General features: G+C 41.8%; 2 protein-coding genes and 1 pseudogene across 2 annotated transcripts; 1 reads left to right on the top strand and 2 right to left on the bottom strand.

Annotated features, from left to right (window-relative positions):
- Window positions 1-35,717: 35,717 nt before the first annotated feature.
- Window positions 35,718-35,849, bottom strand: LOC142155735 (U2 spliceosomal RNA; annotated as a pseudogene).
- A 1,614-nt stretch (window positions 35,850-37,463) lies between these two features.
- LOC142152356 (ADP-ribosylation factor-like protein 8B-A) lies at window positions 37,464-55,691 on the top strand. The gene is made up of 7 exons (XM_075208928.1): window positions 37,464-37,758; window positions 38,209-38,289; window positions 46,399-46,472; window positions 46,675-46,768; window positions 52,087-52,154; window positions 53,283-53,353; window positions 54,165-55,691. The coding sequence occupies exons 1-7, from the start codon at window positions 37,636-37,638 to the stop codon at window positions 54,212-54,214; spliced, it is 561 nt and encodes a 186-aa protein (XP_075065029.1). The 5' UTR covers window positions 37,464-37,635; the 3' UTR covers window positions 54,215-55,691.
- A 7,520-nt stretch (window positions 55,692-63,211) lies between these two features.
- Window positions 63,212-64,773, bottom strand: TMEM229A (transmembrane protein 229A). The gene has a single exon (XM_075205289.1). The coding sequence runs from the start codon at window positions 64,603-64,605 to the stop codon at window positions 63,667-63,669; it is 939 nt and encodes a 312-aa protein (XP_075061390.1). The 5' UTR covers window positions 64,606-64,773; the 3' UTR covers window positions 63,212-63,666.
- Between the last annotated feature and the right edge of the window lie 7,316 nt (window positions 64,774-72,089).

Here is a 72,089-nt window from a genome sequence, read left to right as displayed (position 1 = left end):
CACTTGGAAGTTGGAGGAGGTATTGTGGCCCCGGCACCAAATTTACTACCGGGGCCACTCCACTGTGCAGTCCATATTTAGGTGTATCAGATATTAAACAACGGTGACAGTTGATGCCCAATTTTTTAATTATATTGTTGGCGCTGTAAAAAATTGTGTTCCGGGCACCTCACACTACGCAGTCCATACCCTTTTTTGGTGGAATTCTGACCCGTGGAGGGTTTTTTAATTATATTGTGGCCTCGGTACCAAATTGTGTACCGGGGCCACCACACTACGCAGTCAAGAAAGATAGATGCGTATCATAGATAAAGTACATTCAGTGTTGTGGGGCAAATTGACAAATATTCAAAATGCACTGACATTATCAAAAACAAGAGGTTTTCACACGCTGAAACTCCAACATGTATATAATGGAGAGGATGGAGGAGCAGCCGTATGTGCAGTGTAATGCAGACCTGTTGAAGGTTTTTTATATATTTTATTGTGGTGCCCAGTGCCCACTACTCTACGCAGTCCAGATACTATTTTTGGGTGTAATTCAGACCTGTTGATGGTTTTCTATATATTTTTTATTGTGGTGCCCAGTGCCCACTACTCTACGCAGTCCAGATACTATTTTCGGGTGTTACGCAGACCTGTTGAAGGTTTTCTATATATTATATTGTGGTGGCCAGTGGCCAGTCCTCTACGCAGTCCAGATACTATTTTCGGGTGTTACGCAGACCTGTTAAAGGTTTTCTATATATTATATTGTGGTGCCCAGTGCCCACTACTCTACGCAGTCCAGATACTATTTTTGGGTGTAATTCAGACCTGTTGATGGTTTTCTATATATTTTTTATTGTGGTGCCCAGTGCCCACTACTCTACGCAGTCCAGATACTATTTTCGGGTGTTACGCAGACCTGTTGAAGGTTTTCTATATATTATATTGTGGTGGCCAGTGGCCAGTCCTCTACGCAGTCCAGATACTATTTTTGGGTGTAATTCAGACCTGTTGAAGGTTTTCTATATATTTTTTATTGTGGTGCCCAGTGCCCACTACTCTACGCAGTCCAGATACTATTTTTGGGTGTAATTCAGACCTGTTGAAGGTTTTCTATATATTATATTGTGGTGGCCAGTGGCCAGTCCTCTACGCAGTCCAGATACTATTTTTGGGTGTAATTCAGACCTGTTGAAGGTTTTCTATATCTTTTTTATTGTGGTGCCCAGTGCCCACTACTCTACGCAGTCCAGATACTATTTTTGGGTGTTACGCAGACCTGTTGAAGGTTTTCTATATATTATATTGTGGTGGCCAGTGGCCAGTCCTCTACGCAGTCCAGATACTATTTTTGGGTGTAATTCAGACCTGTTGAAGGTTTTCTATATATTTTTTATTGTGGTGCCCAGTGCCCACTACTCTACGCAGTCCAGATACTATTTTTGGGTGTAATTCAGACCTGTTGAAGGTTTTCTATATATTATATTGTGGTGGCCAGTGGCCAGTCCTCTACGCAGTCCAGATACTATTTTTGGGTGTAATTCAGACCTGTTGAAGGTTTTCTATATCTTTTTTATTGTGGTGCCCAGTGCCCACTACTCTACGCAGTCCAGATACTATTTTTGGGTGTAATTCAGACCTGTTGAAGGTTTTCTATATATTATATTGTGGTGGCCAGTGGCCAGTCCTCTACGCAGTCCAGATACTATTTTTGGGTGTAATTCAGACCTGTTGAAGGTTTTCTATATATTATATTGTGGTGGCCAGTGGCCAGTCCTCTACGCAGTCCAGATACTATTTTTGGGTGTAATTCAGACCAGTTGATGGGTTTTTAATTATATTGTGGGGAACACTCCTCTACGCAGTCCAGAAAGATACCTCGTTGCAACGTTTTGTACTAAAAAAAAATATATATTGTGAGGTGTTAGGTGTTCAGAATAGCCTTTAAATTAGTGGAAATTATTGTTATTGAATGTTATTGATGTTAATAATAGCGTAGGAGTGAAAATAAGCCCAAAAACTTGATTTTTACACTTTTTAGTTTCTTTTTCAAAAAAAATCCGAATCCAAAACCTTAAATCCGAACCAAAACCTTTCGGCAGGTGTTTTGCAAAACAAATCTGAACCCAAAACATCGAGAAAATCCGGATCCAAAACACAAAACACGAGACCTCAAAATTCGCCGGTGCACATCCCTAAAAATAATACATAGTGCCCCTGTGTAGAATAAAATAATATATAATGTTTTTAAAGTTGTATAATGGTTTGTCATTAATGACTATATTATTAATGGGTGACAGAAATATATTTTTTTTCTTCTGTGTGATCTTTTGTGACTTTATATTACACATATGTATTGAACGTATCCTGCAGTGTATTGTCTGTTAGAGCAGAGCGCATCTCAACCCATATTCAACAATATATGTATCTTTACATCAGCTCCTTGTTGAATAGGTACGAGCGTATGCCTGATTTACGTGCATTGTTAAGAAAATGCACAATGGGGCTGATTCATTAAGGAAAGGAAAGCAAAAAACAATTCGTAACCTTGCAAAACCATGTTGCATTGGAGGAGGAGGTGAGTCGAAAAAAGGAGTACATTTTTCTCCTAGACAAACCATGTTACAATGTAAGGGGTGCAAATTGGTTTATTATTTTGCACATCAGTTAAATACTGGTTGCTTTTTCATGTAGCAAACAAATACTTGATAGCTTTAATTTTACACTGCAATATAAAATTAAGCTAGGATAGCGGTGGCCAACCTGTGGCTCTAGAGCCACATGTGGGTCCTTGAACTTGGAAATGTGGCTTCTGGTCGGGAGCATAAACGAAGTATAGTTGTCCAGGCACCATGAGGGGCAAATTGGAATACATTCAGCTGCTTGACTGACTGAGAGCAGCCACGTCTAATGACCTCCTCTGAACAATGCAGGGAGGTTACAGTTTCACAGACAATCCAATCAGGAAAAGAGGAGGAAAGAGTGTAGTGCGCTCTTCCTCCTTCATCTGCACAGGCAAGTAAGGGGTATGTGAGATCTGATAGCATGTGAAGAGGCTGATGGGCATGTAAGGAAATGTGATGGCATTTGGGGATATCTGATGTGTGTAATGTGTGTCTAATGTGTGTGTAAGCATGTGGGGAGGCTCGATTGGCATGTATGGTATATGTGGGGAGGTCTGATGGCATGTATGGGGAAATTGGGTAAGTCTGATGGCATGTAGAGAGGTTGATGGGCATGTAAGGGGCATGTTTGGAGGTTTGATGGCATATAAGGGGAATTTGTGTATATCTGATGGCATGTGAGGAGGTTGATGGGCATTTAAGGGGCATGTGGTAAGATCTGGTGGCATGTGGGGAGACTGATGGACATGTATGGAGCATATGTGGTTTGATGGCATTTATGGGGAATGTGGGTAGATCTGATGTCATGTGTGGAGGCTAATGGGCATGTAATGGGCATGTGGGAAGGTCTGATGACATGTAATGTGGTGAAATCTGGTGGCATGTGGGGAGGTCTGATGTGTTAGGATTCCCAATATGAAGACCACTGAGAGAGCGTAAGTGGAACAAAGTTGTTTATTATAACACAGGTTAGGATGCAATAAATGGTAAGGCAATGAGTTTTACAGGGTATGCCAGTTATAGCATGGATAACTCAGGAAGCCAAAGATGCAGAGAATGGTCAATAATGATATAGTTCAAAGAGTCAGTGCTGTGAAGCCAGATAACCAGGTCTAGTTCAGAGGCTGCAGAAGCAGGATAAACCACGGGTGTCAGGATACCTGGGTTGCACAGGAGGCATGAGGCACCGGATGAACCACAGATGACTGGCCTCCAGATAACTCAGATGGCAGGAGGCAATGAAAGAGTCATGAGTATCAGGACTCAAGATTATTCAGAAGGCAGGAGGTACTAGATGTGTCATGGGTGTCAGAAGTCCAGGTTTTTCAGGCGGCATGAGGCACCGGAGGAGTCTCGGGTGTCAGGACTCCAGGTTACTCAGGTAGCACGAGGCACTGGATGCATCAGCAGGCACAGAAAGTGTAATGGGGTGCAGGGCGGAGTACTCAGAGGTCCAGGTAGGCAGACAGCCAGAAGACTTGATTAGACACAGAGGTGTAACAACTGCAGACACAGGAGCTAGATAGCTTGAGATGTCACAGACTGTAGATGCTGGATTGCTAGTGGTGCAATGGAATGCAGACACCAGAGCTGGATAACTAGAAATGCCACTGACTGTAGGTGCTGGATTGCTAGTGGTGCAATGGAATGCAGACACAGTAAAGCAGGAGGGTCAAACAAGCCAGGGGTCAAAGCCAGACTGTCCACCACAATACCAGGGAGAAAGCAGGTGCGAAGTCACAACAATGGTCGGTCAGGGATCCAGGGCCGGTGATAGGGTCCTTGGCACCCTAGGCACACTTTCACAATCTGCGCCCCCCCCCCCCTTCCCACGTCTTTCCTTACCTTTTGTCATTCACCGGACTGTTAGTTCCTCTAGTTCTAGACATGGGTCTCTTTCTCTCTTGCCAGCGCCTGTCTTGCGCCGCGGCCGTCCGCCATCTTGACCAGAGGTTTGCGCATGTGCAGACCTACAGACTGTTAAAACCTTGTTCCTATCCTCATTGGATAATTAATTACTCCTCACTACTTAAGACACCTGTTGCCCTATTACCTTTGCCTGTTCTTGGTCCTCATTCTGTTGAGATACCAAGGAGTTTCCTGTTCCTGCCTATGGTACCTGTTTGCTGTGGATGCTACCTGCACCTGGACAAGTCTCTACTCCACACAAGTGGTAATACATGCCAGCTGTAGACCGTTCCACGCTACCTTGTATTTGACCTGCTCCTGGACAAGTCTTCATTCCATATCAGTGGTAATACCTGCCAGCCGCAGACCGCTCCATGCTACCTCGTATCTTACCTGCTCCTGGACAAGTCTTCACTCCACATCAGTGGTAATACCTGCCAGCCGCAGACCGCTCCATGCTACCTCGTATCTTACCTGCTCCTGGACAAGTCTTCACTCCACATCAGTGGTAATACCTGCCAGCCGCAGACCGCTCCATGCTACCTCGTATCTTACCTGCTCCTGGACAAGTCTTCACTCCACATCAGTGGTAATACCTGCCAGCCGCAGACTGCTCCATGCTACCTCGTATCTTACCTGTGTTACGATCTTGATGCCTTAGTCAGTATTAGCACAGGCTTACCTAGGGCGCGGAGTCTAACGGCCTTCCGGTCTTCACCAAGAACCACCGCAAGGTAGTGTGGGCTTAGCTGCCGAAGAACCGCAGGTCGCGGCCCCCAGATTAGCCTAATGACGTAAGGGAGAAAGTTCTAAGTGATGGCAGGCAGACAAGAAAATAGACAATGCGGTGCAAGTACAGGCACTAACCGTGAATTCCAGGCGTAGTAGGTCTGGAACAGTAACCGGTAGATGCACGGAGGCAATGGGTGCGTGGCAGGATCCAGAGAATAGTCGGTAACACAGCCGGGTCGGTACACAGAAGGTATCAGGTATACGGTGCCAGAGGGAGATCCAGAGAATAGTCGGTAACACAGCCGGGTCGGTACACAGAAGGTATCAGGTATACGGTGCCAGAGGGAGATCCAGAGAATAGTCGATAACACAGCCGGGTCGGTACACAGAAGGTATCAGGTATACGGTGCCAGAGGGAGATCCAGAGAATAGTCGGTCACAGCCAGGTAGGTACACAGGAGTAGGAGGAATAGAGGGGTAAACAGGGAGCAGGATCACAGGAGTCAGGACACAGGAACTGTAGCCAGGAACAGGAAACACATTGCTCTGACACAGGCAGCGTGTCAGAGCAGGGAAGATATAGTAGTTTGAATTCCCCGCCCAGGAGTCACATGATCAGCAGCAGAGAGAAGCAGGAAGTGCGGCAGCGCTAACAGAAGCAGCGCTGAAGATATGGACACCGCTGTCAGCTCCCGCTGACAGCGCAGCGGAACGGGGACAAGGTAAGTTCCTAACAGTACCCCCCCTTCAGGGGTGGCCTCCGGACAACCTATAAGGCTTTAGAGGGAACTTGGTATGGAATTTCTTCAACAAACTCGGAGCATGAAGGTCTCGTGCAGGAATCCAAGAACGCTCTTCAGGACCGTAACCTTTCCAGTCAACCAGGAACTGCAAGGAACCTCTGGAAATCCGAGAATCTAGAATCTCCTTCACCTCAAATTCCTGATCTGGTGCAGAAATAGCAGCAGGAGGTCTTCTTGAAGAGAAGAATTTGTTAACAACAAGTGGTTTGAGAAGGGAAATGTGGAAGACATTGGGAACCCTCAAGGTAGGGGGTAATTTTAATCTAAAGGCCACCGGATTAATGACCTCAATGATCTTGAAGGGACCGATAAATCGGGGAGCGAATTTCCTAGAAGGAACCAACAGGCGAAGATTCTTTGTAGACAACCACACTTTGTCACCAGGAGTGAGTAGTGGAGACGGTCTTCTTCTTTTGTCAAATGCTTTTTTACTGATGGCAGAGGTGTGAAGTAGTTTGCGTTTGATAAGATCCCACCTAGACGAGAAGTCCGATAGAAGGGAATCCACTGCAGGAACCCCAGAAGCGGTTAACTCTTTGAAGGGTGGAACTTTAGGATGAAATCCCTGAAGAGCAAAAAAGGGAGAAATGGAGGTAGAGTCATGTGAATTATTATTGTGGGCGAATTCTGCCCAAGGTAATAAATCAACCCAATCATCATGTTTAGCTGAAATGAAACATCTGAGGAATTTCTCCAATTCTTGATTCGTCCTTTCCGTGAGACCATTACTTTGCGGATGATATGCAGAAGAGAAATTTAACTTAATTCCACAAAGACGAGAAAAGGCCCTCCAAAATCTTGCCACAAACTGAGTTCCTCGATCAGAAACGATAATATCTGGACAGCCGTGTAGGCGGAAAATTTCTTTAATGAAGAGTTGAGCCAGAACAGGAGCAGAAGGGAGACCTTTTAATGCCACAAAATGAGCGGCTCGGGAAAGGCGATCGGTGACCACCCACACTACTGAGAACCCTCTGGAGGAGGGTAAATCTGTGATAAAATCCATGGAGAGATGACTCCAAGGTCGATCCGGAATTGGCAGAGGCTGCAGCAGACCGTATGGAGCTTGACGAGGAACTTTATTCTGAGCGCAAGTGGAACACGCCGTCACAAACTGTCGAACGTCCGAACGGATAGCCGGCCACCAATAACTACGGGAGATAAATTCCAAGGTCTTCTTTATACCGGCATGACCAGAAAAACGGGAGGCATGAGCCCATTTAAGGAGTTTAGTTTGGAGATGTGGAGGAACCAAAGTCTTCCCGTGAGGAATGATCACCCGAGTAGGAGTAGTAGCCAAAATACATTCTGGATCTAGAATAGACCTAACACTCTCTTCTTCGGTATCCATAGAATCAAAGGAACGAGAGAGGGCATCAGCCTTCTTGTTCTTGGACCCTGGTCTGAAGGTAATGATCATATTGAATCGTGAAAAAAATAACGACCATCTGGCCTGACGGGGATTGAGGCAGGATGCAGTTTGTAGATAAAGCAGGTTCTTGTGATCCGTAAAAATAGTAACAGGAAATCTGGCTCCCTCCAAATGATGTCTCCAGGCCTCCAAGGCCAATTTGATAGCAAGTAGTTCTCTGTCTCCAATGCCGTAGTTTTTTTCGGTGGATGAGAATTTACGAGAAAAGAAGCCACAGGGAGAAAACTTTCCAGTAGAATTCTTCTGAGACAAAATAGCTCCTACTCCAGTGGAGGATGCGTCAACTTCGAGAAAAAAAGGGAAGGAAGAATCTGGCTGTTGAAGAATAGGTGCCGATATGAAGGCTTCTTTAAGATACTTGAAGGCCTCTACCGCCTCTGGTGGCCAGGTCTTAGCGTTGGCAGATTTCTTGGTCAGGGAAGTGATGGGTGCAATAACAGACGAAAACCCTTTGATAAAGTGGCGGTAATAATTAGAGAACCCAATAAAACGCTGGATGGCCTTAAGTCCAACCGGTTGGGGCCAATCAGAAATCGCCTTTAATTTCTCAGGGTCCATACGTAATCCGGAGCCAGAAACCACGTGACCAAGAAAAGGAAGATGCGTTTTTTCAAAGACACACTTGTCCACATTACAGTACAGATGATGCGACCGAAGGCGTTGAAGAATCAAGGAGACATGATGGCGATGAGTAATAATATCAGGTGAAAAAATAAGAATATCGTCAAGGTAGATGACAACAAATTGATACAGGAAATCCTGAAAGACTTCGTTAATAAAATTTTGAAAAACCGCAGGAGCGTTACAAAGTCCAAATGGCATGACAAGATACTCAAAATGCCCATCGTGCGTATTGAACGCCGTCTTCCATTCATCCCCTTGTTTAATACGGATAAGGTTGTAGGCCCCTTTCAAATCCAGTTTAGAAAAAATTGAAGCTCCCTTGATCCTATCAAAGAGTTCAGAGATTAATGGTAAGGGGTACCTATTCTTTTTCGTTATGGCGTTGAGGCCACGGTAGTCTATGCAAGGACGCAATCCGCCGTCCTTCTTTTTTACGAAAAAGAAACCTGCTCCTGCTGGTGACGAGGATTTCCGAATAAAACCCCTGTTTAAATTCTCCTTAATATATAGGGACATGGCCTCTGATTCGGGTAGAGATAATGGAAATACCCGTCCTCTAGGTGGTATCTTATCCGGCAACAATTCAATGGAGCAATCCCAAGGTCTATGAGGGGGTAACTTGGAAGCCTCCTTTTCAGAAAAGACATCAGAAAACGAATGATATTGAGGAGGAATACCGGAGGGTGTTGGGAGACAGCCCATAGCGGGTCTATGAATCCTGGGAAGACATCGGGAATGACACTCTGAACCCCATGCAAGAACTTCCGGTTTCTGCCAATCTAAAATGGGGGAGTGAAGTCTGAGCCAAGGTAGGCCTAAGATCAACGGGTTGATAGCCTTTGGAATGACTAAGAAGGAGATTTCCTCAGTGTGCAAGGCTCCAATGCGTAGAGACATGTTAACAGTTCTGTTCTTAATGGATCCTCCAATGATACGACTGCCATCTATAGCTGTAATGGCAATAGGTGGATCTAAGGGTTGCCTAGGCAATGATAACCGCTCTACAATGTCAGCTCGTAAAAAGTTCCCCGCTGCACCGGAGTCAATAAGCGCTGGAAGAGACAATTGTTTATCAGTATATTGCAGAATAACTTGGATAGAAAAACTAGAATCCATAGGAGAGAGAATGTTCATACCTAACTTAGTCTCTCCGTCATCAGTTAGGTCCGATCGTTTCCCGGGCGCTTCCCACATTGACTCAGGACATGACCGGGTTCCCCGCAATAAAGGCATAAACGATTCTTGAACCGCCTCTCTCTTTCCTCCTGGGATAAACGTGCTCTTCCCAACTGCATAGGCTCTTCCTCCGGTGTAATAGGACTTTGGAAGCGAGGAGCCAAACAGAAAGTAGATCGACGGGAACTCTCTCTCTCCTGAGTGCGTTCACGGAAACGTATATCAATCTGGTTACAGAGAGAGATCAAAGCATCCAGGGTAGTGGGTAACTCTCGGGCTGCTAGCTCGTCCTTAATACGATCGGACAAGCCTTGCCAAAATGTGGCCACTAAAGCTTCATTGTTCCAACGAAGTTCGGCCGCCATAGTGCGAAATTGAAGGGCATACTGGCCCAGAGTAAGGGTACCCTGGCGCAGACGGAGGAGTCCAGAAGCTGCACTGGAGACTCGTCCGGGTTCATCAAAGATGCGTCTGAAGGTTTCCAAGAAAGTGGCACAATTATGGAGAATGGGGTCATCATGTTCCCAGAGAGGAGAAGCCCAGGCAAGCGCTTGACCAGACAATAAGGAAATAATATAGGCGACTTTAGTTTTCTGTGTGGGAAAGTTCCCGGGCAAAAGTTCGAATTGAATAGCACACTGGTTCAAGAAGCCTCGGCATTCCTTAGGATCCCCATTGAACTTGGGTGGGTTAGGTATGCGGAGTTGAGAGGTGGTGGGAGCAGATACAGCTGAACCGCTTGGAGCGGGGGCAGGCTGTGGGGCCGGAGCAGGTGGAGGATTAGGAGCTGCCACCTGAGCTGCTTGGAGCGTATCCAACCTGTTAGTGTTACGGACTTACCTTATCCCCGCCGCTCCGTCCAGCCGCACTTCCGCATTCAGGACCATGTGACCGCACCCGGAGGCGGTCACATGACCACAACCTAGAGGCGGGGATTTTGAATCCCCTTCTGTATAAAAACCTCACTCTGACACTCGCTGAGTGTCAGAGCAACACTTACCTGTTCCTGGCTCCTGCTCTTCGTGGATTGCAGTGTCTTCCTGTTCCTGTGTCTCCTGTGTGCTGATCTCTGCCTGTTTGACTTCCCTGGCTCTCTATTCCCTGTGTACCGACCCGGCTTGCTGACCATTCTCCTATTCTTGTGACCCGTGTACCGAACCTGGCTTGTTGACTCCGAGTTGCCTTCTGATTCTGCCTGACTCCATTCCTGTGTACCGAACCGGCTCGTTGACTCCGCTACCACCGCTTCACTCCGCTGTACTACATCTTGAGGCGAACCTGGGGACCGCGACCTGCGACTCCTGGCAGCGAAGCCCACCCCGCCTTGCGGCGGTTCTTGGTGAACACCGGGGAGATCGTTAGACTCCGCACCTCAGGTAAGCCAGCGCTAATCAAGATTAGTAATATAGTATCCAGAATCTGTTACAGTTTGCTCTGACCATGGATACCACAGCTAAAGATCTGTTGGAGCATTTAGTAGGAAGGATGGATAAACAAGAAGCTAACCAAGAGCAACTTTTAAAATTCCTCAATAGTCTATCCACTCGCTTGGATGTTGTCCAGAACACCCTAGTGGCTGGTGGATCACCTGGGCCGGCACTGGCCCCTGTACCTCAGGCCGCAGCAGCAGCTTCTTCCTCGCAGCTACGGTTGCCTAACCCACCTAAGTTCGATGGAGACCCTAAAAATTGCAGAGGTTTTTTAAATCAATGCTCCATACAATTCGAGCTTCTACCTGGGAACTTCCCCTCCGGAAAAACGAAAGTGGCCTATGTGATTTCGTTATTGTCCGGTCAAGCTTTAGCATGGGCTTCCCCCTTGTGGGAGAGGGACGACCCCATTCTACATAACTTCAACCTCTTCTTGTCCACCTTCAAGAAAATATTTGATGAGCCAGGAAGGGTGTCCAATGCCGCTTCCGGCTTACTACGTCTCCGCCAGGGAAACCAGTCTGTGGGGCAGTATGCGGTCCTCTTCAGAACCATGGCCTCTGAACTTCGCTGGAACAATGAGGCTCTAGTAGCTACATTCTGGCAGGGCCTTTCAGACCGAATCAAAGACGAGTTGGTATCCCAGGAACTCCCTACGTCTTTGGACGACATTATCTCCCTCGGTGTCAAAGTTGATTTGCGTTTCAAGGAACGTAATTCTGAGAAGGAACAGTCGCGGCGTAGCATGATTCGCTTGGCCCCCAACTTCCAAACCCCTGTTCTTCCCCCTGAAGAGCCCATGCAACTTGGGAGGACCCGCTTATCAGCTGAAGAGAGGGAGAGGAGATTTCGGAACAAGCTGTGTTTATATTGTGGAGAGAGTGGCCATCTTCTGAGTTCTTGTCCCAAACGCTCGGGAAAGACAGGGCCTAACGAGTTCTGGAGCTGTGTCGTTGGGCCTCTTTTCTCAGTGTCAGTCAGTTCCCAATAGTAATGATTGCCTGTCTATTCCCATTTCCTTTCAGTTAGGACAAAAGACCTTCGGCTCTTCTAGATTCCGGAGCCGCAGGAAATTTCATTTCCGCCACAGTAGTTAAACAATTCGCTATTCCCACACAAGCCTTGGAACAACCCATCTCTCTGATGGCCATTGATGGGGGAAGAATCCCTGAGGGGTCCATCCTGGTACGCACTATTCCTCTTCTACTTCAGATAGGAGCACTTCATCGGGAGAAGATTTCTTTTTTAGTAATACAAAGATCTACCAACCCAGTCATCCTAGGACTTCCTTGGTTTCGTGCCCACTCTCCCACCTTGGACTGGAAATCTGGTCACATATTGTCCTGGGGACAGTCCTGCTTCTCTCGCTGCCTACAGAGAGTGGTTCCCCCGAATAGTCCCAGACGTACCCAAGAATTTCCTGTGACTCTCCTGCCTGAGCCATACCAAACCTTCTCTGATGTTTTCTGTCAACAAGAGGCCACTAGACTTCCCCCTCACAGTATCTGGAACTGTGGCATTGATCTGATACCTGGTAAACCCATTCCCAGGGGCCGTGTTTACCCCCTTTCCCTCCCGGAATCTAAGGCTATGGAGGAGTACATCCAAGAAAATCTAAACAGGGGCTTCATCCGCAAGTCTGCCTCCCCAGCTGGGGCTGGCTTCTTCTTCGTAAAAAAGAAAGATGGGGGCCTCCGCCCTTGCATTGATTACAGAGGCCTGAATGCCATTACCGTTAAAAATCGGTATCCACTGCCACTGATTTCTGAACTATTCGACCGGATCAAGGGTGCCACCATCTTTTCTAAACTTGACCTCAGAGGAGCGTATAACCTTATACGCATTAAGGAGGGGGATGAATGGAAGACGGCGTTTAACACCCGAGACGGCCACTTTGAATATCTGGTCATGCCTTTCGGGCTATGCAATGCCCCAGCCATATTTCAGAGCTTTATGAATGAGCTGTTTCAAGACCTCTTGTACCAATCTGTAGTCATCTACTTGGACGACATTCTCATCTTTTCTCAAGATCTAGCATCTCATCGTACTCATGTATTGGAGGTCCTCTCTCGTATCCAAAGAAATCAGTTATTTTGCAAATTGGAGAAATGCACCTTCGAGCAGAGACAAATTCCCTTCCTGGGATATATTATTTCGGGCACCGGTCTACAGATGGATCCCACAAAATTGAAAGCCATACTTGACTGGCCCCAACCTTCAGGCCTTAAAGCCACTCAACGCTTCCTAGGATTCTCCAACTATTATCGTCAATTTATCAAGGGGTACTCCTCTCTCGTGGCTCCCATCACAGCATTGACCCGCAAATCTGCTGATGCTGGTATTTGGTCCTCTGAGGCTATCCAAGCCTTTATATTATTAAAGTCTCTCTTTTCATCCGCACCCATTCTTCAACAGCCAGATTGTTCTCGTCCCTTTGTCCTGGAGGTAGACGCCTCTTCTGTTGGCACAGGAGCCGTACTATCACAGCGAGGTCCTTCTGGAAAACTTCATCCCTGCGGATTCTTTTCCCGTCGCTTTTTACCTGCTGAGAGGAATTATGGGATTGGCGACAAAGAGCTCCTGGCCATCAAATTGGCTCTCTCCGAATGGAGACATTTACTAGAAGGAGCGCAATTCCCTATCACCATATATACCGACCATAAGAATTTGCTTTACTTACGCACTGCCCGATGTCTAAATCCTCGTCAAGCAAGGTGGTCCTTATTCTTCTCACGCTTTGATTTCAACATCACTTTTCACTCAGGATCTAAGAACACGAAAGCAGACGCCTTATCTCGCTCTTTTGATCCAGCTGACATGGAATCCTCGGAAGATAAGAAATTCATTGTAAATCCATGTCAAGTATTGGCAGCTACACACCTAAAAAAGGGTTGTCCTCCAGGCAAAACATTCATCTTGCCACATCTACGCACCCGGCTCCTTCACTGGGCTCATCACTCACTCTTCTCTGGGCATGCTGGCATTCGCAAGACCTGGGACTTATTGTCCCGAAGCTACTGGTGGCCTTCCTTGCTGGAGGATGTGAAGAGATTTGTTGCTGCTTGTTCCAAATGTGCTCAACACAAGACCTCTAGGAAGAAGCCTTATGGATGCTTGCTCCCATTACCCATTCCTGATTACCCTTGGTCACAGATCTCCATGGATTTTATCACGGACCTTCCCCCTTCCAAATCCTGTACCGTAGTGCTTGTGGTCACGGATCGCTTCTCTAAAACAGCCCACTTTATTGCTCTCAAAGGCCTTCCTTCTTCCTCCTCCTTAGCCGATATTTTTATTAAAGAAATATTTCGCCTCCATGGCTGTCCTCAACATGTTGTCTCCGATAGGGGATCACAATTCATATCAAAATTTTGGCGGTCTTTTTGCAATAAATCCGGGATCAAGCTTGACTTCTCTTCCGCATATCATCCCCAGTCCAATGGGGCTACTGAGAGAACCAACCAAGAATTAGAGAAGTTTCTAAGAATATTTATCTCTAGTAACCAAGACAACTGGGTGGACCTTCTCCCTTGGGCCGAGTTCGCCCATAACAACCATTTTCATGAGGCCATCTCTAACTCCCCCTTTTTTGTTCTGTATGGCTGCCATCCTAGACTACCCACCTTCTCTCAAGTCTCATCTTCTGAAGTTCCAGCAGTGGACTCTCTGGTTCGTAACTTCTCTGATATTTGGGAACAAACCAAGACAAACTTAAAACAAGCAACTACTCGTTCCAAAAAATTCTACGATAAAAGGAGAAGAATGACTCCAAGTTTTGCAGTTGGTGACAGGGTATGGCTATCCACCCAGAACATTCGTTTAAAGGTTCCCAGTAAAAAATTTGCTCCCAAGTTTATTGGCCCATTTGCTATATCTGAGATTATTAATCCCGTAGCCTTTAGATTGAGTCTGCCTCCCTCCTTACGCATACCCAATGTCTTCCATGTCTCCTTGTTAAAACCGATGGAAACCAACAGATTCTCCACCTCATCCAGAACTCCTCCTCCTGCTGTGGATCGGGATCAAGTGGAATACGAGATTAAAACTATCCTAGATTCTCGTAAAGTTCAAGGTGCCATACAGTTCTTGGTGGATTGGAAGGGTTACGGCCCTGAGGAGCGCTCATGGGTAAGAGCCATTGACCTACATGCTCCCCGTCTACTTAAATCCTTCCATAAAAAATTTCCTTTGAAACCCTATTAGGTGTTCGGAGTCCACCTTTATGGCAGGGGGTACTGTTACGGACTTACCTTATCCCCGCCGCTCCGTCCAGCCGCACTTCCGCATTCAGGACCATGTGACCGCACCCGGAGGCGGTCACATGACCACAACCTAGAGGCGGGGATTTTGAATCCCCTTCTGTATAAAAACCTCACTCTGACACTCGCTGAGTGTCAGAGCAACACTTACCTGTTCCTGGCTCCTGCTCTTCGTGGATTGCAGTGTCTTCCTGTTCCTGTGTCTCCTGTGTGCTGATCTCTGCCTGTTTGACTTCCCTGGCTCTCTATTCCCTGTGTACCGACCCGGCTTGCTGACCATTCTCCTATTCTTGTGACCCGTGTACCGAACCTGGCTTGTTGACTCCGAGTTGCCTTCTGATTCTGCCTGACTCCATTCCTGTGTACCGAACCGGCTCGTTGACTCCGCTACCACCGCTTCACTCCGCTGTACTACATCTTGAGGCGAACCTGGGGACCGCGACCTGCGACTCCTGGCAGCGAAGCCCACCCCGCCTTGCGGCGGTTCTTGGTGAACACCGGGGAGATCGTTAGACTCCGCACCTCAGGTAAGCCAGCGCTAATCAAGATTAGTAATATAGTATCCAGAATCTGTTACAGTTAGACAGAGTCTGCAAAATCTGTAATAACTGTTCTTGATTTTTCCCCTGTTCCTCAACCTGAGCCGCTAAGTTATCCAGTAGTACTCTCGCAGTGGGATTCCCTGTCGCTTCCATCAGTTAGATAAGGGGTCAGAGCAAACTGTTACGATCTTGATGCCTTAGTCAGTATTAGCACAGGCTTACCTAGGGCGCGGAGTCTAACGGCCTTCCGGTCTTCACCAAGAACCACCGCAAGGTAGTGTGGGCTTAGCTGCCGAAGAACCGCAGGTCGCGGCCCCCAGATTAGCCTAATGACGTAAGTGAGAAAGTTCTAAGTGATGGCAGGCAGACAAGAAAATAGACAATGCGGTGCAAGTACAGGCACTAACCGTGAATTCCAGGCGTAGTAGGTCTGGAACAGTAACCGGTAGATGCACGGAGGCAATGGGTGCGTGGCAGGATCCAGAGAATAGTCGGTAACACAGCCGGGTCGGTACACAGAAGGTATCAGGTATACGGTGCCAGAGGGAGATCCAGAGAATAGTCGGTAACACAGCCGGGTCGGTACACAGAAGGTATCAGGTATACGGTGCCAGAGGGAGATCCAGAGAATAGTCGATAACACAGCCGGGTCGGTACACAGAAGGTATCAGGTATACGGTGCCAGAGGGAGATCCAGAGAATAGTCGGTCACAGCCAGGTAGGTACACAGGAGTAGGAGGAATAGAGGGGTAAACAGGGAGCAGGATCACAGGAGTCAGGACACAGGAACTGTAGCCAGGAACAGGAAACACATTGCTCTGACACAGGCAGCGTGTCAGAGCAGGGAAGATATAGTAGTTTGAATTCCCCGCCCAGGAGTCACATGATCAGCAGCAGAGAGAAGCAGGAAGTGCGGCAGCGCTAACAGAAGCAGCGCTGAAGATATGGACACCGCTGTCAGCTCCCGCTGACAGCGCAGCGGAACAGGGACAAGGTAAGTTCCTAACAACCTGCTACTGGACAAGTCTTCACTCCACATCAGTGGTAATACCTGCCAGCCGCAGACCGCTTCATGTTACCTTGTACCTTACCTACTCCTGGACAAGTGTTCACTCCACATCAGTGGTAATGCCTGTCAGCCGCAGATTACTCCACGCTATTTGTATTCTACCTGCTCCTGGACAAGCCTTCACTTCACATCGGTGGTAATACCTGCCAGTCGCAGATTACTCCACGCTAATTGTATCTTGCCTGCTTCTGGACAAGTCTTTACTCACATCGGTGATAATACCTGCCAGCCGCAGATTGCTTCAGGCTACCTTGTATTCTACCTGCCCCTGGACAAGCCTTCACTTCATGCTAGTGGTAATACCTGCCAGGTGCAGCTTACTCTGACTACTTCGTATGTTACCTATTTTCGGGACTGAGTTCTATTGTGCCTCGGTAGTATAGCTGCGAGTCGCTGACTCTTCTACTACTGTATGATTGGCTGCTCGCATAGACTTCCTTCAGTTGTCAAGCATCTGCCTGTTTTATGCTACCTGCGTGCTAAGCACTTGGAACTCTCTCCTCCTATTATTTCTGCTCATCATTCTGCCGAGTTATTATTGTTTCTACTGCTCAGAGACTATATATATATATATATATATATATATATATATATATATATATATATATATTATTGACATTCCTTCTTCCATTCAGTTTAAGTAGTGCCGTGTATCTATTGTGCTTAGCTGTACCGTATATTCACCATACTCCCCAGGGGGCCGCGACCTGCACAGTGGAAGTCGCTAAAACCCATGCTTCCTTGCGGGGGTTCCTGGAGAAGACCAGCCACTGTGTTAGACTCCGCGCCTCTGGTGAGTAAGGCTACATCTGGTGAATTCTGGGTAAAACTCCAAGTGCCCGTGACACCTTTACTTGCCTCCATAAAGCTGCTCCTCTCTGCTCCGTCTCCTCCCCTCCACTCACTGACACTGTCGGGCCGTGATGATGATGTCATGCCCGACAGTCAGTGAGTGGAGGGGAGGAGACGAAGCAGACAGGCGGCGGTGGTGATCCATAGCCCCTTCCCCCTACCAGTGGATTTATCGGAAGCTGTGCGGCGGCCGTGGAAGGTATGGTCAACGGTGGCCGCACAGTTTTAAAGTCATTTTTATTCTGTGGCGCCCTCCAGAGCTCGGCGCCGTAGGCAATTGCCTAACCTTGCCTAATGGGAGCGCCGGGCCTGCAGGGATCACAGGAAGAGGTGCCAAAACGGAAGGCAAAGCAGAGGTCAGTTCCAGGAAATCAATCAGAGATAACACACAGAAGAGTCAGCAGAAGTTATGGCAACAGATGAACTGGCAAAGACTGCTGAGGGAGGCAGTCTTTTAAAAGCCAGAGACAAGTGCTAAGAATCCCGGAGTTACAAGCTTAACTCTGGCAGGTAGGAGAGCAGTTCAAGTACCACAGTGGCCCCTTTGGTGGAACAGTGGTACTGCAGGATGGATACATATAAAGGCAAAGTCCAACATAGTTCTTGGAAGACAGGAGCTGTAGGAGGCATGCAAGATCCTCAAGGAAGATGCTGCAGAGCAGTCGGTGGCAGATCGTGACATGACGGCATGCAAAGGTCATGTGGGGAGGTCTGATAGGTATGTCAGGGACATGTGGGGAAGTCTGATAGCAATTAGGGAGGTCTGTTATGCATGTTGGATTATCTTATGGCCATTTCTGGGGCATGTGGGAAGGTAAGAGCTGTGCAATGTATAGCTGTGCTGATTTTATTATTACTCTGAACATTTTGGCAAAGTTGGGTATTTTTCTTTTTGCTTAGTAAGATATTGTAAACTATGCTGTATTTTCTATGTATGTGTTTATGGTATGTATGCACATGTATAAACTGGGTATATGTATATGTAAACACATATAAAGGTAAAGCTGGCTCTTTGCAGAACCCATAGATATTTTTTGGCTCTTGGTTTATGACAGGTTTGCCCCTCTAATCTAGCACATGCCCTATCCCAAACATAAATCTGTCCCCACATTTTAAATTTACCTCCCCTTCAATGCAACATCATTTTGCCAAGGTGTAAAGTTACTAATTATTTTTGCTTTACTTTCCTTAATGAATCAGGCCCTGAATGTTTGGCCAAATTTACAAAGAATGACAGCAATTTTGACAAAGCAGCAATTTTATCAAAATAATTTCTCTTTCATTTTTACAATTGTGGTGTTACAATTGGCAGTAAGTATATGTGAATTACACAGCTGGGGAACAGTGTGAAAGTTCTGCCAAGTAAAGATCTTTCTTTACTGCATCTGCTACTTTTGTGAAAAGTACATATGATACCACTGAAATATAATAAGATCTGGCAGTGAAGAGGTCTGCTCTCAATCATCTACTCTGCTAAGAACCAGATAAGTCATTTTCAGTTGACTTACTAATAGCCAAGGCAACAGACAGGGAAAGGGACCTCCACCAAAGAACTATTATTCGTAAAGGATTTTTTAAAATTGATAATAAAAGTTGCAACCCCTAATATTTCTATATAGCTTATTTTTTTTGTTTAGATACAATGCCTCAGACTAATAGCTAGCCTCTTTATTGTTATGTATTGTCATAGACAATATGTTTTAGGGACCATGACCCACAGGCCATATTATCCACATATAACTCGAGTTTGAAACCCTAAACACTATTAGTTATTGGCCAATAATTTCATGGAACTTCTCTAAAACAAATCGAAATTATTTCACAGTTAACTCCCGCTTTGCCCCTCTTCGGTCTATCACAATGACAGAGCCTGCCTATTTTTCTCTCCCGCTGCTCCGTGAACTACAGAATTAAATTTAAACTCCTCATCCTCACCTACAAAGCCCTAAACCTCATCTAAACCTCATCTTTACCTACACTCCTTTCCACCCCTTCCACCCTGCCAACAACCACTGCCTCTATATCACACTAATAACCTCTTCCCATTCCCATCTCCAGGACTTTGCCCAGACTGCTCCCCACCTGTGGAACGATTTCCACGCCTTATCAGATTATCCTCTTCTCTTCAATGAGTCAAGTGTGCCAATAAAACACATTTCTTCATTCAAGCCTATCAGTCCTCTTCCTAATGCGGTCACCTACGATCACCTCCACTTCCCCTATCCCCAAGGTGCCACCCAATTTGTGTCTTTCCCTTCCCTTTAGTTTGTAAGCTGTGACGAGCAGAGCCCTCTCTCCTTGTGTCACCTGCTACTATTGCGTCACCCTCTGTACCACTAGTCCTACTGCCCTAGCACTGTTTTCTTGAGCCCAGGTCTACGTCATGTTTGACATTACATCACTCTTACACACTGTACTGTGAATAACATGATTTGCATTACCAAGTTATTTGTGTAATCTGTTAATTAGTAGATCTCTGGTCTTTTTGTATATCAGGTGCCATCCCACAGTGCTCCTGCTAAGCAACAGTCATGCAGAGTCCCTCATGTCATTTGGACTCCGCATGCACGGTAGCACAGCCCGTTGCTAGGCAACAGGACGCTATAATTTGTTTTAGCGGTCAGCATGTCTGACGAGCCACTTCTTTCTTCTAGTCAGGGTCACACTTCCTCTATTTAAACAGGTCTCTTGTCTCCAGCATTGCTGTTTGTTTGATTGCTACTACTTTTTTTTGACCTGGCTTCCTTTGACTACTCTTCTGGATTGTGCCTTTTTCTGCCTTCTGTTGTGACCTCGGCTCCCATTGCCATTCTCCTGCATTGCGTTTACTCTCGCCTGCCTGTTGTGACCTTGGCTAATCTAACCGCTCTTTGGATCATTCCTCGGTACTGCCTCCTCTTGATTTGGCTAGATATGGACTGTCCTGACTTCTCTTATCCATCACTCACTGGTAACTGTATTGAAGGACCACGACCTGTGTACCCTTTGCAGCCAAGTCCAAACCTCCTTGTGGGCGTCCCTGGTGAACACCAGGGGTAAATTTGACTCTGCACCTACCTATTCAGTAGCAAAAATACCAGTTAGTGGTTCCAGCTTACTGAAGAGCCTGACAGTGTAATTATGTTTAGTCTAATAATGTATTATGTAATGTTTTATGGATTTCTGCTGTCTGTGTACTCTATTGTATGGCGCTGCGGACCTCTTGTGGTGAGTTACACATAAAAGATGATAGTAATAATAATAATACATGAATTGACAGCATTGCGTTGTGCATAAAATCTTTACAGTACAAATAACTGGCTACACAAAAGAAAAGGTATAATATAATACACACATCTAGCAATCCAGCTCACAGTTATTGTATTTTAAAATACACTGTCCAGGCTTATTCAAAAGCCTTGGCTTTCCTAATGTATCCACCAAAGTTCTAAAGTGAAAAAGTTATTTTTTTATTAAATTGCATAATTCTAAACCATGAATCATGCTATAATAATCTGTTGAATAAATGTCATAACTAGTTAATTGAAATCATTATGTTAGGAAGTGACAGGTAATTTAAGTAGTTTAGCTCTGCTGTGTCACACCTTAAACATATGCGTAAAAACTTCATAGTTTAATAATGCTTATGATTTGTAATTGCACTATATATAATCAGTGAAGATTAAAATGTCAAAGTTATATTACTTTTGAGTCTGGAATGCAAAATAATAATGAGCAAAGTAGAATATTGTAATATTTGATGATACTTTTTTTTAATTTGGGATATATTATTTTTTAAGACAAATTTTCAAGAAATCTTTTTTTTTCAGGCCAAGCAGTATTTTAAAATGCTGCCATTGAATGGATACATAACCAAACAGACTAAGGTCTGAAGTCTGGTTGACTAATGATAAGAATGTAAAGAAAAAAGGTTTTTTATCAGGTATAAATATTTTTTTTTTCTCTTCCTTAGACAAGGACAGCCAGAGAGAGAGAATATATATATTAGTTGTGTGTGTTACAGGAGAATGCACAATTTTCCCTTTAAGTCACCGGCAGAAGTTAATATTGGGTCATTCTAACATTCTTTCTTCTAGTTGCGGTGGCTCATATTAACTTACTTGGCCGAGATTTATTATTTAAAATAGGATGTGTAATATACTGTACTTCTGATGCTGTTTTTAGATATTCCAGAAAGACATGCATGTGAGTTACAGAATATGCTTCACAAGGGTTCATTATGCACTCCACTTTTATAGATACAAGTCCATCACAGGTAGTAGAAATATTGTGATAAATAGAACAATTTCATCCAATTATTCGCCTTCAACACCATTTTAGTGTTATTAATAATATATACAGCCTTTGGGTTTTTGAAACCCAAGTGCATGATTTTGCATTTTTGGGCATTAAACGTTAATTACCACACTCTTGACCTTTTCTCTAGTCTATCTAGATCATCAATCATTTGTTTTACCGCTCCTGGTGTGTCTACCCTGTTGCATATCTTTGTGTCATCTATAAAAAGACATACGCTCAATTCAATACCATTTGCAATATCACCAATTAAGATATTAAAAAGCACTGGTCCAAGTACAGATCCCTGGGGTACTCAACTGGTAACACTTCCTCCTGTAAATGCACTCCATTTACTACAACTCAATGTTTTCTATCCTGCAACCAAGATATTATCCATTCAATCATCTTAGAATCCAATCCCAAACTTTTGAGTTTATTTAAAAGTCTACTATGTGGGACTGTGTCAAAAGGATTCTAGCCGTGTCTAGAAAAGCTACATCTGAGGCCATGCTTTGTTCCATTACTTTTGTCTTCCAGTCCAAAAAGTCAATAAGATTTGATTGACATGATCTCCCCCCAGTATATTCATGCTGTTTCGGATCCTGTAAGTTACTGGATTTTAGATATTCTATAACTCTTTCTTTTAAGAGTGTTTGCATCAATTTTGCTACTAAGTTTGCAGCATGGGCATGGTTCTGTCCCTTTATGTCTGTCCTCAGTCTGTGTGAAGTTTGCTGTTTTCAGAGTTTCATGTTCTGCTGTCATGGGTTGCATACATCTTCCATTAAGGATTTGTAAGTAGTAACTAACAATATATCAGTGTTTCTCTCTTTCTGATTGTTTTGTATCAATTGATTTCTTGCTTGTATAGTTCTTGTTGGAGAGATCCAGCCAGCACTTTGAGCTCTTTATACTTTTCTTTTTTAATCAGAAAATATTTTTTGGTTATAGCGTTACTTGTAACAGACAGGAGTAGGATCCGTCTGGCACAGGTAGTGAATAAAATAACTGATGTGAACCTGGGAGCTTTGTCCTGTCTGAAGAACCTGGTAGTAGATCCAGATGGCGGGATAGCCAAACACACTAGATGAGGTAGGTGACTGCAGAAAATAGGACAATCAAGGCCACAAGCCAAGTTCAGGAGTGGGGAGAGCAGAATGGTTTAGGTCACTAGCTGAGGTCTAATAAGTCTAAGATACGCTCAAATCTATAAACCAACCTATTTTGCTGAACATGCACAGCATAGAAATGTGTATATTTATTTTCCACAAATGGACATATGTCCAACTCTAAATAAGGCCCACAGTCTGTAACACAGAGAGACATTCTACTATAAGGAGAGGAGGACAAAAAAATCCAGAAAAGAAACGAGAATAGAGTGCTCTGAAAGCTCTATGAAAATTAGATCCAGAATCTCAAATGGCAGAATAATAAGCTGCAAGTATACACATGGTACTAAAAAATATATAAATTATTTATTACATAACTACACTACACATCAAATTAGGACACATAAATAAACACAATATAAATAGCAATCTACTTAGTATATAAGAATTCACAATTCAGTTGGCATAGCCATACAATGTAATGCAATATGATGATACCCACTACAAATAAAACACTCCTAAAATAGATCCACAACTATTAGATTTTACAGCCTGTATCAGGCATCAACAGAAGAGGATCTCCATTCAAAGATGATGAATAGTAAAACAAACACTTAGCAAACACTCTTCATCATCATCATCATCATCATTTATTTATATAGTGCCACTAATTTCGCAGCGCTTTACAGAGAACTGACACCAATCCCTGCCCCATTAGAGCTTACAGTCTAAATTTCCTAACACACACACACACACACAGACAGACAAATGAGCATATGTCCATCTCTAAATAAGGTCCACAGTCTGTTACACAGACAGAAGTACAGAGAGACATTCTAATATAAGGAGAGGAGACAAATACACAGAGGACAAAAAAATCCACAAAAGAAAAGAGAATACAGTGCTCTGAAAGCTCTATGAAAAGTAGATCCAGAATCTCAAATGGCAGAATGATAAGCATACTGTTGTTAATCTTTCTGTCCACTAGATAAGCCAGAAGTTCTCATCCGTTCACTCGGAACTGCAATTTGTGTGAAACAGATCACCTGACTCAGCAGGCTTAAGGCATAAAGTGTATACTCGGGTTAATGATTAGTAATCCACACATTTATTTTTGTATTTGTTATTCTCTCAGTCCAGAAAATAAAGCAAATTTTCTTACCCAATTCCTGGGTACTGCAATATGAGTGGAACAATTCAATTACCGAGCAAACTTGAAACATATGTAACAAACAATGGAGCTAATACTTAGTAGTGCAGATACTCGGTTTCCGTATTTGTAGGCCTCTCAGTCCAGCAAATAACTCAGATGTCCTTACCCAGTACTTGGGAACTGCAGTACGAGTACAACGAGTCACTTAACCCAGCTGGCTTGAAGCATGAGCCGTCCATTTGGGTGGCACCCACAAGATAACTAAACTTCCGTTCTGACCTCCAGGGTTCAATTTAGATGGACCGTATGCCAGGGATCTCGACAATATTTTATAAATTGCCCCCTCTAGACTCCAAGAAGTACTTCAAGTAGTGGGATAGCCTAAGGGAAAAAATTGTGAGATTCCTGCCTCTGGTGTCGTGTTTTGTTCAATCGTGAACATTTTCAAAGCATTTTTTATATTTTTGAGTTTTATTTATGTATCCTAATTTTATGTGTAGTGTCGTTATGTAATAAATAAATGATTTATTTTTTAGTACCATTTGTATACTTGCAGCTTATTATTCTGCCATTTGAGATTCTGGATCTAATCTTCATAGAGCTTTCAGAGCGCTGTATTCTCTTTTCTTTTGTGGATATTTTGTCTTTTGGGGATGTATAGCCAATCCTTTTTTACAGCAGCCTGAGCTTATTTGTTTTAAATTTATTGTTACTTATTATTCATAATTTTATATATATTTTTTTTATCCATTCTTCGCCTGGAGTGTCTCCAATTTGGAGAAATTAAAAATACAGAGGATAGTCTAATACACAGTGGGGAAACAAACACACGAATATAGTAATACACAGAGAGGAAACAAGTACATACAGACAATCTAATGCACATAAAAGCAATAATTGAAGATTACTATACACAGAAAGAGATGGGATTTTATGTATCGTTTAGACCAGTGTGTCACCATAACTTCTTGAATTATACACGAGGATGGAGATATTTTAACTATATTCTACTTGAAAATGAACAGAATGTACTATGATCCACCTTTGTTTGTTTAATTAACTTATATTTTACTTGATATTGACTGTTTATTACACTATTTTAATATTGGTGGACATAATAAATCACGTTGATACATGTCAGCTGGCATGTTCCAATCAAAATGTAAGAAAAGTGCAGCTGATGATAGCAGGGATGGTGTAATATACATGAAAAGATATATGTAATAGAGAAGATTACTTATAGAACAGTCTGGTACACTCAGGTATTATATACATAGGCTGCAGAATGCAGATTATACATGGGAGGAGTGGCTGGAGCTAGTAACTAAATGCAGTGATCATTGTGACCATGCAGAAATGTCACCTGGGGTAAATGTATCAAGCTGAGAGTTTTCCGGCGGGTTTGAAAAATGAGGATATTGCCTATAGCAACCAATCAAATTCTAGCTATCATTTTGTAGAGTGTACTAAATAAATGATAGCTAGAATCTGATTGGTTTTTCAAACCCGCCGGAAAACTCTCAGCTTGATACATTTATCCCATAGAGTCAGATCGTTAAAGTAAGAGAGAATTGAGCTAAAAATGGTAAAATAATCTTAATTTTGCTCATATGTGTTTCATTTCTTAACATCATTAGTTTTGACTCATGGTGTAAAAGAGATGTGATACTTTATATGAAAATGCCATAGTAGCATGGGTTGCTGGTCAGGCCCCTTGGCAGTGATGGCCACGGCCCTCTGTACATGTAAATGAAGGCCATGACAAAATATTGTTATGGAACCCACAAATGTCTAGCTATATCCCAGGATATCATTATTATTATAACTGAACATTTCTGAGACTTAGTAGCAATGTATATTGGCATTTATTTTGCATCTGTGTTGCTCATCCCTACAGTACATCTCTGACACATGTAAGTATGTTCAGTTTATGATACATTACGTCATGTGTTTGCTTCAGATTAAAGAGACTGAAAATTGGTGGGAACTCCCATAAATCCGTCTGTTTAGTTAAAGTATTTATAAAGATAATAATCCTGTTAACTGGCGAAGTGGAAAAACTGGATGGGCCAGAAGGACTTTATCTTCTGTCAACATTGTATGATATAGGCACAGTATATCCTATATGATGATGGGAAATACATGTACATATATTATTTAGGTTTATGAAACCAACACTAGAGATGTCATATGACTTACATAAGCCTTCTATTAGACATTAACCCTTCAAGACTAGGGGGTAAAATCATCAAGCTGAGTTTTCCGGCGGGTTTGAAAAGTGGAGATGTTTCCCATAGCAACTAATCAGATTCTAGCTATCATTTTGTAGAATGTACTAAATAAATGATAGCTAGAATCTGATTGGTTTTTCAAACCCGCTGGAAAACTCTCAGCTTGATATATTTACCCCTAGATGTGATTTAGCCTATATAACCAGGACGATTTTGATATTTTCTCCATAAGTATATTTAACTAAAAAATAATGTTTTACTTCATACTGAGTTTTTTCTAGGGGTGTGCACCGGCCACTTTTAGTGTTTTGTGTTTTGGGTTCTGATTAGCTTGAGGTTTTGGGTTCTGATTTGTTTTGCCAAAACACCCGACGAAAGGTTTTGGTTCTGATTTAGGGTTTTGGGTTCTGATTTATTTTTAAAAAAGCATAAAAAGTGCTAAAATCTAGTTTTTGTTTTTTTTTTCACTCCTACGCTATTATTAACCTCAATAACAATCATTTCCACTAATTTCCAGTCTATTCTGAACACCTCACAATATTGTTTTTAGGCCAAAAGGTTGCACCGAGGTAGCTGGATGTCTAAGCTAAGCGACACAAGTGGGCGGCACAAACACGTGGCCCATCGTAGGTAGCTGTGTAGGCTTGAATGGCCTTTTTCTGCTCCTTCATCCTCTGCAGCATATAGAGGGTGGAGTTCAAGCGCGTCACTACCTCTTGTTTTTGTTGATGGCAGGGCAGGTTCATGCTTTTTTGATGTAGCAGGAACAGTGAACGTAATTTAATATCTGATACTAATATTTCTGCACTGCAGGAAGAGTGAACAATTTTTTATTGATTGCAGTACTAATGTTTCTGGACTACAAGAACAGTGAACAATTTTTTATAGATTGCAGTACTATGTTTATGGACTGCAAGAACAGTGAACAATTTTTTATAGATTGCAGTACTAATGTTTCTGTACTGCAAGAATATATAGCACTAGATTTTTTTTTATACTTTTTAAATTATTATTTTATATTTTTTTGAAATTATTTTTGTGTAATTTTTTTTTTATTTTTTTTAAGATTTTTTAATACTTTTAAAATAACTATGCACTTAGCAGAACAAAGCACAGGACAAAAGCACCACTGTACTCAGCAGCACAGAGCACAGGACACAAGCATAAAGCACCACTGGACTCAGCAAGGACAGAGCACCACTACCCTACACACCCTCCCTCTTCCCTGATGTCAGGCGAAATAAGGATGGCGGCCGCAAGGTGAGAATTTATGACTTCCGAGTCTCGCGAGATCCGACGCGAGACTTGGATGTCATAGCCTCGTTTCGGATTCCTTTGGCGGCCGGAAGTACCCGAACAGTGCTCGGATCCTGTCGGATCCGCACTGTTCGGGTGGGCTCGGATTAGCGAAATCCAAGCCCGCTCATCCTTAGTTTTTTCTCAGAACAATTTGGATTTTATTTTGGTAGCATATCGGTATAAAAGTTTTTTGTTTAATTCTATGCCATTACTTGCATGTGAAAGAGAACAATGCAAAACGATGCACCATGTTATTTTCCCATGTTACATTTATACAGGTAGTGAAACCAAACAAATGTGTTGCTACATTAATTTTATGATCTATTTATTTTTATTTTTTTCATTTAACACTCTTGGATTATAAACAGACATATAAGACAACTTAAAAAATCTGAGATGTAATTAATATGCAATAAAAGCTATACAAACAATAACAATAGTACAACAGATTGGAACATGCAACCAACAAATGTTATATGTTATAGGGGAAGGAAGGGGTGGTAATAATTAAGTGGATCAGGGGCAATGTTTAGAGGGGACTAGATTTTATGTATAGAAAATGGGAAAAGGAGGAAGCGTATCATTCCAAGATCATACTAGTCGACAAGTAAGAGTAGAGTACATATATAACAAGGGGGCCCAAATCTGATTAAACTTATCATCTTTATCATGTAGATGGTGAATGATCTTTTCCATACAGGCTAGAGTGACTTCTTTTCCATACAGGCTATAAACCAAATGTAACATTTTAGCGAAGTGATTCGAATCGTTCTTTTACCAAGATTTGGCAATGAAGCAACAGGCGGCAACAAACATATGAGAAGCCAGCTTTGACGAGTGGTTGTCCGGATCTTGGAGAGGATGACAAAGGAGAAAGAACCAGGGGTCTTTTGGGCATGGGAGCACGGGAGGAGCAAGAAGAGGACGGTCCTGACCTTAGCCCATAAAGAAGAAGAAGATATCTTTGGCCCGAACTACCAGACATGTATAAATGTTCATATTTGACCACAGGTCCATCAGCAAGCAGGAGAGACTGTAGGGTAGATTTTAGCGAGTTTGTCAGGTGTGAGATACCATTTAAAATAGACTTTGAAAGAATTCTCCTTATTAAAGGTGGAAATCGAGCTAGAGGCCATCTTAATCCTGATAATTTCACAATAACCACTTCTGGTGGGTGACCTAGGTCCTCCTCATGCCTTTTCCCAGATACCAACAAGCCACCAAGGAAAGTATTGTAAAGAGTGGAGACCATACCCCTCTTCAAGGGTAAGAATATACAAATCCCCTTAAATTAACATATAGGGTGAGGGGGCCTGTCTGACAAAAGAGATTGCGCAAAATGAGGATAGGTGCAGATATTTGTAAAATTTTAGTTTGAGATTAGAGTATTTAAGACTAAGAGGTCCCCAACAAACCTAATTGCCATACCCGAGAAAATAATTCAGACTGACCCGGTAGGAAGCCAGAGTTATTCCATAGAGGTGTGATGGACAGGGGAGTGGGAAATATTGATAGGTGGTGTTTGCAAGTCTCCCAGATGTTTGCTGAAAAAGTCATGGTAGTGTAGGTTATTAGGGCGAATCTATGCATTTCTGGCAGGCCCCACATACTGGATGGTGAATATAGCTTAAGGTAGTTGGACTCTGTCAGCCCTGGAAATCGAGGCCGGAGGAGCGAGAGACCACAATTTGGCTAAGGTGAGCAGCTCAATAGTAGCCTTTCAATACAGGAAACCCCCTTGCCCCTGAGTGGTGGGTTTATTGAGAAGTGCCAGTTTGATTCTGTTCCAAATAAATTTAGCTAAACATTTTTGAAAGGTAAGGAGATCCGAGAGCAGTACCCTAATGGGGAGGGCTTGAAAAAAAATATAAGAGCATAGGAAAGATATTCATTTTCAGTGCAATTATCCTGTCCAGCCATGAGATTATCAGGGAGTGCCATTTTATCATTTTAAAAGTCTCTTGGAATATCAATTGATTGCAAATTTAATTTTGAGCATTTCGCTCATATCCAGGTAAAAGTACAAGCGGGCACCTAGGGATTAAAGAGACTATATATGGAAATGTACTTAAATGTTTAGTTGTTTTTATCTTCAGACAGGAAAAATATTATCATACTGTTAAACTAAAGTACTGTTGTAAAGTACATTTATTTCAAAATGACATGAGCAAATGTAGTGTTAAATTATGTAAGTATAAACATTTAACCTTTACTAACAATTACCAAGGAAGGCAAATCAAAACAATGAAATTAAAGTGTAGTAAAATCTGCTTCATCATTAGTAAGTCATCAGGTTACTTGAAGACAGAAAACAGTCATAAAGTTTGAAAATATTTAAAATAACTCGCTGAATTGAGTCACAGAAGGCAGAACCTTACACTTGTCTTGTACAATACATTTCATTACAATACATAATTTCAATAATTTTTTTATCAATAGCTAAAAAAAAACATACATGACCTTTTCTATGGTAAATAAATACACTATTATAAGTTTGGCTTATTTTCTTTTTTGTGTAATCTTTCTTTATTGAAGTGATAACAATTGCATGCAAACAAGTACATCAAAACATTTTGTATCACAAAGAAAATCATCCTCAAAATGTTTCCAATATAAAAATACAGTAAAGCAAAAAGAAAATCCTCAGGGCTAACCAAAAAAATCCAAAATAATGAGCATAAGCAGAGCATCTAAGAAAAACATAGACCTTCAATGTATTGGGATCCCTGCTTTCACAGCATTATTTTTGTCTGAGCAATTTTTTTGTTATTGGGAAGATTGAAACATCTGGAAGGTTAAGTAGACAAAAGTCTGGGCCCTCAGATTCTGGGCAACCCATAATTTCCATGGCATATTTTATGACTTTACTTTCAAATTTGTTTTCTGTATATGTTCGGTAAAACACACTGATTTAAATTACTGTAAACAGCAGGACCAGTTTTATGGTAAGGCAAATTGGGCTTATGTCCTGAGTACCAAAATCCAGAAGGTCCCCAGGAGCAGGATGACCATATTATAGTATCATATTGTCCTCACTATGTTTGATAATAATTTGAGTGGTTGTTTTATATAATGTGACTTCTTTCAAATCAAGCTAATTTGTTGGGATTTTCAACTTGTCTTCTGCAATGATTCTACTTTGGTGTTTATATAAATGGGAGCTTTTTTAATTGAAAAAGTAACGTTATTTTTATAAAGGTACAAAAAAACACTTGATTCATTACATTCAAGTGTACGCAGTACAACGTGAAACATAATCATACATACATTTTAGTACAATACAAGGCATAAAGTACAAGATCCGATACTATACATGAAGGACTGCACTAACCATGCAAACTTAGAAAATATATTCAAAAAGCAATGGATGTGAGGGGACTGTACGTGAGAGGGGTAGGGTGGGGAAATCACAAGCCCGAGGCTTTATTGAGGACAGACACAAAAATAGGGAAGGGTGAATAAATTAAGGCATTCAACAAAACTTCCAACAGTGATGGGGGAATGGGTATGACGGGGTAAGGGAGGGGAGATACAAGCCCAAGGCTTTATTGCATGAACAGACACATTAGGGGGAGAAGGAGAAGAGGGAGACAAAAATGTAATCATCTTCCTCTTCCTTAGGACTGTCCATGGTGTTATAGTCTCTTAGCAGGCTGTGGATCAGCCTGCGACAGTTCTGGATGGTCATTGTGACTGGATCACTGATAAATAACTTCTGGTATAAATTTATTTAAAGGAAATAGCGCATGGTGCTTATTTATATAATTGCACAAGCACTTATGTTTGATATTGTGTATATTTTGAGATAGGAAATCGTTATTTCTGAGACCAGGGTAGAAAATGTGTTTTTTCTGTTAAGCCTTTCTGGAGGAAATGCATTATATCTGATGTATATATCTGATACAATAAGCCTTTGTTTACAAAACCTTTGGCATATTGTGATGTGGGGAATTGGTTTGATTGGGTTTGTGTTGTTCTGTGGGAATGTGTATTTGGCGACTATCTGAAGAAGGTATTCATGTCAGTTAGACCTTTTGACTTGCTAGTATGTATCCTGCCTTTGAAGTAAGACGCAGGATATCATTTTTTAAAAATTTCATAGCTAAGTGGAAATATTATTGGCTTTGCATGTTTGTGTAAACAGGTTATATCCTGATGCTAAAAATAGCCTGTGTCTAAAATGTATAAAAGGAACTAGCTTGTATTGGAAACTCGTTCTTCTGATTTTCATCTGAGCTGATCACTGGTACCTCCAACCAGTGTGAGAGCAAATAAACATCACTTGCTTCAAAGACCTGCTAGAAAACATCTTCAGTATTGCTGTATTCCTGTGACCTGCAGATTAGACCCTAAATCGAATCAGTTCTCCGGCTGTCTCTGAGGTTTCGACCCAAGCTTTCCAGTACCACCGCTCTGCCTGCTACCCATGCAGCCCTGGTCAGTGTCATAGGCCAGAGGGGATCCATCCACAGCTTCCTTAATTCACAGTTAGAGGTCAGAAGTACCAGCCCAGGTACACCAGCAACGAGATACGCTAGCAGCATCAGTTACCCAGAAGAAACCCGGTTCTGGATGCCGATAAGGAGTCCAGTGGTGGCAGCCTTTGTAAGCCCCTCCTACTGCTGCAAGAGGGCGCATTTGGGATAACGGAAGGGAACGATGGCAAAGTAAGCCTAGCTGGTTCCCAGCAACAACAGACAGGATGGCATAGGCAGTCCATCCTGTCACAGTCATCTTTTTCCTTTTCAAGATGAGGTGATTCTTCGCAAGTCAAATAGCGTCCTTAAAACAGGTTATAAGGCGCCAGGCCTCCTAGATTGCCCCAATAGTGTGGGACCCAAAAATTAATCCATAAAATACCGAATGGCATGAAAGGCAAGTCCTGTGCACACTGTCCTTAAGTTCATGTTCCGAGGTGTCCAACAGTGCCTGTGCAGCGTGGCAGTCCCAAAAAATATGTTGCACTGTTTCCTTTCTGGTGATACAGAAGGGGCAGTGAACATATCTGCACAGGTTCCGGGAGTGCATGAATGTCCTGAGAGGCAGACCCCCCTGGATAGCCATCCATGCAATGTCTTTATGTCTATTAGTCAGCCTCTTAGAGGCAACATTCTCCCACGCGTGTTTTGCTGTAGCAAAAGGAAGCCGTGGAACAGACTCCATATTGCCTACTGCTCTGATGAGCCTGTGGACAGTTTTTGGCTTCCAAAAGTCTGGTTTAAGTCCCTCCAGATGGTGCATCCTCACAAATTGTCCAACATCCAGGTAAAACCAAGGTGTAGTCCAGTTGTAAGGAAAGGAGCTGTCCCACTTGTCCAAACCAAGGGTCCTCCAAAGAGGCAGGAGGAAGGAGCGAAACATGGACTTCCCAGCAGAGCAAATGTTTTTTTCAATAAGAGTTCTGCGGATGCAGTTACAAACGAAGTAGGCTCGCAGCATGGTGGGGATATCCGGGATCCCTTTCCCACCTTTGAGGGGCTCCTTGTACATAACCGACCGCTTCACTCTGTCTATTTTGGAGCCCCAGATGAAGTGGAAGACTGTACTCGTGATGGTCTTGCAGACGGCAGCAAGAGGTGGCCAAGCTTGGGCCGTGTACTGCAGAACGGGAATAATCTCGTTGCACAGCACTAGTGCTTTCCCTTCGATGGTAAGGCCTCTGAGGCTCCAGTTAGACCAGACCAGACCAGTTAGACATACAATCAAAATAGTATTTATCATTTTTCCACATGATGTAAGCATCCCTCAGCTACTCCAACACATCCTCCCTCTTCAGCAGAGCACAATTTAATTTCCAGGAGCCTGGCCCAGGAGGAAAAGTTCCCTCGAAGAGTATGGCCCTGTGGTCTGAGAAGCAGGGAACCATGACATGCCTGTTCTGCCTTACTGCTCTCGAGGTAAACGCAAAGTCAGTCCGGGAACGCACTAAGCCATCGAGGCGGCTCCAGGTATAATTCACAGAGCCAGCGCCCATGGACCCACTGCATCCAAACGCTCATTCTTAACAGGGGATGCATACACACAGATTAGCCCGATAGGCTCACCCGTCATCTACGATAAGCAATCTGCTGCAGACAAACTCCTGAACGGAATCTAGTGTGAAGAGGCTTCCCCTGATAAGTATGGCGACCCCCGCAAACTTTCAGTCACTCCCCCCAGACCAATAGGAGGGCCCATGAGACCACTGTCTACCCAGATGTCTATAAGAGCTAGAGAAAGGCAAAGAATATTCCTGCAACATGTAAACATCACATTTCTGACTGTCAAGAAAAGTAAACACAGACTGATGTCTAATCTTATCCTTAACACTCCTCACATTAATGGTAAAAAGAGAAAAATTAGCCATTAGTTGGCAGAAAAAAGAAAGTTAGCTCATGCAATACATCAGTTACCATCCTTGTCATGTGGGTCTTGGTCCGGTCTGCCCGTGTCCCCATGTTGAGATGGGAGCAGACCTCTCTCTTCCAGATGATTAAAAAGGCAGATGTTGGGCAGCTGCAGGAATTCGTCCACCTCCATTTAGAATCTTGAACTCCCAGCAGCTCCTCTACCATTTCTTCCACGGCCTCCTGGAAGAAATGGTAGGAAATAGGGCCTCGACGAGCTCGACCGCTGGCTTTTTTGAAGAGTCAGAGCTGCTAGCTGGGCTGTCTAGCTATTTTCTCTTCCTCCTTAGCTTGTTCCCCCCTTACCTGCAGAGGAGACAAGAGGGGAAAAATCTCCAGGGAAAGGGAGGGGACTGCAGTAGCATGGAAAGGGGTTAGTGCTACTGCAGGGGAGAGAGGAGGAAGGGTCGCGGCAGGGGGAGGGGTGAATGTGGGAAGAGGACGGGAGCGAGTTGGGGAGGGTGGGTGAGTTTTGACAGCATCTCCCTCCCTTCCTGCTGTCACAACGGGAGCAGGGGAGAAAGGAGTGGGGAGGGAGGTTGGAAAGGGGGTGGGAGGAGAAGGGGTGGAAGGTTTCTTACCCACTTGCGGTAGGGGCTTCTGCTGCTTCCTCTGGGCTGGCTTGGGCTGTAGGGCAGGAGCAGGTCCACTTTCTAGCATTTCTTTCCTAGCTGCTGCAGCATAGGCTCTGGCCCCCTGGTGGAAATCCCTGTAGATGTGGCTGGGTAAGCCACAGAGGTTGCTGAAACTTTGCAGATTTTCCATATGTGGTCAGCTTCCCCGCAGTTCCTAGGCTGATCAGCGTAGTGAAGATGGCCGACAGAGCCACCCAGGGAAAAGATTGATGGCAGGTGCTGGAGTCCGTCTGTTGCAGAGTCATTTTTCCTCAGCCTCACAATGATGGACCACTTGCCTGTCCAGAAACTGTTGGCATCCTGGACCTTGGAGGGGTCCTTGACCACGTTTCAGAAGCGGTTCAGGAAAGTGGCGATATGCTTGTCAGGGGTGTGAGGATTCCTCATGGAGACCGTCACTCTTCTTTTCTCTCTCTGGATGGGACAGTTACCCACGAATCAAGAAATTGGAGATTACGGTCTTGTTGACTTCACTGCCTCCCAGTATCTCTTTCAGATGGCTAGGGAGGCTAAGGTGATGTAGAAGATCTCCTTCAGGTATTTCTGCACGCTGAGAGTTTCAACCTTGGAGAATACCTGATCGAGGATCATTTTCTTGCCAATTGTCTCAGCTGTCATGCCTGGAATTCTTCCATCCACTTCCCTCAGGACGACGGTCTGCCTTATCCAGGGTTCCAAGGTGGGAGTTCTCTGGAGGGTATCCTGGCCTGGCTTCCCTTGTCCAGCAGCAGCGGCGGTGGAGGAAGAGGTTCCAGTCACAGGGAGAGGCTTTAGTGCAGGGTTCTTTTCTCCTTTCTTCCTAGGGACAGGAGTAGGGGTGGAGGCAGGAGCTGCAGCAGCTGAAGCCATCTTCGTGGCTCTTCTTCCCGGGGCAGAAGAGCTTGAAAAGCTGGTCTGGAGGTCAATCTTCTTCAAGGGGGCGGAGTTATACAGATTTGTTCCCGCTGGGCAGAGAAAAGGAGGATCATCCGCTGAGTGGATCTTCCGCTCGGGTTGATCCCGAAGTCTTCTCCTTTTCAGAGAAGAGCAGGGCAGAGTCTCCCAAAAGGAAGAAGGTTTCTTCAACAGGAGTTGATCCCGAATTTCTCTTCCAGCAGGTAGGATTTAGCAGTTTCTTTCCCTGAAGTCGATCTTCCTCGTTGTCTTCCTTCTTTCAGCCAGCGTAGAAAGCAAAATGCAGCAGTCTTAAACAGTTTAAACCCTCACCAGTGTTAGATCATGCTATGGAATTAGCCACGATCAGCATTACGACCACTGGGTGTTTGGCCTAATAAGAACAGATACTACACTTGATCTTAGCCAAAAGGCTGAGAAGCGATATAAATGGGAGCTTTACTATTGCTGCCAACCAGTGGCCCGGTTGTATGGTAATGCCTGAGTTCTTACTTCATGCTTTCTAATATTTATAATGACCAAACACTTATAGGGACGCTTACAACAGAACTCTCCCAGTTTAGGCGATTTACAGATAATGGTTATCCATTTTTCTGTTGTCTTAAAGCTGATTTTATTCGATCTGTGTCACTAAGGAGAAATATGTCAACAGTAATGTAGTGAATATGGACACTCCATTTGGTTTTTCGCAGTTAACTCTTTGCTGGGCACAAATTCTGCCACTCAGTGAGAGACTCTACGAGACGAAATTAGCCACACACATAATGGCGAAATTGAACAACATCTGACGATTATGTGCTCGGTAAGATGACTGCACACACAGATCAATGTTGTTTATTATTATTATTATTATTATTGGCATTGAGTTGTATGGTTTCACATTGATCCACAGTACTGGGCAGTGGGGAAAACAGGGCATACATAAAACAGAGACATGAAAAAAAAAGAGTAAGGCGGGCTCTGTCTCCCTACTCTTACAATCAAATGGGAAAATGGTAGCTCTAAGACAAGAGGAAAGAATGTAGCTCAGTGTATATTGGGACAGTACCATACCTCCTATCATTTGGGAATACGGCATCGATACAGGGAGCATAGCCACATCACAGTGGTCATTAGGCCCCAGGGGTATGCCTAATGATTTTGAAGTGCTGCTAGGCTGCCCCGTACTCTCATCCCCCCAAACACCATTAATTGTCATGCGCACCAGTGAACCCGGCACCCGCTCACTGCTGCTCTGCCATGAATGTAACATACAGCCCAAATTTTCGGAACTGCTGTTTCTGTGATCCGTTTTTCATAAATTTGAGAAATAGTTCAATCCTTATCCATGCGATAAGGATTGATAACTATTTTTTATTTTTGCCGAATATTGATAAATGTGCCCCTATGTACTTATGGACTTTGTTCTCCAAAAGCACACATAAATATCCCATTCATAAAGGCATACAAGTACTTTATAAAATGAAGGCCACATCCACAATACTGGGCCAAGTTAGTGATAAAAACAGTAGTAAGCATTATTAGAACTAGAAAATGTCTGTGTGAATGTAAGGACAATGGTTTTTAGGAAGTATGTAACGGAAAGCCGCAGAGCTGTATGTCAGACAGTTGCAGTGACACTGAGCTGTATATATTACGCATTAACTATATAACAGGAAGGATGACATGGCCAACTGATGCATGCCCTAAAAATGCAAGTTTGAGAAGCCTAATAAGTGGCATAAACATTGCCATAACCTCAATCTAAATCTCACACTGCGCAGTAATGCTTTAATTTGATTTGGCATGGACTGGGGCTAACAGAGAATGCAACGGGTCTGGAGAGAGACCTCTACCCTATGTTCTAAAGCTGAGGACAGTGACTAGTCATCCTACAGTTGCACAGGATTTGCGACACTGCCTACAGCATGAACCTCACATAACTCAGTGACTCGGCCACATCACCTACCAGAGCCCCGCCCACTGCCATCACTAGACGAAAACTTCACATCATGTGATTTGACAATCACGTGACAGAGATCTCGTGCCTCCCCGAACTCCCAACTCCCTATTACGAAGCCGGTGGTGTTGGTGTGTGACGTCACACTTGTCATATGACTTGCGGCCGCTCGGGATTGTGCAGTCTCTGTCGGGTTCCGGGTGACAGAGGGGCGCGTTTGTCCGCACAGCTCCGTGTACCGTTCTCCTGTATCCGTGTCCCACGGCAGCACCATGCTGGCCCTCATCAACAAGCTGCTGGACTGGTTCAAGTCCCTGTTTTGGAAGGAAGAAATGGAGTTGACGCTGGTCGGGTTGCAGTACTCCGGGAAGACTACCTTCGTTAACGTTATAGCGGTAACACATATACCTGTGCACCTGTCACACTGGCCGTCTGCAAATTGCTATGGCCTGTTCTCCTTACACTGCTGTATAGCTTTCTTTGCCCCTCTCAGTCCTGTATGGACACAAGGTGCCTACGCCCAAACTCCCCCTTTCTCTGTGTGCCAGTTGGTACTCTGCCATCCACTTACCTGTGTGCTTGTCTATAAACTTGCTTATATTCGTGTACAGGTCTAATGGAATAATACGTTTTATCCTCCCTGAAAAATAGGAGTATGAAATGACAGTGTTTTGTTTTATATAATGTGTATTATTATAGTTAATCCTAACATTGCCTTATTGACTTAAATATTCCTTAAACCACCATCTGCCCTTAAAAAATACAAAACAACGTTTTTGTACAGGGGATACATTTGGTACCACTGAGCATTTGGTCATGGAAATCATTTTGTACTTCTCTTGTAGTCTGGGCAGTTCACAGAAGACATGATTCCTACTGTTGGCTTCAACATGAGAAAAGTTACAAAAGGCAATGTTACTATCAAGGTAATTATATTGTCATGTCCACTTTATTGGTTATTCTTGCTGTGAGAAATTTAGGTTTGCTTAATTCAGATTTTGTTCTGCTCTACATGCTTGTGTGTGGTGGTGGTTTTTTTTTTTTTTTTTCCTAAAGTGGTGGCAGATATAAATTGGTTGCATGGTGTTGTGCAAGGTGTATAGTAGATGCATTGTGTTCAGGATTCAGAATGTGGCTTATTTGATGAGCCTTCATTTGCTCAGGGCTTACATCGCCCAGGGGATATTTGGTGATATCATAATGACATATGCAAAATGCAGGCAAATGGCTTCTCTGCAAGGGAGGGGGTACAGCTATTTTATGTTTGGATAGTGAGATAGTTTTTAAATGGTTTGGATAGTGAGATAGTTTTAAATGGAATTGCACAAGTAGTCTATCTTTACAGTGTATGCCATGGGGCATATTCAATTAGCTTTAGGATTGCGAAGGGACATCTACGCGATGTGGCAGTACTGTAATTGCACTTTATGTGCGTGGTCGTATGTAGCTGCTTTCTCGGAAGCTAATTGAATATGTCCCCATATGTCTGAATGGAGCAAGAATCTTTACAGCAACTAAGCATCCTGACATGTATAAGGAGTTATTTTTGGTTAATACTACCTCACAAATTGTCACTTCAGTTAAAACCAGGATTGATCCTTTTTCCTTTATTGTTGCCTCACAGTTGTGGGTTGATGAGTTGGATTCCATCCAGTGCCCTTTCTCTGTGGAGTTTGTATGTCCTTCCTGTGTTTGTGTGGGTTTCCTCCCACACTCCAAAAAAATATGCTGATGGGTTAACTGGCTGCTGACCAAAATTGACCTGTGTGTGTGTGTGTGTGTTAGGGAATGTAGACTGTAAGTTCCAAAGGGGCAGGGACTGATGTGAATGCTTAATGTTTGTAATGAAAGCACTGCATAATATGTTTTGTGCTATATAAAATTGTTAAGAACAATGATTAATATGGGGTAGTGCAGCTGAGCACTCATTCATTGTCAACTATTCTAAAACCATAATTTCTGACATGCTATGCTCCAAGATGTAGGAACACTCATCATTTGAAGCTTTGACTGTAACAAGTCTGTTGGCTGGCCTTTCCTTCCAGACTGCCCCCAAATTAGTCCATTATGAATGTTGCTGCTGGGACCAGTAGAACTGCAGATCCTATGTTGCCACAATCTGTCAGTTCCTGCACTGGCTCCCTTTTACCATGCAAAATAAAACAAAAAATACTTTAATCCTCAAAGGCACCCACAGTCTCTTATATGCTCGATATGTAATGCTTTCTGCAACTTGCGTCTGTCCCTAGACCTGCTACTGATCGCTGTTTTTATTTTTGTCAACTGCTCCCAGTCCTCAGAACTTCTCTTGAATGCAACTGCAATCAGGTAGGCTTTTGTCCAGTTTGTCAGCACTTGCTAAAAATGTCCCTTTTTTTAAAATTTTGTTTTGGGACCAAGCTTGAGTTATCGTTGTTCCCTGACCCCTATCACACCAGTGCCATTCCCAACAATCGCTCTTGGCCCTCACATAGCCCACACCTTATGTATTGTTTTATTCGAGAGAGTGGCAGACCCCTCCCCTCCTGTTCAATGTGTTCATACACCTATTAAAGGTCTCTGGAGGGGGCCTCTTTGCTGGGAACTACCCACTTGTCTTCAACATTTTCTGTTTTTTATCCCTGTACATTATGGTTTCAGGACTACCACTTCCTGTTTCCTTTAATGCTCCGTTCTAAGCATGGGCAGCTTCTGGAGCAAACGCTTTGTAAGAGCTTTATAATTACAAGTCTCTTTAAACAGGTAGCTTTTATTAAGTATATTTGGTTCAAATATCATTGTCTAATACAACATGGTACCTGTGGGCATACATATACAAGATAAAGCAGTGCCTGGACTCCTCTAGGGTCATTCTGTTAGCTTGCTCTGGGTAACAAATACTTCTATGCAGCTTTAGGACTGTCTGGTCCACCCCTTCACAATTCAAACTTGATTATGTGTGGAACTCTTAGCTTTGTAGCTAAACCCTAGCTGATTCAACTAGTCTATAGTTGGCTCGGTGGTGATAACACAATAAAACTACTATTGGATGCATACATGTAATGGGTGATTCAAGTTGTTCATTGTGCGGTGATGTCACTGCAGGCTGCCCTTCCAACATTAGGACAGTGCACTGCAAAGATACAAAGCTAATCTTGTATGTTTCTTTCTCAACCCCACCATATACTTAAATTAAGGTTCAATAACGTAGTAGTATTTTTATTATTTTCCCTGGACCTTTATTTTTAAATGTTAAAGATATACTAATTATATATTTCTGATATTTCTTGTCTTCTGCTCTAAATATTTAGAAATTAATATATAAATGGGTCAGTGTTTAAGGGTTTAAGCTTCTGCTTGTGTGTTTCTAAAGCTCCTGGAAGAACCTACCATTAACTAGTATGCCCATTGCTTTTGACCCTACATAATTAATTTATCTTCTCCCAAAACCCACCTATCCATAATTCTCTCTCAATAAAATAGCTTGGGTGCATGGTACACTCTTGTGAAAGTGGATATAGAATATAATCGATGGGTACATACAGCATAACAGATGGTGTGATTCACAAGGAAAACAATATATAGCATTCTACAACACACTAGTTATTAATTGATTTGATCTTAATTGATCTGCAGATTTTCCAAAACTATTTATAATAGTTATACATTTTATTATGATGGGTGTTGCACATTGCTTCACAGGTCATTGGATAATATTTTTTTCCATTTTCTGATTTCAATCTTAAATGACTAGTTGTCTCAGTGTGTATAGTGTCAGAGCTCTGAGTGATCCTTCAGTAGTGCATAGTCATATGATTGTAATCTTGAATCATGTGTGCTGCATTGTAGATGTCAGTTGCAGCAATAATCTAGCTCATCTGACTAATGTGAGGTTTATTGCAGAAAGTCTTTTTTTTTTTTTTTTTTTTTTCCCCCCCCTCTCCTCATTCTACAGTAAAACAAGTATATGTTATAACATGGCACAGGTAACTGTTTAAAGCATGGTTGTCCAACCCGTGGCCCAGCACGCCTGTAAATGTGGCCCAGCAGGAGTTTTGGTTGTGGCACGGGTGCAGCACTGAAAAAAAAATCCTGGAAATAAAAAAAAAAAAATACTTACCTTGCGGTCACGTCAGCTGGCGCTCCGGCTCCCTCCCTGGTCTCCTCCTCCGTTGTGGCGCGCGCAGTGAATGTCGGGGGTGACGTCCTCACACCCGACATCCATTGCGCAGCGCAGCACAGGGGAGTCACCCGTGCGAACTATCAGCAGCAGTGAAAGATTATCCAGTATCTTATTGTTGTTACTCTGAATTTGGACTTTCTGCACCATGCAATTATGAACTAGCTGTGTTCTCTGTATGTATCTAATATAAATATTAAGAGATGATTGTATTTTTAATATTTTAAACCATTTTAAATGTGCAGTGCTGAGTAGGGTGAAAATATCACCCACTGTTACCCTCATCGGAGGCTGCTCCATGAGCCATTTTTCCCACCACCCTATCTTTAAATCTCTGTAGATTTCTATTAGTCCTCCTGATGCTACCTATATCGGTGACCATTTCAAACTGGTCAATAAAAAAAATGATTCATGGGTGCAGAAAGAGAGGAAAAAAAAGTTTTTGGCATTTAATTCCCCAAACCCCACTAAGGGACAGATGCTGGTAATGGGACTACTGCTTTAATCATGATTCTGCAACAGGTTTCCTAACTCTTACTAACTTCATTTCCAAGTAAGTTTAATATGTTAATTATGTTTTTTCTATGGTTTTTTCGATGATCAGCTATCGTTAGTGTTTGTGTTAGTGTTAGTGTATTTTATGTGCGGCCCAAACCAACTCGTCGTCTTCCAATGTGGCCCAGGGAAGCTAAAAGGTTGGACACCCCTGGTTTAGAGCGTCACTTCATTACAGTAGCAATGCTAACTAAAGTATAAGTTTACGACTGAGGAGAAGGCATAGAAGAGGGACATACTCTGTTCAGCAAGGCATATTTATAAGTTGACCTGACTACTGAGATTTTTATGTGTGTGTGTTGGGTGCTAAACCCTCCCTCCAACTTCCCAAAATAGTGGAATTGTTTCCTCGTTTTACACTTTTGAGTATAATACATGTGAAAGGGTGGACCCTCCTATACCACCCTGTCCATTGTTGCTGGGGACTCTGCTGGGCTTGCCTTGCCACCGTCCCCTCTTTATCCCAAATTGCGCCCCTCTAAACTCAGTAGGAGGGGCTTGCTGCTGCCACCATTAGGCTCCTTCACTGGCATCCAGAACCGGTTCCTTCTGCTTAACTTTTGCTGCTAGTATACCCTTTCGTTAGCACCTGGGCTGGAACACATTACCTCTTCCTTTTAGATCAGGGTTGCTGTGGATGGTTCCCCTGGCATATCACACTGTCTTTTTCAAGGCCTTGAAAAAGCCTAGGAGCAAAACCCGCGTCGGCGCTTCGCCGTACCTTGATGTTGTCGCTTCTCTCCCTAGATCGCTCCCCAGTTTATTAGACAGAGCTATACTACACATAAACCCTGACTCGCAGGGAGTAGAATTTATGGGCTCTCTGAATCTTGATGCACTACTGTCAGCTTACCTTTAGGGGCATATTCAATTGTCCCAAAGTTCGAGCGCTCAAATATAACCGTTAATACTGTAATCTCTCGCTTCTCGCTCCCTGAGCTGCAAGCTGAAATCCAGCGAGTAAATTACCGTATTAACGGTTTTTCCGCAATCCCGCTGACAATTGAATATGCCCCTTAGATTAACTCCCCTTTGGAATTTCTTTAGATCAATATCTAGACATGAAGTTACTGTTATTATACTTAGAAACGGAGTCTGGAATAAGGGAGAGTTATATAGATTGGAACCAGAAATTTGGTTTCCACGATATGTAGAGTTCCATATCTTATGGGATTATTTTATGAATCAGACCTGGATGATATATCTGCCTTATGACTGGATGTAGTGATATTGACTTAATAATGGGCAGAATCAACCTAATCCCTCCTTTTTTCTGATATAATGGAATAAGATAAAATGTATGAACCAGCAGACTATATTATTAATAATAATGTTATTTATGTATATGTTTGTAAGTGTTCCTGCCAAAACATGCATTCCCCATCCTCCTTTCTTGACTAGTTTTATGCTATCCCACTGTATAAGCCACTTAGTTGGTGGACCCTCTGGACCTGGTCACACCCCACTGATGACACCCAAAAGTTCATAATCACATTAATAGAAAGGAAATATTTAAATTTAGTGGCTTATTATTATTATTATTATTTATTTGTTAGGCGCCGCAAGATTTCCGCAGCGCCGTACACAAAGCAAACAGTACCCTATACAGGGTATAACAGTACAGAACAATAAACAAAAATACCAATGCTTCAGAAACTCCAGTTAGGTCAATGCAGTAGAGGCGGAGTAGAAGAACAGGTGTGGAGACAAGAGGCAAGAAGGCCCTGCTCATTCGAGCTTAAATCCTAAGGGTGGGTGAACGAAACAGACACAATTGGAGGAAGTTGAAGTGTGGGGAGAGGGACCGGGAGGAGAGAGGGTAGAACGTTTGGAGGAGATGCGGGGTTAGGTAGAAGGTTGGTAGGCTTTAAGGAACAGGTGAGTTTTGAGTGCTCGTTTGAAGGAGCACAGATTAGGAGAGAGACGGATGGAGCGAGGGAGGTCATTCCAGTGGAGGGGGGCGGCACGGTAGAAGTCTTGGATTCTGGAGTGGGAAGTGGTGATAAGAGTGGAGGAGAGGCGGCGGTCATTAGCTGAGCGTAGGGAGCGGGCAGGAGTGTGAATGGAGATGAGGTTAGAGATGTAAGGGGCCGTAGACTGAGAGAGAGCCTTGTACGTGGTGGTAAGGAGTTTAAGAAGGATTCTGTAGGGGAAAGGGAGCCAGTGTAAGGCAAGGCAGAGAGGGGAGGCAGAGGAGGAGCGGCGTGAAAGGAAGATGAGTCTTGCAGCCGCATTGAGTATAGAGCGGAGGGGTGCGAGGTGGGAGTGGAGGAGGCCAGTAAGGAGGATGTTGCAGTAATCAAGGCAGGAGATGATGAGTGCGTGTATGATAGTTTTGGTGGCTTCCTGAGAGAGGAAGGGACGGATGCTGGCAATGTTGCGGAGTTGGAAGCGACAGGCTTGGGCGAGGGATTGAATGTGGGGGGCAAAAGAGAGCGAGGAGTCGAGTGACCCCAAGGCAGCGGAGTTGGCCGACAGAGGAGATGGTGGAGTTGTTAACAACGATAGAGAGGTTATGGTGGGAAGGGAGTCGAGGCGGGGGAAAGACAATGAGTTCAGTTTTAGAAATGTTAATTTTGAGAGAGCGCGAGGACATCCAGGAGGTGATTGCTGAGAGGCAGTCAGAGACACGAGGGAGGAGGAAAGATCAGGAGAAGATATTTAGAGTTGAATGTCATCAGCATAGAGGTGATACTGAAGACCGAAAGAGGAGATGAGAGCGCCAAGGGAGGAAGTGTAGAGCGAAAATAGTAGAGGGCCTAGAACAGAGCCTTGAGGGACTCCAATAGGGAGAGGGGAGGGGGTGGAGGAAGAACCAGATGTGGATACAGAGAGAGAGCGGTTAGCAAGGTATGAGGTGAACCAGGCATGGACAGAACCGGAAAGGCTGAGAGAGAGAAGAGTTTGCAGCAGGAGGGGGTGTCTACAGTGTCAAAGGCCGCGGAGAGATCGAGGAGGATGAGTAGGGAGAAGTGACCCTTGGCTTTGGCTGATAGGAGATCATTGGTAACTTTGGCCATGTAGCTAAGATGCCTAAAAAATGGAACTGACAATGAATCATTACATTTAAAACTTCTGAAAATAACCATACAGAAAAGCTCTTATTAATCTGTCTAGATGTTTCAGTATCTTGTATAAAAATAGTTTGACCACCTTGCTCACACTACACTTGTAATTGATTTTTTTTCAATGGAAATATTGATGTCTGTTCAGGCAACATAAATGCATCTTTTCATACTCCCTTTAGTATGTAAAATAAGCTAGGGCTCAAACAGGAAACTACAGTGGTAAGCTATGTAAATTCCTGTTACATTTTTTTGTACCTGATGCCCCTGCTGGTGTGCAAGCCAAAATTCATTTACTGTAGGAATAACTTTAGGGGTTGCTTACAAAACAATTCTGCAAAACAGGAAAGTATGCCCCTATTGTACAACCTATACCTAATTGCTCCTTCATATGGTTGATCTAGGTATGGGGCAGTGGCGGATCCAGGGGGGGGGGGGGGGGATGGTGATGTTGATCGGGGCGATCCTAGCAGGGGCTTGCTGCTGGCGGCTGAACACTATGTAGAGCTGCCCTGATTGTGTTTTAAACACAATCGTAGCGGCTGGGCAGCATACTCTCCCTGCCGAACAGACCTGCACAAACGCCGTAGGCAGCCTTAGCTGTCAAAAAGAGGGCAGGGACTAAATCTCCTAAATCACCCCTGGTAAAATAGTTTTCTATATTTTGGCTAGCTTTTTTATTTTTTTATTTTTTATGCTTGTGTTGGAGCATGCATGCATAAATGCGCTGTGGCAAATCTTGGGCTTTAAAGTCCTTTGTATGGACGGGAGGCCCTTTTATGTCACAACAATGTCTTCTGAATATGGAAAGAGCTCCGCAATGAGGTTACTGTAGCCATGTTAGGATATTTGGCCATTTAGGAGGTAGGTGTAAAATAAGAACAGCAGGTGGCAAAGAACAGTTGTGGATTGGGAAAGAGGATGTCACAGAGAAGAGACCACAAATCTCAAATTACAAATCTAGGATGACTATCTACGGTAATGGCTATTTGAATTGTGAAGGTTTCTTAACAGTAGGACATGGGCAACCAAAAGGAAGATCTAGAGAAGTAATGTGGAAGTGTCTCTTGGGCTTAATAGGAATGAGGTAAACTGTGACGCTTGTAAGGGCTGTTTTTTATAATGCAATAGGCTGAATCTGTAGTTTGAGTTACACTCTAAAATTTTATTTGTGATATTTGATAAAATAAGACCCATAATGTGTTTGTTTTTTATTTCCCCCCCCCCCCCCCCCCCCCCCCCCTCTTCCACTACAGGTTTGGGATATTGGTGGACAGCCAAGATTTCGCAGTATGTGGGAACGCTACTGTAGAGGTGTTAATGCAGTTGTGTAAGTTCATATAACTCTTGTAAATTTTATAGTTGGTATGCTATATACATGAGTAAATGTACATTATTTTCTGTTCTCTTGTTCCCGTAACATTATTTCTTCTGTTCACACAAGTTCAGAACAAATGCTTGCTGTGCATTGTTTCTTCAAATGCATCATAGAAATATGATTTTGCAATGACATGGCTGCTTCGTCTTTTCAGGTACATGGTAGATGCAGCAGACTTGGATAAAGTGGAAGCATCTAAATATGAATTGCACAGTTTGCTAGACAAGCCACAGTTGCATGGTATCCCTGTAAGTATAAGGTGGTTCTCTGTGTGTTCCCTGTTTATTCAGATGTTTGGCGGGAGTATCCCCATTTATACATATCTAACATATTGTTATGTAAGTGTTTGCTTTGCAGTTTTGTTTGCTCTTATATGTACAGTCACGGCCAAAAGTTTTGAGAATTACACAAATATTGCTTTTTACAAAGTTTGCTGTTTCAGTGTTTAGATCTTTGTAATTTTACTTCAGTATACCATAGCAACATCTGACAATCATTTCATAGATGTCAAAGGCTTTTATTGACAATTACAAGTTTATGCAAATAGTCAATATTTGCAGTCTTGACCCTTCTTTTTGAAGACCTCTGCAATTCACCCTGGCATGCTGTCAGTCAACTTCTGGGCCACATACTGACTGATGGCCGCCCATTCTTGCCTAATCAGTGCTTGGAGTTTGTCAGAATTTGTGGGTTTTTAGTTGCCCACCCGCCTCTTAGGATTGACCACACGTTCTCAATGGGATTAAGATCTGGGGAGTTTCCTGGTCATGGACCCAACATTTCGATGTTTTGATCCCCCAAGCCACTTGGAGCACCTTGTCATAAGGCAAAAGTGCTAACTATCATGCTAGACAACGCATTGTTCGTCACAAAACTGTACTTGCATGGTTTGGAGAAGTTGCTCTTGGAGGATGTTATGGTACCATTCTTTATTCATGAATGTGTTCTTGGACAAAATTCTCAGTGTCTAGTGGGAAATCTGACCCCTGTGCGCTGTAAGACAGCAATGTTAACCACTGTGCCACTGCCCATTCTCTAGTAAACATATGCTACATAGCAAAATCTATTATGCAACCTTGTACAGTTTGTCAATTATATACTGTAATGTTTGCTTAAAGGTTAATTTTGTTTCACTTTACAAACAAACATATCAAGGTAATAAATGTATAATTGCCTCCTACCTTTCCAGTACATTTTTTGCATTTCACGCAGAGATTAATATAATTGGTGCTAAAATAAAGGTCTTTATTTGGATTGTAGATTTTTCCCAATGTTTTACAAATTCTGTATAGCTTATATCACACAAAATGCAATTAATATAAAAAAATCATAAATACAAGCTGGACTTTATAATAATTATAGGGAATCAGACAAATGTGTGGAAGGCAATTGCCTGAAAGAACACTGGGGAGATGACATGGACATTTCAAAGAATTTGAGTTGCTACAGGGGCTAAAAGGAAGAACAAGGAACAGCACTGTAGTTTATCAACTTAAATATTGAGATAACAACACTGTGAAATCTAAATACAATCATTTTATATATAAACACATAATAAAAAGATATATAAAATTTTAATATCAAGTGAAAGTTTGCTGTAATTCTTACATAATCAGACATCATACCACAAATGTTCTGACCAAACTCGATTAGTGATGATAGATTCTCTGTATTATGATTCTTTACTGACACTCTAAATAAAGACCATAAAACACTGAGCAACAGTCAATAACATTTCTATACTTGCAGATAGAGGTGTACGTCCAGCTCCATCTTCTCTCATCTTATATGATTATCTATTTATAGAAGATCAGAGGAGATGGAGCTGGGCTTACACCTCTATCTTTAAGTATAAAGATTTTATTTCTTTTCACACATATAAGATTCAGACCTACAGTGCGCCATAGGATTGTGTATCTTATGTTATACTTTAAATAAAAGGAAGCACTGCGTGAATCAATATGTGGAGGAGAACGTATAGAGTAATGGCAACATATATTTTTTTATTTATTTTTTTAATTAGAAAATAAAACGCACTAGGTTTAGACAGGTAAGCCACAAGGGATGTATATAAGGAGATTCCTTTTAAATACCATTGCTTTTGTATACTTGCAAGTCGCATCCCTTCTCTCACTGTTTGCACAGGCTCAAAGATCAATACCTTTTGACTGCAGAGCTACAGTATTTTCTGTTGCACTCAAATGGACATAGCCTGCTTTCCATGGTATTTTGCCACTCCTATGCTTATTGTTTATCTTTTCTATAGTGGCAACATATTGCGTAGCGCTTTGCACATGCATGACCTAAGGTCAGTCATGCACAAAGTGACTTTGCGATAGTGACTTGAGGGGGGATGCGGGTAAGCTGCGGTGAGAGATCCGAAGATCCCTCTACCACAGTGCTCAACCCATAGGACATCTTCAGATTGCATTGGCCGTGTCTCCGATATCTACTGCGTTAGGCTTTTTTTAATTACAATTTTAATTTAAAATGCCTAAACCATGCGGAGGAAGCAGTTTTGCATGGTTTAGGGATTCCTAAATAGGCCCATTAGTGAATTCTCTACCCCACACACACTAGATTTAATTTTATCAGAAGCCAATTAACCTACCAATATGTTTTTGGAATGTAATGGGAAACGGGAGCACATGGAGGTTGGTGGTGGTGCAGTTGTGTTGGTAATGGAGAATGTTATCTTTGTACACATTAGGCCCCTTAATTCCCATTGGGCATTGTTTCAATTCCACAGCCTACCCCAGTATTGTTGCTGCCCATGTGCATTCCTTATTTGGGCACAGTGTACCCCTTTTCCCAATGACTACTTCAATTGGGATAACATTCCATGTCACAAAGTATGTGTAATTTCAAGCTGGTTCCACAAACATGATGGTGTACTCCAGAGTCTTCAGATCTCCATCTAATAGAGCAGTGCTCCGTAACTGGTGTACCACAAGATGTTGCTAATTGCTTGGCGGTGGCGTAATGCCTTCAACAGGAGAAAAAGCACAAGATCCTCTCTCCCACGTCTGTTCCTTTCCTAATTTCCTCTCCCATTGTACCCAGAAGTCCTGCCCTCCTCCCTACTTATCCTTTCCCTGGGTATCAAGCTAGCACTGCCACTTTCCTGTTACTTGCTGTGGTAATCCCGCATTGGTGAGTTTTTGTTCATATAATTTTCTCTTTTAACCACAGATCTCAGACATCTCTTCCTTTTTTCTCCCTTAACTGTAAACAGGCAGTACAAGTTGGCAAGAAGCGTCTCTCTCTGTCCCAGGGCTTAAAGTGCTAGCTCTTCGGAACAGGAATGTCTGCAGTCACTTCCTATAGAACGTTTCATATTGTGGAATGGTGTGCCGCGGAATTCTGGGAAGGGCTTGGGTGTACCAGGGTGAGAAAATGTTGCAGAGCACTGCAATAGAGCACCTTTGGGATGTGGTGAAACGGGGGAGTTGCATCATAAATGGTGCAGAATCTCTAAGGAATGTTTCTAGCACCTTGTTGAATCCATCCTGTAAAGAATTCAGGCTGTTCTGGGGGCAAAGAGAAACACTCTTGTATAAATAAATAGGTACAGTTTACTAGTACTGGGTATAAAGTGGCTACTTGGTGTACATTGGTGATCGGTGCTGTTTATGTGCATGTATTTTTACTAGTAGTTAGAAGTTTGCAATTTCTTTCCTCCCCCCCCCCCCCCCCAGCAAAGTTGGTGAATGTTTGGTCAATGTGTTTAGTAAAGACATGATCAAGAAATGTTGTATGTTGTGATACATTCTATGTATTTGTCTTTCGGTCAATATTACATAACATTTTAGGCTAAATTGATGCAAAAATAGACCACTCTACAGGATTCACAAACTCATCCCTTTTTTTATATGCTGTTGCATATACAGATAAAGTTCTGAGACAAGCTGGGGGTTTGGGTAGGAACCTATGATGTGTTTATACTGGATCTCTAGTTTTTAATTCTCCTTCTCCTAGTGAACAGAATATGGGGGTTAGTTACCAGATTAACACACACAATATACATGCTGAATTGCAGGCCTGGCGTTTGTTCAGATGCTTGTGAATGCATTGCAATGAATCCATGTTGCATGTGTAGTTCATTTGTCAGGTATTACCTGGCTAATCTGGTAATCCTAACTGTGGTGATGGATGAAGAATCATAAATTGCAGTCTATAATTTGGTAAATCGTAAATTAATATCCACTGTTTTCATTCAGGCAAGCTTAAGTCTAGAACAAATAATGTATTTGTTCTCTAGTGATGAAAATGTTAATTGTCCAAAGAATTAGATGGCAAAACCGGTTCTCTTACACATCGTGGAATAGCCTGCTTTAGTGAGGCAGCATTGAGTATATTACATTGAAGCAATCGATACAGGGAACACAGATGGGTCTTTAAAAGCTCTTCAGTTGTTTGTTTTAAAACTCATAACCTGTCTTTGAACTAAACCTGGTTTAGTGCTTTCCAATACTGGTATTTGGATTGGTCACGCTGCTTTTCAGTGATACTTGCAGCTGAATGTATTTCAAGTGATGGAACCCAAAATGTATTTAAGAAAAATAAATCTGCTTATATATACCCAGTACAGGTCTTTCATCTGTATATTTCTGTAGGTGGACAGTTGGGTAACAAATGTTGCCATTGAATGGAACAGAATATATATAAAAGTGGCCACAGGCAAACTCAGAGACAATAAATGGCATTATTGTGTATTCTTTACAATGAACAGCTACCTGCTCTGTATTGATACTACATGATTTGAATTGCTGTAAATTCTTTTTTGCTTGCAGTTATTGTGGCTCTAACTATTGTGGCTTCCAGTCTAACACTTTCTGCAAAATGATCTTGGAAATTTATACTATACATATGCGGTTTAATCCATGCAGATCCATTATTTTGTATTTCTGGTTTTTTTTTTTTTTTGTTTTTTAAAATCTAAATTTTGAGTAAGATGGCTTCTCCCAATAGAATGAATCACTCCATGGGGCTAATTCAACTGCGCCGAGAATAAAGTGCCGTTAACAGTATTACTGTTAATACGGTAATTTTAGCCTGAATTTCATCTCGCAGCTCAGGGAGCCGCGAGTAAAAATCCACCGATGAAATTAACACATTAAGGGTAATTATGCGCAGTTTTACCGTATTAACGGTAACGCTGTTAACGCTACGTTATTCTTGGCACAATTGAATTGTCCCCCATGGCTCAATATGGACGGCCACATACTTGGCTTATTTATTTTGCAGTGGAATCCAAAGTATAAAAATGCTGCTTTTTCAGAATGATGAAATACAATATGCTGTTGCTTATTATATACCATTTAATTCGCTGTATCTCTGTGAAATATGTCCTATTGTGTCAAATCACGTGTGTAAAATCAGAGCTAAAACCGAATGCTTGTATCAATGCTCAATTTAAGAGGCATTTAGACAAGTACCACACACAGAAGGATGTTAGACAATGTTTGCCTCTGTCTTCCTGATTTGTAAAACTTAAACACTCTTTACTGTAAAAAGCTTATCATAATCCTACATTTTTTTTTTATTTTTTTATTTTTTTTATTAGGTTTTAGTTCTTGGAAACAAAAGAGACCTGGCAGGTGCATTGGATGAAAAACAGCTTATTGAAAAACTGTAAGTAAACTGCAACATTTCAGTAAGGAACTGAGATGATGCTTGTTATAGTAGCTTACCTGACCTTTTTCATTGTCTATTACATACTCTGCATTATTGTAAAATAGTTTGTATTAACATAATTAAAGGAACAAATGGAATGACACACACTTTTTTAATCTATGTTTAACATACAAGTACACAAACTAACTAGCTGTGCTTTACTGATAAATTTTCTGCAAATTTTCCATAGAATAAAGTAAGATGCAAGCAAATTATGGAGGCACAAAACAGAAATGAAGTAATTTGTATGGGTCTTAAAATAGATTTCTATTAAAATGTAAATATAGGATGCTAGGTATACTGAATGTTATGCACAATTGTCATAAGTATCCCTAAATGATGGAATTATAATTCAACGTTGCATTTTCCTCCTTTAAAAAATGTTGCCTTGTAACCTTGCTAAAGATTGGCCCTTCCCAGTAAACCGTGGAATTAGTTAATGCTATGCATCTAAAGATGGAGGCATTTCTTTGAGACACTTGATGTTATCAGAGGAGTTTGGCTTCAGTACCAAAGAAAGGTGCTCCATCTGTGAGCTCACCATTTTCCTGTTGTCGTTCAATATGAATGCTAACCACTTGAGGCACTGAACATCCATATATAGTGTTTCTAGTTGGTACAAGGGAGAAAATCCCACAACAGGTTAGATCTCCCTTGTCTGGTGCAGTTCTGCAGAGGCTCGTCAATGTGCTGGAAACACTGTTTGTTTTTTTTTTTTGGTTTTTTTTGAGCCTTGATGGAGTCGGAGAAGGAGTTTAATATATTGCATCAATTTTATAAGTGTCTCTCATGAAAAATGTTGTGTAAATCCACATTATGTGCTCTAATGGCCATTTAACCATACTAGAGGCAGATCGTTTCCATTACTTCACAGGTCAGTGAATTCTCATTTTTATTTGTTTAAAGAAAAGGGGAAATAAAAAGGTTTGCACGCTTCTAGAGAAACCTTTCCATATAATCCATTAAATTACTTTCCTTCTGTGATACATTTTGTATAAACATCACATGCATAAATAGATTGTTCCATCAAGATAAATGTCCCCTACACCTTTTACTTGAATTGTGTTCTAATTTGTGTTTCTATAGAAATCTTTCAGCCATTCAGGATCGAGAAATCTGTTGTTATTCTATTTCCTGTAAGGAGAAAGATAATATAGGTAAAGTAAAATGTATATCTTTATATCATTACAGTTCAGTCTATGATTGTTTCTCACTGTTTTATTAGTGCTACATACATACTTTTGCTTTATTTAGTGAATATGGCTGCACAGCTGGCTGTGTAGGTGGAAGCTGTTTGGTATCCTAGATTTAGAGAGCGAGAATAATCCAAAAGGACAAGGTGCACTTGCCAATAATTTAAATACCCACATGCAGCACACGTTGATATGTTCAAAAAGAAAACCCTGTGCTTGCACAAATGTGTTCTATTTCACAAACCAGCAACTACCAAATAGCCTTTTTATCCAAGGTTATTGACATTTTTCTCAACAACAACATCAATTAACTTGGATAAAAAAAATGTGGTTATACATTGCTTTGAAATTTGTGGCACCCTATAAATAAATGACGATTATCTGCCCATAATAGTTTGTTTGTGAATGAATATATGTATTAAAATGGACCTGTTGCAAAAATAGCAGGTCTATGGAATAGTCTTTTCAGATGTATTATGGTTTGTGTACACCCTTGTGTTTACAGAACTGTTTGTACATGTACAAAATAAAAACACTACTTTAACCACGGGCCACTTTGATTATTTTTTTTTTTTACATGGAGACCTCTGACTCTGAGCTCTGGAACTGAACCTCTCCTGCCTTTCTCTTCGGACAGTGGGGAACTTTCAGTTATTGGTCTTGAATTGTGAATGTTTCAGGGACTTCCTTATTTAAATGTTATCTTTAGAAATATATAAGACATGTACACTTCTGTTTCCTGTATATAATCACGAGTGTTTCTTTCCTATTTCAGACATTACATTGCAGTGGCTAATTCAGCATTCCAAGTCCAGGCATTACTAAGGTTCCACCACCAAATTATTTTTGTCCTTTGTGTTGCCCATTATATAGTGGCAGAAGAGGGAACCAAAGCAGCTGCTACCGGAATTCATGCATCATTTGGAGCAGTTTTATGCAAGCTTCACCTGCAGGTTTTTTTTGGGGGGGGAAGGGGGGGGGTTTCCCCCTTCTTAAGAAATCAGAAATGTGGTTTGTTCGTTTATTTTCAACATTTCCGATCCGTTTAAGCACTTAAGGAAGTACGGGATGACATTAAAGTTTGCATTACTTTTTGGCTATATTTAATGTACGTTTAAAGTCAGCCATATACTGTTTACTCTATATTGTACACATGGTTGAAGGTTCCCTGTGCAATATGGGTTGAACAGAAATGCATTTGTTTTCCTGCCAATACAAACTTTATTTTCCTGTTGTGCAATTACTGTTCCATGAAAACCATTTTTGACACTTTCTCTGTCTGAGTACTATATTTATATATAATCTACATGTGACATGGTTCCAACCTAGATCCACCACCCCCCCCCCCTTCCCCTTCTAAAAAAAAAAAAAAATGAGAAAAAATGTTGCAGCGGAAACCAATGGTAGGAGGAACTTGAATGTGTATGTATTTGCCTTGGATACTTTTTAATTAAGTTGCTGTAAATAGTATTATAACATCAGGGTTGCCTTAAATGTATTATGCATAATGGTGTGTCTGCCAAAGGGGTGTTCTTAATAATTCAAATTCAACTTTGGTAGTAATTACAAATTCAGTTTACAGGCTTCCCCCTCCCTCCACCTAAGCCTCTATTCCCCATTTTGTTTTCACGTTTCTAATTTAAAGTCAAACATTAGAAAGCATTGTATGCAAAATGTTGAAATGGGTTAATCAATAATTTTTATATTCTATGCAAAAGTACTTGCAGCTGCGTCAGTCTGTACTTTGATGGCTGTACCCATGAGAAGTCTGTCTTCTAGTCTCTCCTGTGTTTTTAACCGATATTGGAAAACACTCCACATTAATGGTGGCTTTCTTGCAAATGGGGTGTAAATAGAATTTCTTGTGAATCAATTTCTAGCAGGCGAATTTCAGGCCTTCAGAGTAACCTGTATTTTACTGCACAAGGTGCCATTTGTTTGTGTCAGTTGAACAGTCATGTCACAAATTTGAAATAAGCACTTTAAGGACCCTGCCCTTGTTTTTTCTATGCATTGTTTTTCATGGCAGTAATTCACATCCATTATAGACATACAGTACAATGCATTCTTTTGTTTGGTGTATTGCTGTTGTAGTACAGTATGTGAATGTAGTGAAAACTGATTGTCTGCCCATAATAACTTGTTGCTCTATAACAACCTGCCCTAAGGCAAAAGAATCAACTCCATTACACAGTGGTAATAAATTATGAAGATTCTCTAGAGTACTGTTTTCCATGCATGTCGACTTCTATCAATTGTTACATTTGGTTGAACTTTGTTTCAATAAATAAGGTGGAGCGATTTTCTGTGATTCCAAATGATTCTTCCATCTTCAATTCTGGTGAATAGTATATAAAGGTGTTACAGGTGTTTTGTGGGAGTTTTTTTATTTGATGTTTGTTTTTTGTTTTTTTATTCGTACTATTAATTGGGAGACCATTTTGACTAATTGTTTATCCTTGGAACGCCACAGAAACACTTGGTTAAAGATCACAACTGCACGGGGATAGTGGGTGTAAATCATGACTAGTTTTTAGAGTTTGCAAAAATGGCATAAAATTAGTGGGAGGCAAATTGTGTAAAACTTGCATACATTTGGAAGTAGTCTCGGCTTTCATATGAATAATCCTCATATCAGCATTAGTGTTATGTTAAATGGTCGGCTTCCCTTTTTGAGGTTTTCATTTGACACAAAGTAATACTTTTAAATACTACATACGTAATGTGTGAAATGTTTTCCAAAAATTGATTCGCAAATAGTGTCCATAATTGACCAATCCCTTACAGCATTTTCTTTAATTATTATGATGTAGCATGTTAAAGAAAATTGAGTATGATGGTTAAACTTCAGGACGGGTGATTGGTTGATAACATTCACATTTGTAATATATTATTTTTTTTTGTGCATAAGTATATGTAAAACATTGTAATAAAATGGAATAGAAACATTGTGTGTTTTCATTTTGGTGCATCTCAACAAACTTTATTTTGATTAATTTGGATGATTTTGTTTGTGTATTACATCTACCAAAGAATTTCCACCAATGCACAAAATAGTTACTAGAAGAATGATGACACTTTTTGAAGCGCCACTAACCACTGACTGTAGCACTTGTAACAAAAAAAGTGTATGTGAACTCATACATGCTATGCATTTGATGTGTCTGATGTATTTGCAAATGTGTTGCGCATGTGTGGAGCAACACTTTTTCTCATTCATTCCAGTGTGTTTACTTTGTGTTGAAGCATCATTGAAATGACTGAGTAAGCTCTGTACCTAGATACATTTTTAAAAAGTGTACAGCATGCTTAAATTTGCCTTGGCTTGGCACTAGACAGGCTGTGCTGGTTCCTACTAAATAGAGGGACAAATTACAAGATTAGAGTCAATGTGGTGGGATGGCATCTATTAAGGAAGGGGGAGGATAATTAACTACTGTGGAGCTCCATTCATGTAAAAGACTCTACACCCCAATAGAGTTGCCACATGTAGCACACAATGCTATTGAAATTAATGAACCTTTAACATAAATGGGATAAATACAGCATGACACTGGTGCAATGGCTCTGCTTAATCCTTAATGAGTATGTAAGCAATGCGCTCCCATAGCGATGAATGAATATCAAGTGTAGTGATATGGCTGGAACATATCAAAATTCATGAAGTAGTGTCAAAATTTGAATTTTTTAAAATTTTACTTTCTTTTTATTTTTTTAGTATTCATTGTATGTCAATATTCATAAACCTCATTCTTACTGATTTGCAACTCCTTATTACAAAGGATCTGTTTCCAGCCCACTGACTTGTGGCAGTGGTAACTGCACTTATCTTGGCCAATATATGGCTAGCACTAGCAAATCACGATGACTATCAATGTGATGGTGAATAAATAGCTACATAGCATTATTTAGAGGTACTGTATCTCTGGCAGCAGTTATACCCGTCGCTGACCACTGTAAATGACGATCTTAGTAGTCGGATTTTCTTTATTCGCAATTTACAGGTGACTGGTATAACTGCTGCCGGAGATACAGTACCTCTAAATAATGCTAAATCACTATCTCATGGATGGTCATAGTGATTTTTAGGTCAGTGTCATCCTTGTTGTAGTCATCTGGAAACTGACTACCACTGGTACAGAGACAAGAGTTGCTGGATATGAAAGCTGTATTGCTTTGTGCTCACCATTGTAATAAATCTGTAATGATGACGCAAAATAAGCTCGTCCATCAAGTAGACTGTTGTCCATGCTAATATTGACACTTTTGGGTTAAAGGAAAAAAAAAAAATCATATTGTAGCCTCATCTTTTCTACTAAATTCATTGTACAGGTGCCTGCTGTCACTACTCTGCCGTTGGGTATCCTGATTCTACTAAAGCCTCCATGACATTCCTTACATCATGACAATGTCTGTGTCAAATGCATCACTAACCTAATTGTGCTTCAACAGGTCACTGTTTACACATTCATTTCTGGGAATATTGAGTGCTGCTGTGATTATTTTAGATCAGATTGTATAATAAACTTGAGACATCCAGGAGCTGAAGCTTGAAGGGGTTCTGGTCCTAGTCAAATTCATCTTTTTTTTTAAAAAAAAATAATAAATATATATATATATATATATATATTTTATATATATGCCAAAATGTCTCAAACTTATGAAAGAAGATTTAACAAAAAAAAGGGGGTTACAGTTTCAGTGGTTATTACTTCATCTTTGCAGCACTGGGGTCATGAGTTTAATTCCCAACCTGTGTTTGCGTGGGTTTACTACACCTGCGGATTTGGTGGCGCCATATAAATAACTAGAGATGATGTTCAATTTCATTGACTGGCATTTTGTATGCTATAGGTTCAGGTCTACATCTTCAGATATATGTGTCCACCTTTAACTCTTGCTCTAACATTATCACAAGCTATAATCTAAGCCTGACAATAAACCTTAAGGTCTAACATTGTTCTGAATCTTAGCAGGTCTGATATATTGCCTCCAAAATAACAAGAATTCATTAATGAGTGTAATTTATGATTTCATTAGTGTCTTACAAATGAGGAGCTAATATGCAGTAAGGAATTCTTCAAGACCGTAGCCCCCAACTAGTGATGCAGCCTTATTGGCAATGATGTCCACGGCGCTACAGAACCTACAAGGATTCTGTAGCACCCTACATGATTGGAGATCTGCACAGGTGAAAACTCAGCAGAAATTCAACAGGAACTAAGATATGTATTTGTAGAAAATCCCTACAATTACAAACTCCTAGCAAATGTCACGAGCCGCTGCGGTACTCACAGCTGCCGCGGCTCGCTTCTGGCGTCCCGGCGGTCACCTTGATGACCGGGGCGTCACTTCCGGATCCTGGCTGACCGTTGCCAAGGCAATGGTCGGAAGCTCTGTGCGCTGCGTCCCGGCAACAGAGGAAGCCGGGCGCGCATGCGCAGAAGGTAAAACTTCCTGTGGCTTGATTTAACAAGCCTGTGGGCTGATTAATGCCTGATACATTAATCAAGCAGGGTGCTGTGTGTGAGATTTAGAGCTAGGCTCTGGTTGGTGGCCACTAGTATTTAAGGCAGTGAGGTCTGCAGCCTCACTGCCGGTTATAGCGTCTGTGCGCCAGTCTGCTGACCTACTAGTTCCTGTTCCTGTATTCTGATACCACTACTGACTCCCCGTGTATGACCCTTGGCTTTGAATTGGACTTCGCTCGTGTTTCCTGTGACCCTGATCTCTGGCCTGCTTACCGGTTCTGCTATTTGCCTGTGACCCCTGACCTCAGCTTGTTTACCGATACTGTTGTCTGCTGCCGGCCCTTGACCTCTGTGTGGACCTCACTCTTCTTGCCTGGGTTCTCCCCAGCCGGTACACACTTCACGACCCTCTGTCAGTCTGCGGCCCAGTCTGTCCCCACCATAAGGGGCTCCAGTGAACACCTGATTGGCGGAGTAGATTCCGGGTTGTGTTGTGCTGGCTGGAGGGGTTCCTAACAGCAAACAAGTTGTTTCCTAGGAGTAATGGGACTGACCTGTTTATAGGTATGATCTCTGTCCCAAATAGGATTTTAAGCAAAGTTGATGTCTTCAGAGACATGCACATTCCCAACTACATGTGTTGAAACACCACCAGCTGTGGCTTTTACAGACACCAATATGTAAAAAAAACTATTTTTGAGTGTGTTGTACAGTTGCAGTATACTACAGCCCAAGGAGACAACTTGATAGACTGATACTGTGTAGTTTAAAATGTATAATGACTTTGCTATAGTTTATCCTCTGCTTAAAATAGCGATAAACTTATACAAAAATATACATTCTATAAAATGCTAAAGTAGCTATAAAAGTCACATTTTAAATCCATTGTTCATAATACTGATGTAACGTTTATGTAGCTTTACACTGACCTGAGAAGCAATTTTATTACCTCTTTAAATTACCTGTTAATGGGGTGTACAAGCTTAGTAATCCCATTGTAATGGACTGCAATAGCATTGTTATGATAAGCAGCAGCTGAAGTTTGATATGGATAAATACTGTGTGATTCAGTGGCATATTAAATTACTCATTTGCCATGGGTGGTGCTCAAGCATTAGGCCTCAACTTTGCAAGCTTTTTTTTCCTCCTCTCCTTATTTACTGAAAGCTATAACCCTTGTGAATCACTTTTTTTTTTTTTTTTTTTTTTTTAAGTAGGCCCCTTCACTTGCATCTTTAAATATATTTAGCAGTAATCTGCAACATCGTTGAGTGGCGCGATGGCTTAGTGGTTAGCACTTAAGCCTCACAGCACTGGGGTAATGAGTTTGATTCCTGACCATGGCCATGTGTGGAGTTTGTATGTTTTCCCCATGTTTGCGTGGGTTTCCTCCCACACTCCAAAAACATATTAGTAGATTAATTGGCTACTATTAAATTAACCTTAGTCCCACTCTAGGGTGTGTGTGTGTGTGTATTTAGACTGTAAGCTCCAATGGGCCAGGGACTAATGTGAGTTCTCTGTACAGCACTTTGGAATTAGTGGCGTTATATAAAGAGCTGATTATATTCTTCACCCCCCCTCCCTCCCCCCAAAAATTCATTGGAATACAAAGCACATTTTAAATTTAGGGTCTACTTATGATGAAATTCAAATTGCCCATGTTGATTGTCATTTCTTATCACAATGACAAGAATGTGGCAATTGAAATTGATTAGCTTGGACAGCGGCTCCCATTAAAGCTTGTCCCAACGAATAATCTACAGAAAAGTATTTGCAATTGAGATCCCTTTACTTTACAGGTTTCTATGGCATGGCTGAATTTGCGATGGGGAGAGCTTGATGCCTGTCGAGGAGGGATCCAGAGATCACTCTACGGTGATACTTTCCCCATAGGTTATAACTGCTAACACCATCTTCAGATGGCATTAACTACCAGAATCAAGATCCTAATTTCAGAGTTTAGGGCATAATATCTCAGTCCCCATGGACACCTATGAGAACTGGATTTGTGATTTAAGAGGCTGGGACTGCAGCAGATAGTGGAGAATTTGGGCCTCCTTAGAGCCCTGGACCCCAGGGTGACCACACCAAAAATCCCAATTGTAATCCACCTCTTGTGGGATACATAGTGGCAGAGTGATTAGAATTATAATCTTGGCCAGCGCTGAGGCTATGGTTTCATTTCAGACCAGAACATTAAACAGTATGTGTCGAGCCATTTTTCTGATGACACAAAGATCTGCAACATGGTAGACACACCAGCATGCTCAAATGCTTGATGATATAGGGAGACTAGAGGAATTTTCAAGAGTGGGGCAACTACAATTTAATGCCAAAAATATGCAAAATCATGCACTAGGGTTTCAAAAGCCCAAAGGCTAAATATAGTATTAAAGGCACTATAATGGAACCTACTGAGTAGGAAAGGGATCTAGGAGTCACTATTTCTGGTGACTTAATGGCAGGTAAGCAATGTAACAGAGCAATGAGAAAGGCAAGTCAGGTGCTTGGTTGCATAGGGAGAGGAATCAAGAGCAGAAAAAATAGAAGGAATACACTGTCTAGGTCATTGGTACGGCCTCATCTAGAATACAGGGCGCAGTTCTTGAAGACATAACCCCAGACGGCTATAAATACATTAGAGACTGTACAAAGAAGGACAACTAAAATGGTGCATAGCCTACATCACAAAACTTACCCAGAAACACTAAAAGATCTTATTATGTATAGTTTGGAGCCGAGAAGGGAAAGGGAGGACATGATAGAAACTTTCAAATATATCAAGGGTTTTAAAAAAAGTACAAGAGGGAAACATTTTTCAAAGGAAGATTAGTTTTAGAACACAAGTGTAACTATGGGAAAAAAGACGGGCAAAAAAAACCCTGAATATAAATATTTTATATATTGAGCAGTTGTACAAAATAAAGAGATGAGGAACTAAAAATGAAAAAGATATATTCAGCTAAAAGCAATGGTAGAACAAAGTTCATGAAATGGGATTATAAAATAAATGCATTAACTTACAGTTAAAACAGCTGTTCAAATGTAAGCACTTATCAATTAACTTTATGGCAAAAAAGACTTCAACATAGTCCAGACAAATGACATTTGTCAAGGGGCCTAAGATATGAGTCTGTCATTTGGGCATATTTGCCAACTCTCCCTAAATGTCAGGGAGACTCCCTGAAATAGGGGTGATCTCCCTCACTCCCTGAAGAGTCTGGCATTCTCATTTTTGGCTTTGCCATCTGTGGCATGATGACACATTTCAGAAATTGTGTCCTAAGTCCATGTATTGATATCTGTGGAGGTGACAATTTTCATGGAGACCAAGATTTAATCAAAGACTGACAGGTAAGACAACATGACCAGTAATGGAGAAAGAAATGTAAAAGACACTTCAGTATGTAGAGATTCATTGCTGCTTTTCTTTAACTCATAGTTGCCTACTCTCCTGGAATGTCCAGGAGACTCCTGCAGTTTTGGGAGAGCAGGGCAACCTCGCTCCCACAATAGATAAGTGGTGGGGGTGGGCTTAATGATGCAAATATTGCGTCATCTTAGCCCTGCCCCCTGCTGTAATTGGCCAAAATTGTGACAATCATTTAGGGGGTGTGGCCAAAATGTTCCGATTAGACAAGCCCTGCTCCACACGCCCATCTCCCCTGGGATTTCTCTGAAGCCAACGAGGAAAAGTTGTCGAGTATGCATTTGGGGTGTATTTATCAAACGGCAAACTTTTAATTGGTTACTGCAGTCCTCATAGACTTCTATGGGGACTGTGATGTGAATAATTTATCTAAATCTAATTTAACTTTTTTCTGCAAACTAATGACATCTCAAGATGGCTTTAGGTTACTTTTATCTATGAAGTCCAGGAAAGCCGGAAAGGCTTTTTTTGATCCCTAGCCAAGTCAAATCACTAGCAGCATGTCAGGGCATTTACCAGTGCTGGTGCAACATGCTAAGCCCAGTAAGTGCAGCAGGAGGGTGCCATGCTTATTGGTGCCCGCCAGGCCTGAGAAAATATATTGAAGTTGGCGCAGCAAGGTACATCGCCGTGGGAGAACTGCGCATGCGCACATTGCTGGCAGAGGGGTGCTGTAAATGCCTGTGTGGCTCTGTGCATAGCACTTTCTCCATTCAAAAGCAGCATTAGGCTGCAGATGAAGAAGAAAATCCGGTCTTCATTAAGGCTGCCAGTGCAGATTTGCAGTGATACATAATGGTAGTTACCACAGCCCAATCATAAATAAACCCTTAAACTGGGTAGTTCAATGTTTTAATGCAACACTTTTGTAACAAGCGTCATAAAACCCTAGTTTAATGCACAAGGATTAAAACAAACTTTAGAATTGGTCCACTTTTAATTTATAAGGAAAATATTTACATATGTGTTATAAAGTATTTTGATTATTTATAATGTAGGAAAATATGAATTGGTAGATCACAAAGCTACAAAGTGAATTGTAACAGTCCTATAGAATGTACCATGTATTGGTGCACTGTTCATAGACTAAGTATAAAAAATGCTTGCTCCGTTGCATACTGCACAGTTCAAAAGATCAGATGGTCTTATTTAAGTAACCTTGGCAGCAAACAATCGTGACATTTGCTACATATTCTTCCTTTTAGTCTCACAATAAATGACATGAAACTTTCTACCAGTAGCTGTGTAAACAGCAACTTCATGTGTCCACTATCTAGTCATTCTCGCCCTGATACCCTCATCACAATATGAGAGCAGGCGCCTGGCTGCAGTGCGGACCACACACATGCCACTAATCCATTGCACACTAGTCCCTATACATAGCGTATCCGCAACAGCACCTTGGACAGCAGGTCCTGATAGAAGCTAAGAAATATCCAGCCTGGTAAGTACATGAGGGTCACCAGCCCCATAAAATTCAGCGGATAGTGAGAATAATCCCACGAACAAGCATTGCATGTGCGAAGCCCTAACCCCCATGAAAACTCCCATGTATACACGAATATAATGTAGACAGGCAACCGCTTCCAGACAGCCCATCCTTTGCTGCAGCATAAGTAGAAATAGAGCTTCTCCACCACCAGGCTGCAGCTCCCGTACATGAAGAAGGACCACAGGGACGTGTGTCCGCTCACTGGGCTGCCCGGCTTCTCCAGGACGTTGAAGGCAGCCGTGAAGAAGACTTCGTCTAGGAAGCCGTGCATGCCAAAGAAAATGAAGCGCAGGAGAAGCGGTAGCCTGTGTCCAGCATTAGTGCAGAGGGATCCCTGTCCCTCCCAGCTCTGATACTGCAGCCTCAGGAAGCTCCGGAGGAACACCTGCGAGTAGTACACCGCTAACCCATACTGCAGCCCAAGCTCTGCCGCATTCAGTGCCCGCTCCTGGGGGCAGCACTGCAGAAGCGTCTTCCGAAGCAGGATCTGCAGGCCCACGAACACGGAGGGGTAGAAGACAAATTGGAAAGCCAGGTCATTGTCTGGGAAGCTCTTTCTCTGCAAGTAGATCTTCTCCAGGACCAGGTGGGCGACTGCGTGCAGCAGACACCGGTATGGGGAGGAGAAGCCGACCAGGCTGTAGTCTTGGCTGTGATGGAAGCGCCGGACGCAGGTGCTCAGCACATCTAGGGTCAGGCCGTGCATGCCATAGAAATACAGTCTCATCCAGACGGGCAGGGGCTGCGAGATGCCCACTGGCGGAGCTTTGACCCGAGCTCTGACCACCTGCCGCCTCCCGGCACCTTGGTTTCTACCCATATTGCTGGCTGCAGGTTGCTAGAACATACTAATATTCTGTATTCTAGTGCAAGAAGGGACCAAGCGGCTGGCACCGCATTCAGCGCCCCTCCTTTTGTGCACCGTGCACTGTACTTGTAATAAGAAGCCTACACCCCCACCTCAGTCACCTCAAGCCCTTTCTGTCCTTTCATACACGGAGGTTTTCTTTAGAACTTGCTGCTGTTTTGTTCTCCATTGTGCATTCATTGTATTTACACAGAATATGGGTTGTCTTCATTTTAGCTAGTATCACATTACATGACCTACAGTAGTATCAGCATATCGTTATTTTTTTTCCTTGAGGAAATTTTATCTTGTGACACAGAGCTACAGAGAGGAACAATAAGTGTACCTGGCAATTAGAGGAAATATGTGACAGGGGCCTATTTAATAATTTCCGACTTTTTGCCCCTCGAGGCAATTTACTAATAAAGTCATGTCAGGGCAGGGCATCCATAACAGGTTGTCCCAGCGATGACTTCTTTCTACTGCAGTTCTGACCTGGGGGTAAATGTATCAAGCTGAGAGTTTTCCGGCGGGTTTGACAAACCTATCAGAATCTAGCTATTATTTATTTAGTACATTCTACAAAATGACAGCTAGAATCTGATTGGTTGCTATAGGCAACATCTCCACTTTTCAAACCCGCTGGAAAACTCTCAGCTTGATACATTTACCCCCTGGAGTCTTTATTGAGGTCACGCTTGCGCAGTTGCCATTTGCGGGAAAACAGCGCAGAGGAAAGCAGCAACGCTGACGGAGATCCGAAGATCCCACTCCTGCGATGCTCTTCCAATAAAATTGAAAAGCCATTAGGGTCAAGCTCAGAAAAGTTAAGATTTTCGGAGCTTGATAAAATTGCCCAGAACGCGGTTCCTGTTAAGTATTATGGGGATTGTGGTTTAATGCTTTAAGTTTTATAATGCAGGAAATATCTCCTGCGTAAGGCTTTTATTAAATGAACACTTTACTTAAAAATGGTTAAATCATGCAGAAAAAGCAGTTTCCGCATGGTTTAGGGCTTCATGAATATTTGAGTACTATACTAAATACATATATGAATAATATAGATTAGTGCAGCATTTGTATGTGTATGGTAAGGGAATTACATTTTACCCAAAAAGAGTATGTTTTAAAACTAGATATACCAGAGGGCAACGATAAATATTTTGATTTTTATTTAATGGTATATTTATGTAGCTAAGGAATGTTAGCATATTCTGTGTAACTGCATGACCTTTCTTTCTGTTTCAGATCTTACAGTCATTAGGTAGGAGCTAAAGCATTATGAATCTATTGGGAGAATGTGGGTTGCAGTATTATAAGAAGACACTGAGGTATATTGGTTTTATATATAGACCACCAATGTTCCACCTATGCTTCAATAGTTTAGTGAGGGGCCTGTGTGAAATGTGAAAGCTCTGAGAGGCATGTGGTGGCATTTGTACATGTGATGTGCAGAGGGAAGAGGGAGAAAGAAGGGAGCGGAATGAGAGTGGAGGAGGAGGCTTGTGTATAACATTGTATGTAATAGTAACACTTTTATTTTTTGTGCTCTTTCTTGTATGTCACCAATATTAAGGATAATGTGCAGCTCCTTTGAATGCTATGGGGATGCACATGCAGCTCTTGGAGTATATTACTTTGCACATCACTGTTTTATAGGATAGTATCACTCAGGAAAATATGTAGAAAAAGTTTGGTTTGGTTAATTGACAAAAAAGTAACTTAGTGTCAGCACCTTGGGCAAGCAATTGATATTCTGCAATCAATATTGAAAACTCGTACTTATCAAGTGACAGTGATGGAAATAAAACTGTAAGGTGCATTGATGTAGCTATAATTTAAAGAAAAAGTCCAGAAAGCCATAAAAAGTGGTCAGTCACAACATCTGCATCACTGAAGACATCAACCAAAATAAAAAAGTTCATACTTAGGGAAAATATATTATTACAGATGGTAACTGTAAATAGCACTAGGGGAGGACTGACAAATTTTAGCCCGGGGGGGCAAGGCATGACTCAGCAGCTTATTAGGAACATTTTAAAGAAGAAAAAAATGCAGGTAGCCCACTATGGGACCAGCCTGGGGGGGGGGGGGGTAGATTCCCCCTTGGCCCCAGGCCCAGCCTGCCCCTGAAGAGTACTGTGATGAGCAAGTTAATGGTTGTCATTACCTGCATCGTTTAAAAGAAGTGTAACAAATGCTTTCAAACAAGTAATATCAGCTGGAATTTTCGCAGCTGCGGCAAAACTTTATATTACGTTTGGCTGCAGAACAGGCAGTTCAGCAGAGGTGAAAAGTTCTGGAGATACAATCTTCAAGTTTCGCTCTCTCTTTGTCATTCTGTGGAATGCCATCCTTCACTGTATTTTTAAATTCTACATTCTGTATTTTACATAATTTGTAGTCTATAAATAGAGCTGATGTGCTAATAGTGCCACCTCTGCTGTGTGGTGTGGTTGTGATATAAGAGAGAAGTCCAGGCAGAACAAAAATATAGGGTAATTCTGCATAGAACACTAATGCCAACTGAAATGTGAAATGAGGTGACCACTCCATACGGCAATTTTTTAAATTTCACTCTTCTCTTGTCAAGGCCTTTAGGAAACAACTTTAACAAACCTGGTAACATCAGTACTGTACTGTTAAGTCATGTTTTTCGTTCTATCAGTGGAATTGAAACAAAAAAACTAAGGGTCTATTTATTATTGATCAGTGGTAACAATCATGTATCACTGCAAATCACAGCAATACACAATGTGGTAACACTGCTATTTACCATGCCCTGGGTGCTCTGAGAGCCCTGGCGAAGACTCCCCTCCATCACAAAGAATTTTTAGTCTCCACCAGCAACCTAATGCAACCGACGAATGGAGGAAGTGAAATACGCATGCACTGCTAATGTCCGCACATTAGCATAGTGATCTGACCCAGTGGGGGATCAAGCCAGGCCTTTCCGGCTTCACGGGACCCCATAGACCAGGTAAGCTGATGTGAGCTAAAGTTATGTTGTGACTAAAAGCTTTGCTTGATAAATTACTTATTTTGCAGTTACCAACAGAAAGTAGGTTGATACAGGAGAAATCGTCACCAGCTTTAACCCATTGATATATTAAGAGATGACCTGCAATAGCCATTTGTGGATTTTTGGGCTATCACAACCTGTTGAACAGACCCCTTAGTCAGTTATCACCGTAAAAATGTTGAAATGACCACTTGTATGTAAATTAACAATGGATAATTCTGAAATTTATTCCACTTGCTCACAGAAACTATTTAGCATTCATGTTATAAATATTAAGCGGAAAATATATGAATACAGTTTTGGAAACAAAAACACATAACTATGCTCACCTTGTGTAAAAGATTTGCTCTCCCAGTACATGATTGTGTATAGTTTGTATTGTTTCACCTGCACAGTTGCTATAAGTCACATGAACAGATGTAGCAAACGTTAAACTAAATTTTAATATGGCACAACATAATTCATGCAAAGCACATTAAGGGGTAAATGTATCATACTCCGCTGTGTACAAGTCGCCGGAAATCGTTCAGTTGACAGCTAAAATTTTAAGCGGCGCTGCCTTGTAAAGGCAAGTTTCCCATTACAAGGCAGCGCCGCTTTAAATTTTAGCTGTCAACTCGCTGATTTCCGGCGACTTGTACAAAGCGGAGTATGATACATTTACCCCTAAGTCTTTAAGGAAACACAGTGCATCATGTTAAATGTGTAATATTAAACTTCCCTGTAATACATTTTACACCAACAGAATCATTCTCTCTCTCTCTCTTATATATATATATATATATATATATATATATATATATGTATATATATGTCAGATGAATGAAAGCTACGCAGCCTATTCTTCTTTTGCTGTGCGAATTAAATAACTATTTGTTTGCAAGCTTTAATTGATGAATCAGCAACATATGTGTTTTGGATGGAGGTAACTGTCAGTCACCTGCAGAAAAACACATTTTTCCATATATCTCTGAACTCCTCACAAGATACACCCCAGCACGTGCACTCTACACCCCCTCTGACCTTCATCTCTCTTCTACCTTATACTCCTTCCCTCTAGAATCAGGCAGTGATACTTTATAACAGTAATGTTCATGGGGAGAGGGGGGGGGGGGGGTGAAAAAAGTGTGATATAACATACTGTATATTACAGGCTGACACACACAGCACTATGTATTGCTATATGTAGTGCCCCAGTGCTCAATTACATAACTCAGTTCTGTTCAAAAAATGAGCAGAGATTATCTCCGCTATTTCCACTTAATGAGAGGAGGAAGAGACACAACACACCACATGGTATTGATCAATCTCGTCCCCTCTGGCCTAGCCACCCGGTGAATACTCATGACAAGTGGCCATCCTGAAGCAAATATGGAGGAAAGAGTGGAAACTTACCTTTATATTCTCCATATTAGCTCTGATCTTGCACAGACCAGGAGATGTACCTGTTGTATCTGTTATGTGCAACCCATAGTAAATTATACAAAATGTATATTCTGCTGCCTTCAAAGTAATATATATATATATATATATATATATATATATATATATATATATATATATATATATATATATATACACATATACATACACACACACACACACATGGTATTGATGACAAAGTACAATGGCAACCAATCTGCTGTTTGTTTTCCAATTTTTGGCATTTGAGAGCAGTGGCCTAGATTCATTAAATTATGCTAAATCTAGGCACTCTGTTGCCCTCCCTTTGGGGAAATAAGGAATGTTAAAGATTGCTCTTTGATGAAACTAGGCCAATATCTGTGCTCAGAAGATTAACAGACCATAGACAGCAATCTGACAATTTATTCTGAAGATGAACACATCAGAGTTTCTTATGCTCCATTTCAATCTTTGCATTGTATCCTTTGCAACAAAACAACACGTTTTGTTTTAATAGCTCGGAATAAATGATACAAGTCATTGATAAGTTATTATACAGATCATTTAGAACAGGGGTAGGCAACCTTTCTTTATCCGTGTGGCGGCTAAAATCCAGTGAAGCCCAGGTGTGTGTGTGTGTGTGTGTGTGTGTGTGTATACACACAATACTGTGCAAAAGTTTAAAAATGTTTATCTGTTGGTCCCGTTACTATCAATATTATGATATTAGCATAATGAAATAAGACATATATATTTATATCTTATTTTATATCATATTATTATTAGTGATGAGACCAACAAATAAGCATTCAAATTATGCCACATAGTAGTATACTCAATTCATATTATGCCACAGTATTGTCCTCAATTTATATTATGCCATATAGTTGTGCCCACAATTCAAAATCATGCCTCATAGTTGTACCCCCGATTCATATACCACATAGTTGTGCCCCCAATTCATATTATGCCACGTAGTTGTGCCCCCAAATCATATTATGCCACAGTAAAGCCACAAGTTCATATCATTGCACATAGTTGTGCCCCCAATTCATAGTATGCCACATAGTTTTGCCCCCAATTCACATCAAGCCACAGTAATGCCCCCAATTCAGTTTATGCCACAGTAATGCCAAAAATTCAGTTTATGCCACAGTAATGCCCCCAATTCATTTTATGCCACAGTAACGCCCACAGTTAATTTTATGTCACAGTAATGCCCCCGATTCACATTATGCCACAGTAATGCCCCCCAAATCAGTTTATGCCACAGTAATGTCCCAATTCTTTTTATGCCACAGTAATGCCCCAATTCTTTTTATGCCACAGTAATGCCCCCCAATTCACATTATGCCACAGTAATGCCCCCAATTCAGTTTATGCCACAGTAATGCCACCAATTCAGTTTATGCCACAGTAATGCCACCATTACATTTTATGCCTCACATAAGTGCCCACAGTTCATTTTATGCCACAGTATTACCCCAATTCACATTAAGCCACAGTAATGCCACCAATTCAGTTTATGCCACAATAATGCCACCAATTCACTTTATACTTCAAAATATTTTTAAGATACACAAAAATGCCCCCAATGACTGTTATTGCCCACAAAGTGCCTCAAAATAATTTTAAGCCACACATAAAATGACCCAATGAATATTCAGCCACACAAAAATGCCCCCAATGACTGTTATGCCTCACAAGTGCCTTAAAAAATAATTTTAAGCCACTAATAAATGAATAAAAATTATATAATTGTGTACTTACCTCTTCCAGGCGTGATCCGTTCCGCAATGGTGCTTGGGAGGAACTGCGCAGTTAACTGTCCGCAAGATGTCGGAGAGCAAAGCTGAACTAAAAGGAATAAATGACAGCCGGAGAAGAGCTGAACTGCTGCACTTGCGCATGGTGTTATGAATGGTGTTAGTGAAAAATCCCGGGTCTGAAAACCCGGGATTTAGACCCGGGACTTTTGGTGAGGTAATTCCCATGTCGGCCCTGGTTAGCCTGCAGTATGAATGGTGAGACCCGGGTTTTTCAACCCGGGTCTCACATAAAGCAGCTGATTAGGTGTCTGGAACGCTTGAGGATGACGTCATCATTATGCATCGTTATAAAATATGAACTTCGTCTACACAAAAGTGACTCGTCGGCCACGATTAAAGCAATGCTGTGAACAGTCACCTCCCACTTTGACCTCATCTTTGTGTGCAAAAAACTAATCCCCTTTAAATGACCTCAGTATTTTTCAGCCAAGGAAAGCTCCTCTTGTGATGACTCACACTTATTGACAGGGTAGACCCGTGTTCAGTATGAATGGGGTCGACCCAGGAAATTTAGGGGGTCCAAGGAGAAGTGTGAACGGGGTCTCTGAGCTGGCATGCTCGGAGACTCAGCAAAAACCCGGCTTGAAAAACCCGGGAAATTGCAGGGGCGACAGTATGAAAGCGGTATTACTAATGTTTGCCATATTTCAATTAATTGGAAAGCATACAAACACACAAAAATGGAATAGTGTTCTGAAAGATTCTACTGCCACACAATGCATGTAAAAATATACACTGGTAAGGTTGCACTAGGAACAATGATTTTCATATACATGCATGTCAGTGTAGTTCAGATTACTAGTAATTTATCTTTATCCACAATCTATGAAAACAGTTTCTCAACAAATATTTTTTGTTCTGTGAAGGACAAAAATTATACAAGAGTATTAATTGTATAATAAGGAGGCTATGGAAAAGTAAATATAAATATCAACACTCTGGCAACAAAAGTATCTGAAACATTAAACAGGATCCATTAGCATGGTCAGGAAGTCTAGACACTATTGACATGTCGGATAACAATATATGCTTTAAAGGAACATCCCCATGTTTAAAAGAACGTTAAGCGGTAAGCTATTTAATAATGCCTGCAAGAGACATGGTTTATTTTTAGGATTTTATTGTTATTTTTATTAAATGAAAAAACATTCAAATTTGCATATCGGAAAGTAAGGCTTTATTTGTTTCCATTTCATAATATA

This window comes from Mixophyes fleayi, chromosome 4 (genome assembly GCF_038048845.1).
Source record: "Mixophyes fleayi isolate aMixFle1 chromosome 4, aMixFle1.hap1, whole genome shotgun sequence".
Classification (NCBI taxonomy): Eukaryota; Metazoa; Chordata; class Amphibia; order Anura; family Limnodynastidae; genus Mixophyes; species Mixophyes fleayi.
The sequence above is the reverse complement of the archived record's forward strand: the minus strand, read 5'-3'. Positions and strand labels throughout refer to the sequence as shown.

Coding starts and splice junctions, on each gene's coding strand:
- LOC142152356 (XM_075208928.1), top strand. CDS start 37,636: ATGCTGGCCCTCATCAACAAGCTGCTGGACTGGTTCAAGTCCCTGTTT. Junction 37,759..38,208: donor CCTTCGTTAACGTTATAGCG/GTAACACATATA, acceptor CTTCTCTTGTAG/TCTGGGCAGTTCACAGAAGA. Junction 53,354..54,164: donor TAAGGAGAAAGATAATATAG/GTAAAGTAAAAT, acceptor TTCCTATTTCAG/ACATTACATTGCAGTGGCTA.
- TMEM229A (XM_075205289.1), bottom strand. CDS start 64,605: ATGGGTAGAAACCAAGGTGCCGGGAGGCGGCAGGTGGTCAGAGCTCGG.